The sequence below is a fragment of the Staurois parvus genome, unplaced genomic scaffold, assembly GCF_062004578.1.
Source record: "Staurois parvus isolate SC_StPar_1 unplaced genomic scaffold, SC_StPar_1.0 ptg000570l, whole genome shotgun sequence".
In the NCBI taxonomy this organism is placed as follows: domain Eukaryota; kingdom Metazoa; phylum Chordata; class Amphibia; order Anura; family Ranidae; genus Staurois; species Staurois parvus.
This window is the reverse complement of record NW_028318366.1, coordinates 152,470-224,558: the sequence shown is the minus strand read 5'-3', so window position 1 is coordinate 224,558 and position 72,089 is coordinate 152,470.

The window sequence follows — 72,089 nt, the reverse complement described above, 5'->3', positions numbered from 1 at the left end:
ATCACTTGTATTCTCTTGTATGATTTACGGATGCACGCTGGAATTGTTTTCATGGGTTGGTTACTTCTGAACATTTGTACGAGTTGCACAATGTATCCTACAAAACTTTAATAATAAAAACTTACTGCAAGTGAAAGTTAGTTGGACAAATGTGAGGAGCATTTCCCCCGCCGAGATACATTGTGCCCATCATTTATTTTACACAATGATTTCCTATGATGGTCAGCTCCATCTAGTGGCCTCAATGCAGTATTTTCCTGAAATCCCTCTGTGATATGGGGGTTTGTTAGCTCCTGTGGTAGATGTTTGTAAGTGAGTCCACGTCAGTCAAGACTTGCGGTTTATCAGCACGGCAGCCCACTTTTATTAAGAAGGAAAATGAACGTCTTTACACCATAAGGTTTCCCACGCAGGGGATTGTCCAGCTTTGTCAATACATCAGATCACTGAAAATGCTAGCTCACCTGGCTACACTTCAGCAGCACCACTGATCTGTACACTGGTCCCCCAGACTAGGACTTCTTCAGGATTACTCAGCCTTGGTTACAGCACCTCACTACACAGGTCCACTCCTGGCCTCTACATCGGGTTCCCCACCCCCCTCAAGCTTGATCACTCCTCCATTGACTTCTGGACTCCCTCCACCCCCATGGACTCCCTCCAGCCCCCTGGACTCCCTCTAGCCCCCTGGACTCACAAGCCACTTCAGGTCCCCCAGACTCTTGGAGCTGTCCTGACTTTCCCAGTCCTTGGGCAAGGAATCCCACCTCACAAGGGATGCGGTCTCCAGCAGGAACCCCCAGCTCTCCTAACAGGGTCCAGTCTCCAAATGGCAGAAGACCTGGCCTATAATGATCCTGCCCACCTATGTACCCACACAGGCTGCAGACATCTAGCAAAGCCTGGACATGGGACTGAAGGTCTTGTCCCCACCAAGAATCTCTGGAACCTTCAAGCTCCAGGTCCCAACCCGGAACTACCAAATCCATTAACAATCTAGAACACAGTTTTCTCTGCTCACAAAATACATGTTGGAGCTTCTCAAACAGCAGCCAGGAGGACCCTGTGTCATTGTCACAGTGGCAGGACCTCACACTTCCACACCATCAGACCTCCAAGTGTTTGTGAGAGCTTCTGCTAGAACATTGACTCCATTTTTATTCTTCTCCTGCCATCAATGGTGGACCCGGTCCCACACTTCATCCATGTCTTTGGGGACCTCTGATCTCCTTATGAACTGTTTCTTCCATGATGAAGATCAGCCATGGAGTATATCTGAGGTGTATATCAGGGTGTGCTTCTTCCCCACATGAGAGCTGGGATGTCCAGCAACATTAATCTAGAAGACATTTCCCACACTCAGGACACTAATACACCTCCAGGGTTGTGTGGGATCCCTGATGTACAGGAAGACAGGACTTCAGAGAGGAACATTTCCCTCACTCAGGACAGGAAAGTGGCTTCTCCCCTGCGTGAGATCTCTGATGTCTGGAAAGATGGGACTTCTGTGAATAACATTTCCCACACTCAGGACAAGAATACGGCTTCTCCCCCGTGTGATATCTCTGATGTATAACAAGTTCTGATTTGTATACAAAACATTTCCCGCACTCAGAACAGGAAAATGTCTGCTCCCCTGTGTGGGATCTCTGGTGTGTATAAAGATGGGACTTCAGTGAATAACATTTCCCACACTCAGGACAGCAATACGGCTTCTCCCCTGTGTGAGATCTCTGATGTTTGTGAAGATTAGAGTTATCGGAAAAACATTTTCCGCACTCAGAACAGGAATACGGCTTCTCCCCCGTGTGAGATCTCTGATGACTGGAAAGGTAGGACTTCTCTGAAAAACATTTCCCGCACTCAGGGCAGGAATATGGCTTCTCCACCATGTGAGATCTCTGATGTCTGTGAAGATTGGACTTCTGTGAAAAACATTTCCTGCACTCAGGACAGGAATATGGCTTCTCCCTCGTGTGTGATCTCTCATGTCTGTGAAGACAGGACATATTTGAAAAACATTTTCCACACTCAGGACAGGAAAGTGTCTGCTCCCCTGTGTGAGATCTCTGATGTTTGGAAAGATTGGACTTCACTGAAAAACGTTTCCCGCACTCAGGGCAGGAATACGGCTTCTCCCCTGTGTGACATCTCTGATGTATGTAAAGATCAAACTTCTGTGAAAAACATTTCCCGCACTCAGGACAGGAATACGGCTTCTCCCCGGTGTGAGATCTCTCATGTGTGGAAAGATCAGACTTCTGCAAAAAACATTTCCCGCACACAGAACAGGAATACGGCTTCTCCCCCGTGTGAGATCTCTGATGTCTGTGAAGACTGGACTTCTTTGAAAAACATTTCCCACACTCGGGACAGGAATACGGCTTCTCTCCTGTGTGAGTTCGCTGATGTGTGTAAAGATCGGACTTCTGCAAAAAACATTTCCCGCACTCAGGGCAGGAATGTGGCTTCTCCCCCATGTGAGATCTTTGATGTGTGTAAAGATTGGACTTGACTGAAAAACATTTCCCGCACTCAGGACAGGAATACGGCTTCTCCCCCGTGTGAGATCTTTTATGCCTATTAAGTTGGGATTTATAATGGAAACCCTTCCCGCACTCAGTACAGGAGAAGCTCTTCCCTATTGGAAGGCCGGCCTGGTCCCGCACAGTCTGAGGTTCCTCAGGATACGAGGAATCCGATGGTCCATCTACACTGGGTGGTGCCGGATGGACATTGGAGGGAGCCGGGTTTTCTCCTGGACTATACTGTGTGATGTCCTCATCTTCTACTTTCCAGTCTGGAGACAAAGTGAGACAATCCTCGGAGGTTTTCCTCATCTCCCGGCCATGGACTAAAATACAAAGACAAAGAGGATTACTAGACAGGAGCTGATTGGTTCCCCCAAACCTGGACGTGGTATACTTGGACAGAGGGCTGGCGGTGGACGTGGTATACTTGGACAGAGGGGTGGCGGTGGACGTGGTATACTTGGACAGAGGGGTGGCGGTGGACGTGGTATACTTGGACAGAGGGGTGGCGGTGGACGTGGTATACTTGGACACAGTTCCCCACACACGGCTAATGTGTAAGGTAAAGTCTATGGGCTGGAAAAATCTGAATGTAAATGGATAGAAAACTGGCTAACAGATCGTATTCAGAGAGTAGTGGTTAATGATTCATACTCTGAATGGTCTGGGGGTGTCAGTGGTGTACCCCAAGGTTCAGTGTTTTTAGTGGTGTACCCCAAGGCTCAGTGTTATTAGTGGGGTACCCCAAGGTTCAGTGTTATTAGTGGGGTACCCCAGGGTTCAGTGTTATTAGTGGGGTATCCCAAGGTTCAGTGTTATTAGTGGGGTACCCCAAGGTTCAGTGTTATTAGTGGTGTACCCCAGGGTTCAGTATTAGTGGGGTACCCCAGGGTTCAGTATCAGTGGGGTACCCCAAGGCTCAGTGTTATTAGTGGGGTACCCCAAGATTTAGTGTTATTAGTGGGGTACCCCAAAGCTCAGTGTTATTAGTGGGGTACCCCAGAGTTCAGTGTTAGTGGGGTACCCCAAAGCTCAGTGTTATTAGTGGGGTACCCCAGGGTTCAGTGTTAGTGGGGTACCCCAGGGTTCAGTATTAGTGGGGTACCCCAAGGCTCAGTGTTATTAGTGGGGTACCCCAAGGTTCAGTGTTATTAGTGGGGTACCCCAGGGTTCAGTATTAGTGGGGTACCCCAAGGCTCAGTGTTATTAGTGGGGTACCCCAAGATTTAGTGTTATTAGTGGGGTACCCCAAGGCTCAGTGTTATTAGTGGGGTACCCCAGGGTTCAGTGTTATTAGTGGGGTACCCCAGGGTTCAGTGTTGGGACCCTCACTCTGTAATCTATATGTACGATATGGTGTAGGGGATCTCAGTCTTTGCAGATGACACCAAGCTGTGCCGGGGAATAACGTCCTTACAGGATGTCTCCAACTTACAAGCCGACCTCAATGCTCTGTGTAATTGGGGGGCTATGGGGCCAATGAGGGCTAATGGTGATAAATGTAAGGATCTGCACTTGGGGGGGGGGCTAAGAATATGCATGCATCATACATACTAGGGGGGGTACAACTGGGGGGGTCAACAGTGGAGAAGGATCTGAAGAGGACAATGGTGGAGAATGATCTGGAGGAGTCAATGGTGGAGAAGGATCTGTGGGGGTCAATGGTGGAGAAAGATCTGAGAAGGTCAGTGGTGAAGGATCTGGGGGGCAATTGTGCAGAAGGATCTGGAGGGGTCAGTGGTGAAGAAACTGGGGGTTCTAGTAGATCAAAAGCTTAATAACGGCAGCAATGCAAAACTGCGTGTTCTAAAGTGAGCAAAATCCTCTCTTGTATTAGGAGAGGTATAGACTCCAGAGAGAGATATCACCCCCCCCTCCCCTCCCCCCGGTACAAATCATTAGTAATACCTCATCTGGAATATGCAGTTCAGTTTTGGACTCCAAATCACAAAAAGAACACATAATATAATACATAAGGGGGGATATGATCTCCATGTATAATACATAAGGGGGGATATGATCTCCATGTATAATACATAAGGGGGGATATGATCTCCATGTATAATACATAAGGGGGGGATATGATCTCCATGTATAATACATAAGGGGGGATATGATCTCCATGTATAATACATAAGGGGGGATATGATGTCCTTGTATAATACATAAGGGGGATATGATCTCCATGTATAATACATAAGGGGGGATATGATCTCCATGTATAATACATAAGGGGGGATATGATCTCCATGTATAATACATAAGGGGGGATATGATCTCCATGTATAATACATAAGGGGGGATATGATCTCCATGTATAATACATAAGGGGGGATATGATCTCCATGTATTATACATAAGGGGGGATATGATCTCCATGTATAATACATAAGGGGGGATATGATCTCCATGTATAATACATAAGGGGGGGATATGATCTCTATGTATAATACATAAGGGGGGATATGATCTCCATGTATAATACATAAGGGGGATATGATCTCCATGTATAATACATAAGGGGGGATATGATCTCCATGTATAATACATAAGGGGGATATGATCTCCATGTATAATACATAAGGGGGGATATGATCACCATGTATAATACATAAGGGGGATATGATCTCCATGCATAATACATAAGGGGGATATGATCTCCATGTATAATACATAAGGGGGGGGATATGATCTCCATGTATAATACATAAGGGGGGATATGATCTCCATGTATAATACATAAGGGGGGATATGATCTCCATGTATAATACATAAGGGGGGGGATATGATCTCCATGTATAATACATAAGGGGGGATATGATCTCCATGTATAATACGTAAGGGGGATATGATCTCCATGTATAATACATAAGAAGGGATATGATCTCCATGTATAATACATAAGGGGGGATATGATCTCCATGTATAATACATAAGGGGGGGGATATGATCTCCATGTATAATACATAAGGGGGGGTATGATCTCCATGTATAATACATAAGGGGGGATATGATCACCATGTATAATACATAAGGGGGGGATATGATCTCCATGTATAATACATAAGGGGGGATATGATCTCCATGTATAATACATAAGGGGGATATGATCTCCATGTATAATACATAAGAAGGGATATGATCTCCATGTATAATACATAAGGGGGGGATATGATCTCCATGTATAATACATAAGGGGGATATGATCTCCATGTATAATACATAAGAAGGGATATGATCTCCATGTATAATACATAAGGGGGGATATGATCACCATGTATAATACATAAGGGGGGATATGATCTCCATGTATAATACATAAGGGGGGATATGATCACCATGTATAATACATAAGGGGGGGATATGATCTCCATGTATAATACATAAGGGGGGATATGATCTCCATGTATAATACATAAGGGGGATATGATCTCCATGTATAATACATAAGAAGGGATATGATCTCTATGTATAATACATAAGGGGGGATATGATCTCCATGTATAATACATAAGGGGGGATATGATCTCCATGTATAATACATAAGGGGGGATATGATCTCCATGTATAATACATAAGGGGGGGGATATGATCTCCATGTATAATACATAAGGGGGGATATGATCTCCATGTATAATACATAAGGGGGGATATGATCTCCATGTATAATACATAAGGGGGGGGATATGATCTCCATGTATAATACATAAGGGGGGATATGATCTCCATGTATAATACATAAGGGGGATATGATCTCCATGTATAATACATAAGAAGGGATATGATCTCTATGTATAATACATAAGGGGGATATGATCTCCATGTATAATACATAAGGGGGGGGATATGATCTCCATGTATAATACATAAGGGGGGGTATGATCTCCATGTATAATACATAAGGGGGGATATGATCACCATGTATAATACATAAGGGGGGGATATGATCTCCATGTATAATACATAAGGGGGGATATGATCTCCATGTATAATACATAAGGGGGATATGATCTCCATGTATAATACATAAGAAGGGATATGATCTCTATGTATAATACATAAGGGGGGATATGATCTCCATGTATAATACATAAGGGGGGATATGATCTCCATGTATAATACATAAGGGGGGATATGATCTCCATGTATAATACATAAGGGGGGATATGATCTCCATGTATAATACATAAGGGGGGGATATGATCTCCATGTATAATACATAAGGGGGGATATGATCTCCATGTATAATACATAAGGGGGGGGATATGATCTCCATGTATAATACATAAGGGGGGATATGATCTCCATGTATAATACATAAGGGGGGATATGATCTCCATGTATAATACATAAGGGGGGATATGATCTCCATGTATAATACATAAGGGGGGATATGATCTCCATGTATAATACATAAGGGGGGATATGATCTCCATGTATAATACATAAGGGGGGGATATGATCTCCATGTATAATACATAAGGGGGGATATGATCTCCATGTATAATACATAGGGGGGGATATGATCTCCATGTATAATACATAAGGGGGGGATATGATCTCTATGTATAATACATAAGGGGGGATATGATCTCCATGTATAATACATAAGGGGGATATGATCTCCATGTATAATACATAAGGGGGATATGATCTCCATGTATAATACATAAGGGGGGATATGATCTCCATGTATAATACATAAGGGGGGATATGATCTCCATGTATAATACATAAGGGGGGGATATGATCTCCATGTATAATACATAAGGGGGGGATATGATCTCCATGTATAATACATAACGGGGGATATGATATCCATGTATAATACATAAGGGGGGATATGATCTCCATGTATAATACATAAGGGGGGATATGATCTCCATGTATAATACATAAGGGGGATATGATCTCCATGTATAATACATAAGGGGGATATGATCTCCATGTATAATACATAAGGGGGGATATGATCACCATGTATAATACATAAGGGGGATATGATCTCCATGCATAATACATAAGGGGGATATGATCTCCATGCATAATACATAAGGGGGATATGATCTTCATGTATAATACATAAGGGGGGATATGATCTCCATGTATAATACATAAGGGGGATATGATCTTCATGTATAATACATAAGGGGGATATGATCTTCATGTATAATACATAAGGGGGGATATGATCTTCATGTATAATACATAAGGTGGATATGATCTCCATGTATAATACATAAGGGGGATATGATCTCCATGTATAATACATAAGGGGGGATATGATCACCATGTATAATACATAAGGGGGATATGATCTCCATGCATAATACATAAGGGGGATATGATCTCCATGTATAATACATAAGGGGGATATGATCTCCATGTATAATACATAAGGGGGGATATGATCTCCATGTATAATACATAAGGGGGGGTATGATCTCCATGTATAATACATAAGGGGGGATATGATCACCATGTATAATACATAAGGGGGGGATATGATCTCCATGTATAATACATAAGGGGGGATATGATCTCCATGTATAATACATAAGGGGGGGTATGATCTCCATGTATAATACATAAGGGGGGATATGATCTCCATGTATAATACATAAGGGGGGGTATGATCTCCATGTATAATACATAAGGGGGGGTATGATCACCATGTATAATACATAAGGGGGGATATGATCTCCATGTATAATACATAAGGGGGGATATGATCTCCATGTATAATACATAAGGGGGGGATATGATCTCCATGTATAATACATAAGGGGGATATGATCTCCATGTATAATACATAAGGGGGGGATATGATCACCATGTATAATACATAAGGGGGGATATGATCTCCATGTATAATACATAAGGGGGGATATGATCTCCATGTATAATATATAAGGGGGGGATATGATCTCCATGTATAATACATAAGGGGGGATAAGATCTCCATGTATAATACATAAGAAGGGATATGATCTCCATGTATAATACATAAGGGGGGGATATGATCTCCATGAATAATACATAAGGGGGGATATGATCTCCATGTATAATACATAAGGGGGGATATGATCTCCATGTATAATACATAAGGGGGGATATGATCTCCATGAATAATACATAAGGGGGGATATGATCTCCATGTATAATACATAAGGGGGGATATGATCTCCATGTATAATACATAAGGGGGGATATGATCTCCATGTATAATACATAAGTGGGGATATGATCTCCATTTATAATACATAAGGGGGGATATGATCTCCATGTATAATACATAACGGGGGATATGATATCCATGTATAATACATAAGGGGGATATGATCTCCATGTATAATACATAAGGGGGGATATGATCTCCATGTATAATACATAAGGGGGATATGATCTCCATGTATAATACATAAGGGGGGATATGATCTCCATGTATAATACATAAGGGGGGATATGATCACCATGTATAATACATAAGGGGGATATGATCTCCATGTATAATACATAAGGGGGGATATGATCTCCATGTATAATACATAAGGGGGGATATGATCTCCATGTATAATACATAAGGGGGATATGATCTCCATGTATAATACATAAGGGGGGATATGATCTCCATGTATAATACATAAGGGGGGGTATGATCTCCATGTATAATACATAAGGGGGGGATATGATCTCCATGTATAATACATAAGGGGGGATATGATCTCCATGTATAATACATAAGGGGGATATGATCACCATGTATAATACATAAGGGGGGATAAGATCTCCATGTATAATACATAAGGGGGGATATGATCTCCATGTATAATACATAAGGGGGGATATGATCTCCATGTATAATACATAAGGGGGATATGATCTCCATGTATAATACATAAGGGGAGATATGATCACCATGTATAATACATAAGGGGAGATATGATCACCATGTATAATACATAAGGGGGGATATGATCACCATGTATAATACATAAGGGGAGATATGATCACCATGTATAATACATAAGGGGGGATATGATCACCATGTATAATACATAAGGGGGATATGATCACCATGTATAATACATAAGGGGGGATATGATCTCCATGTATAATACATAAGGGGGGGATATGATCTCCATGTATAATACATAAGGGGGATATGATCTCCATGTATAATACATAAGGGGGATATGATCTCCATGTATAATACATAAGGGGGATATGATCTCCATGTATAATACATAAGGGGGATAGGATATCCATGCATATTACATAAGGGGGATATGATCTCCATGTATAATACATAAGGGGGGGATATGATCTCCATGTATAATACATAAGGGGGGATATGATCTCCATGTATAATACATAAGGGGGATAAGATCTCCATGTATAATACATAAGGGGGGATATGATCTCCATGTATAATACATAAGGGGGGGGATATGATCTCCATGTATAATACATAAGTGGGGATATGATCTCCATGTATAATACATAAGGGGGGATATGATCTCCATGTATAATAAATAAGGGGGGATATGATCACCATGTAGAATACATAAGGGGGGATATGATCTCCATGTATAATACATAAGGGGGGAATATGATCTCCATGTATAAAACAAAAGGGGGGAATATGATCTCCATGTATAAAACAAAAGGGGGATATGATCTCCATGTATAATACATAAGGGGGGATATGATCTCCATGTATAATACATAAGGGGGATAAGATCTCCATGTATAATACATAAGGGGGGATATGATCTCCATGTATAATACATAAGGGGGATATGATATCCATGTATAATACATAAGGGGGGATATGATCTCCATGTATAATACATAAGGGGGGATATGATCACCATGTAGAATACATAAGGGGGATATGATCTCCATGTATAATACATAAGGGGGATATGATCTCCATGTATAATACATAAGGGGGGATATGATCTCCATGTATAATACATAAGGGGGAATATGATCTCCATGTATAATACAAAAGGGGGATATGATCTCCATGTATAATACAAAAGGGGGATATGATCTCCATGTATAATACATAAGGGGGATAAGATCTCCATGTATAATACATAAGGGGGGATATGATCTCCATGTATAATACATAAGGGGGATATGATATCCATGTATAATACATAAGGGGGGATATGATCTCCATGTATAATACATAAGGGGGGTATGATCTCCATGTATAATACATAAGGGGGGATATGATCTCCATGTATAATACATAAGGGGGATATGATCTCCATGTATAATACATAAGGGGGATATGATCTCCATGTATAATACATAAGGGGGGATATGATCTCCATGTGTAATACATAAGGGGGGGATATGATCTCCATGTATAATACATAAAGGGGATAAGATCTCCATGTATAATACATAAGGGGGGATATGATCTCCATGTATAATACATAAGGGGGGATATGATCTCCATGTATAATACATAAGGGGGGATATGATCTCCATGTATAATACATAAGTGGGGATATGATCTCCATGTATAATACATAAGGGGGGATATGATCTCCATGTAAAATACATAAGGGGGGATATGATCACCATGTAGAATACATAAGGGGGGATATGATCTCCATGTATAATACATAAGGGGGGATATGATCTCCATGTATAATACATAAGGGGGATATGATTTCCATGTATAATACATAAGGGGGGATATGATCTCCATGTATAATACATAAGGGGGATAAGATCTCCATGTATAATACATAAGGGGGGATATGATCTCCATGTATAATACGTAAGGGGGGATATGATCTCCATGTGTAATACATAAGGGGGGATATGATCTCCATGTGTAATACATAAGGGGGGATATGATCTCCATGTATAATACATAAGGGGGATATGATCTCCATGTATAATACATAAGTGGGGGATATGATCTCCATGTATAATACATAAGGGGGGATATGATCTCCATGTAGAATACATAAGGGGGGATATGATCTCCATGTATAATACATAAGGGGGGAATATGATCTCCATGTATAATACAAAAGGGGGATATGATCTCCATGTATAATACAAAAGGGGGATATGATCTCCATGTATAATACATAAGGGGGATAAGATCTCCATGTATAATACATAAGGGGGGATATGATATCCATGTATAATACATAAGGGGGGATATGATCTCCATGTATAATACATAAAGGGGATAAGATCTCCATGTATAATACATAAGGGGGGATATGATCTCCATGTATAATACATAAGGGGGGATATGATCTCCATGTATAATACATAAGGGGTGATATGATCTCCATGTATAATACATAAGGGGGGATATGATATCCATATATAATACATAAGGGGGGATATGATCTTCATGTATAATACATAAGGGGGGATATGATCTCCATGTATAATACATAAGGGGGGGATATGATCTCCATGTATAATACATAAGGGGGATATGATCTCCATGTATAATACATAAGGGGGGGATATGATATCCATGTATAATACATAAGGGGGGATATGATCTCCATGTATAATACATAAGGGGGGGATATGATCTCCATGTATAATACATAAGGGGGGGATATGATCTCCATGTATAATACATAAGGGGGATATGATCTCCATGTATAATACATAAGGGGGGATATGATCTCCATGTATAATACATAAGGGGGATATGATCTCCATGTCTAATACATAAGGGGGGTATGATCTCCATGTATAATACATAAGGGGGATATGATCTCCATGTATAATACATAAGGGGGGATATGATCTCCATGTATAATACATAAGGGGGATATGATCTCCATGTATAATACATAAGGGGGGATATGATGTCCTTGTATAATACATAAGGGGGGATATGATCTCCATGTATAATACATAAGGGGGGAGATATGATCTCCATGTCTAATACATAAGGGGGGATATGATCTCCATGTATAATACATAAGGGGGGGGATATGATCTCCATGTCTAATACATAAGGGGGGATATGATCTCCATGTATAATACATAAGGGGGATATGATCTCCATGTATAATACATAAGGGGGGATATGATCTCCATGTATAATACATAAGGGGGGATATGATCTCCATGTATAATACATAAGGGGGATATGATCACCATGTATAATACATAAGGGGGGGATATGATCTCCATGTATAATACATAAGGGGGGATATGATCTCCATGTATAATACATAAGGGGGATATGATCTCCATGTATAATACATAAGGGGGGATATGATCTCCATGTATAATACATAAGGGGGGATATGATCTCCATGTATAATACATAAGGGGGGGGATATGATCTCCATGTATAATACATAAGGGGGATATGATCTTCATGTATAATACATAAGGGGGGATATGATCTCCATGTATAATACATAAGGGGGGTTGCTGTAGGAAAGTCCTGGATTCTTTCTTGGATACACAGAATATAACTGGATATAACATTTATAGGGAAAGTTGATCCAGGGAATATCCGATTGCCTCTCGGGGGGTCAGGAAGGAATTTTTTCCCCTGCAGGAGTAGATTGGATCGTGGTTTGATTGGATTTTGCTTTCTGGTGGATCAGCTGTGGGTGTCGGATTCTAACTTTTATTTTTAATGGTTCAACTAGATGGACTGTCTTTTTTCAGCCAGACTAACTATGTAACTATGTAGGTCCCACACCGCTGCCTCCCATCTCCTGAGACTGCACTCAGTGACTTGGGTCTGAGACACTACAGACATATCCCTCCACCCGGCACAGCCAGCAGATAACAGAGCAAGGAACCCTGGGAGAATTGTTCTGTTAGAGATCTTACTAGACCCCGACATGGGGCAGAAGATCAAAAGCACACACCCCAGGTGCCTAGGTCTAGTAATGTCTATGGTGAAAATGAACATTTTTCTGCCAGCTGAACCCCAGAACCTCCATAAATCCAGTCTAGATACATAAATTGTGTCTGCAGCACAGAGAAGGAAGATTATCCGAGAGAAATCCAGGAATACAGGACGGGGAACACAGCTCAGGAAAGTGACCAGGGGATTACAGGCTGATATCACCCAGTCCCCGCCCTACTCTGGACCAATCAGTGAGCAGTATGGGTGGAGGAATGGATTTAGTGTTCATGACCCACCTGTGCTGATCTCTGTAGGAGTGTCCTCCTCTATAAATGTCCCCGTTATTCCATCCTCCTCCATAGACTGCTGATCATCCCTCACATACGCCTCTTCTTCTTCTGCTTTCACCTCAAATTCTATATCGATTGGATCTCCACTCTAAATCAAGGAAATGAGAGAAAATATCATCTGTGAAATGTCAGCTCACATAAAAAAAACTCCACACATAGTCTCTATGAATCCATGTTCTAGATGCTCCATCCCACCAACCTTGTAATAGTGAGGGATGGTGTGACCTTCCTGTGTGGAATCCCGGGAATACAGAGGACGGGGACATCTCTCTGGGGGGTTCCTGGTATTAGGTGGCTCCATCATATCCTTGTGTCCTTCTGAAAACTCCTCCATCACTCCATACTCCTCATCCTCCTCTTTATACTCTTCTTTAACATCAATATTATCATCCCCGAGGATTCCACTCTGAAAGATATAATAAAACATTCATTGTAACAAACATGCTGTGTATAAATCACAACTACCAATAATTGTCATCATCTACCTGATGATGGTGAGGGATGGTGTGACCTTCCTGTGTGGAATCCCGGGAATACAGAGGACGGGGACATCTCTCTGGTGGGTTCCCATGACTGGATCCATCTGTAGGAAACACACACACTGACTGAATCCATTGTTTCTATGTGTTTATCAGATGATGGGGGATCTAGGTGGATCCTCCGTACTGCTCTCTCCTTTACAATAAAGTCTCCTCTTACCCGGTGATGTGAGGGGCGGCTGATTGTCCATCATGATGTCCTTGTAGAGATCCTTGTGTCCTTCTAAATATTGATTTGTATCATCAACATGTGTGTATTATCTGCTGGAGATAAAAGACGTCACAGTGACAACGGAGGAAGAGGACGGACATGAAGGGGGGTTACTGGGTATAAATAGAACATAACATCTTATTACCCCCTCTGCTGCCATGTCCACCAATGTCTCCAATATCCTTCACACTGCATGGCACAGCCTGTTTTTTTTTCCAGATGACTTCCTGTGTGTACCTGACATCACTTCCTGTCTGTATTCCATAGAGAAGTCCTGTCTGGGTAAAAATGAGATCACCATCTTGTGGAGTTCAGAGGAACTGCAGCCCCGAGAAATGTCCCCTAATAACCATTCCTGCATTGTATCTACCTTACAGGGAAGTGCAAAAATAACAAAAAAAAAGTAAGAAACAATAAACCTAACTCTTATGCAACCAACTGTTTAAAAAAGTTTTTTTACTACAGATAGAAAAGTCTTAAAGAAACAGAGATAACAACAAAGGTATACATAATAAAACAGAAACCTCCAAAATCAGACAGACTACCTCTTATATCAGAGAGAGACAGACTACCCAGAATGTCCCATCCTTCATATCAGAGAGAGACGGACTACCCGGAATGTCCCATCCTTCATATCAGAGAGAGACAGACTACCCAGAATGTCCCGTCCTTCATATCAGAGAGAGACAGACTACCCAGAATGTCCCGTCCTTCATATCAGAGAGAGACGGACTACCCGGAATGTCCCGTCCTTCATATCAGAGAGAGACGGACTACCCGGAATGTCCCGTCCTTCATATCAGAGACCGAGACAGACTAACCAGAATATCCCATCCTTCATATCAGAGAGAGACAGACTACCCAGAATGTCCCGTCCTTCATATCAGAGAGAGACAGACTACCCAGAATGTCCCGTCCTTCATATCAGAGAGAGACAGACTACCCAGAATGTCCCATCCTTCATATCAGAGAGAGAGACAGACTACCCAGAATGTCCCATCCTTCATATCAGAGACCGAGATAGACTACCCAGAATCTTCCATCCTTCCTATCAGAGAGAGACAGACTACCCAGAATGTCCCGTCTTTCCTATCAGAGAGAGACAGACTATCCAGAATCTCCCATCGTTCCTATTAGAGAGAGTCAGACTACCCAGAATGTCCCGTCCTTCATATCAGAGAGAGACAGACTATCCAGAATGTCCCGTCCTTCATATTAGAGAGAGAGACAGACTACCCAGAATGTCCCATCCTTCATATCAGAGAGAGACAGACTACCCAGAATGTCCCGTCCTTCATATCAAAGAGAGAGAGACAGACTACCCAGAATGTCCCATCCTTCATATCAAAGAGAGAGAGACAGGCTACCCAGAATGTCCCATCCTTCATATTAGACAGCCAGCCAGCTCTTGAAGGCTGGTAGGAAAGAACCATAAGGGTACCTGAAAGTAGGTAGGTGGTCTTTTTCCTTTTCCTTGGGGGCCCCCTCAAGATACCAACGGTCACACCTGTACACAGCTACGAGATCTCGGAAAGTGAATGCACTCAAATCACCTCAGTTGCGATTGCAAACACTTCAGTTTTATTGGCATAACATCAGGGTTATTATACTGTAGTCTTTAGGCAAACACACCCTCAGACCATCCAATCAAATACATGGACATTGTTTTACCTTAACTCAACAATTATTTGTATGAGGTTTGCATTTCCACTCTTCTGCTTTATCTATCATACCATATCTGACCATGGCTGTAATCTGACCCAACGCCCAAGTTGTGGTTAAAACTTTTCAGAAGTGAGAGTAAACCTTATCTGCTTTTTTGTAAGGTTTGCAAAAACACTCATTTCTACATGAAGCTGGCATAGACAGTTTTGTTAGTGTGCACATATCTTATATATGTATGTTAAACTAGCATCTTCTATTAGTGTATACAAAATGGATTCAGTTATATTTCATTTAATCCTTTCAGTCCCCTCTTTTATCACATACTGATAACACTTTTCATTGATTCACTCTCCCTATCGTCTCAATCCCATGCATTTCCTCATATTGTTGAAGCAAAAACATTTCCTCCCTTTCCTTCTCATTAATTCTCATTTTGATACACATGATCATTCAGTTGTGATGAGGTAACCCCTCACCCATCCTGAACTCCCAGAGGGTTTCTGAACCACTTTCTATCATATGAATTCTCCAATAGAAACCAGAGTGGGACAATGATAATAGTCACTATTGATAAGATAATAATCAGGTTCATCCAGTCCTCACGGGGATCCAGTAGGTTGGGTAGCAAAGTTCTTGGCTCCTTCTTCTGTTGGTTGATCAGCTTGATTGTGTCTCTCATCTTGGGAAATCCTTTAGACTCTTGATGCATGGATCCAGGTGCCTGATCCTTCAGTAAGAACAGCTGTACGTGTAATGGCCACGATCACTGTAGGTTCTCCAAACCGGGGTCTCACCCTTGGATCCAGTCTTCGGATCACCACTTGATCACCTACCTCGAAGGGGTGGGTTGGTTGATCTGCGGATAAAAGAAAAAAACAGCAGCATCATTTTGTTTGCTATTCAACTTTTCACACAATGCTCTTACATATTCTGCCTGTATCACCTCTAAATCTCCTTTCTGCCACAGAGGGGGTTGCTGTCTAGTCCAAGGGGTAGGGAATGGTCTTCCCATTAGTATCTCAAAGGGAGACAACTTACTCTGTTTATGAGGTGTCATCCTTATTTCAGCTAGTATAGCAGGTAACACAGCTGGCCAATTCTTCAGAGTCCCTCCCGTGGCTTTCACTAATTTATCCTTAATTGTTCTATTCATTCTTTCCACTACTCCAGAACTCTGAGGGTGATAAGGAATATGGAGCTTCCATTGAATACTCAAAGCCTTTGAGACTCCCGGAGTCACTGCTGCAGTAAAAGCTGGTCCCTGATCGCTTTCTATGAACAAAGGACAACCCCATCTAGGAATGATTTCCTTACACAAAACCTTGACCACTGTCTCTGCTGTTTCATTCCTACATGGGAAAGCTTCCGGCCAACCTGAAAATCTGTCTACTACCACCAACAGCTTATCTCCTTCTTTTGATTTAGGGAGATGTGTAAAATCTATCTGTAGATGTGTGAATGGTGCCTCAGGGGGTGTTAAATGTTCATGTTTCCCATGCTGGCCATGCCCAGGGTTGTTTTGTAAACAAGTAAGGCACCTTCCCAATGTTTCCTCCACCAAATCATGGAGAAACCATACACAAAATCGTTTGCGCATTTCTTTCTCCACTAACTGTTTTCCCTTATGACCTACACCATGAAAATTTTGAATGAATAATACAGCAGCTGCCTGTGGAAGTCCTACAATCCCCTCTTTTGACATAAGACCATGTTTGTCTTGTGTCAAACCTCTGCTAGCCCAAAAATCAACTTCACTTTCAGAGGCTTGTGCCTGCAGTGTACCTAAAAGCTCATTGGACAGTAGGGATGGAGTGGACAACATTACCATAGATAGATCTGCTCGATTATGCAGTTGCCCTGTAGTTTTTGCAGCTGCATCTGTCATAGCATTGCCTTTTGTGACTGGGTCTTTGGCGTTAGTATGTGCCCGCACTTTAACCACTTCCAGACCGGACACTTTTACCCCCTTCCTGACCAGGGCAATTTTCAGTTCTTAGCGCTATCACACTTTGAATGACAATTGCGCAGTCATGCAACACTGTACCCAAATGAATTTTTTACCATTTTTTTGAGATAGATAAAGCTTTATTTTGGTGATATTTATTCACCGCTGGGATTTGTATTTTTTTTGCTATGTAAATGAAATGTCCAAAAATTTTGAAAAAAAGTGTTTTTTTTATAAAAGTTTGCAAATAAATAATATTTCATCATAAATCTTAGCCACAATTTATTCCGTTATCTTTTTAGTAAAAAAAAAAAAATCCAAATTAGTTTATAAGCAAAAATTATAATTTTTAAACATTTATTTTTACATTTTTATTTATTTATTTATTTTTTTTACATACTGTCACCCTAGCAGTGTGGGGTCACCATGGTGACACTGTACTACTTGTGAGGGGTGATGAAGATTTTTTTTTTTTTTTACACTGATTGCTTTTACACCCATATAGGATGTAAAAGCAATCATTTCTCTTTCTCTCTGTGTGCATTCTTGCACTCATTGAGAAGAACTGAGTGAGCTGTGATTGGTCACAGCTTGTCACATGGTACAAGGCTTTTGTGAATAGCCTTGTACCATGTGACCTCTGTGATCATTCACAGATTTCGCACATAGTAAGCAATGATGTCAGAAGTGACATCTTGCTTACTACTTTGCATGTGATCACTGATTGGCCAATCAGTGATCACATGATCGGGACATGATCGGGATCGGGTACAGAGGTCCCGTCCGACGATCGGTGTTTCACTGTGTCCGGAGGACACAGCGGGCACCGGATCGCGGTGCTGCGCGCTCTCAGGGAGCGCGCACAAGCAGGGTGCGGGGAGTCCGTTTATAGATGGCCACCCGACCCTGCAGTGCCACCGTCCGGCCGTTTATATACAACAGCCGGTCGGGAAGTGGTTAATGACCGCTATCCTTCTTGGAAGTTGGAGTGCAGCAAGCAAATCCTGGATCAAAGAATGATGGGATATTGACTTGCCATCGGCCGTAGTGAAACAACGGCATTGCCAAATACGGCCAAAATCATGTACAACCCCAAAGATATATTTAGAATCTGTGTATATGTTAACATCTCGATCTTGATAAAGAGTGCAAGCTCGTGTTAGGGCCACTAATTCAGCTGCTTGTGCACTGGGGTAGGGGATGGAACCTGTTTCAATAATAAGAGGTGATTCTACTACTGCATAGCCTGTGATGTATGTAGCATCACTAGGACGTGTACAAGATCCATCGACAAACACATCAGGGGCTCCAGGAATCAGAGTCTCCAACATATCTAGTCGCGGAGAAGTGTCAGCTTGGATAACATCCAGGCAATTGTGCTCCTCCTGCAATTCTGGTGACCTTGTGTTGTGAAGATTAAGCAGGGAGGACAATAAAAGAGATGGTCCTGATGTAGATGGGCTGTATTTCACTGTGAGATTATTGGTGGATGTCAAAATTACTTCACATCCTGCCAGGCGTTGTGCTGACATGTGTTGAGTGTTAATGTTTTTCAGTACATGTAGGACATGATGATATGTGTGTAATATCAATGGGTTCCCCAAAACTATGATAGATGCCATTTCCACAGCCAAGGCACACACAGACAAAGCTTGGAGACACCCCGGCATGCCCTGGACCGGGATGGGCATTGTTTTTGATAAATATGCTACCGGCCTCATGGCACCTCCGTGCTCTTGAGCTAGTACTGCAGCCATGGTTTTACATGCAGATTGACAATACAAATGAAAAGATTTAGTATAATCCGGTAACCCTAATGTGGGAGACGAGACCAGTGCTGTCTTCAAATATTCAAATGCCTGCACCAATGGCGGCGTCCATTCAATACGGTCTGGCTGATCTTTCAGTGTCACTTGATGTAATACATTGTCATAATAAGCACAGTCAGGAATCCACTGTCTACAATAGTTTACCATACCTAGGAAGGATTGCATCTGAACCTTAGTTTCTGGTTTTGGTTGTTGACATATTGCTGCCACTCTCCTTGGGCTCAGCCCCCTCTGGCCCTCAGACAATACAAATCCTAGGTACTCAACTTGTGGTGCCACAAACTGCATCTTTTTGCAAGAGACTTTTTGTCCCTGATCAGCCAGAAACCGTAACAATGATAATGAATCAGCCTGACACGCCTTCTCGCTCACAGAACTAATCAGTAAGTCATCCATGTATTGGATAAGTACTGAACCATGGGTGGGTACCCAGTCATTGAGCATGGATCTACTGGCCATGGTATATGCTCCCGGCGAGTCTACATAGCCCTGAAGGAGATGGGTCCAGGTTAGCCTCTCCCCTTGAAAACAAAAAGTAAACAATACCTGTGTCTCCGGGTCAACTGGGACACTAAAAAATGCATTTGACAGATCAATTACTGTAAAATGTGTGGCGTTGGCAGGTATAGCATTTACCAAAGTTGTTATATCTGGGACTACAGCGGCAATGCAGGAGCACATGAAATTTATGATACCAGACCTGTCCATCTTTTGCTTGTACCAGGAGGGGAGGTGTAATGCAAGTGGGGATTTCCTTGGATTAGGGCATCCCTGTACTATAGCATCCAGCTCCTTGGGATCTATTGCCTTTATCAGCTGCTCCCCAATCATCATGAATGGAAAGGCTGATTTCATCATATCTAGCTCAGCTGTCTCATCTTTAACTTCCCCCTTGTTACTTTCTGCTGACCTAAGAATTCTATCACTCTTTTCTACCTTCTTTGTCTTCCTCTTTACTTTCCCTTTACCCCTCTCAGTATCCCTTTGACTAACACTCCCAGTTTCCCCATCTGAGCTAGATTCTTCTGACTCCCCTGTATGTATCTGGGAAGCAGCAATAAGAACCTCTTCATCTTCATCTACTTGTTTTACCTGTGGGAGTGCTGGGTATAATGGGGCTGCATGTGGAGCTGTAGGGGCAGGACGTGCCTCGCTGTGTTTGTATGGCGGTGGTGGTGTGAAATCATTTGCTACAATTAGAGTCTTATAGCCTGGTGCATACTTCAACCAATTCTTACCCCCTTCATACATATAATTCTTGTCCCAATCTGGATTTCCAGTCCCCCAGATACCTACCTGAGGCTGTTCATGCAAACACATTCCTCTAATCATATCCATACACATAGTATCATTTCCCCCTTCACAAGGAAAACTAGCTCCACCCAGTCTGACCATCCCACTAAATTATCCACCCAGGGATTAACATAATAAATATCAGAAGGGGATACCCTTCCTACATATTCTTTACAAGTTTCATTTAAGGTAGATGTGTTCTTTCCCCTCAGCTTTCTAGTTTTTCTAAACAACTTAATCAACTTTTGTGGCGGCACATGACGGGGTCCTTCCTCCTTACCTGAGGAATTACCCATAGCAGTAAATTAGTAAACTAACAAACAAGACAAAAAAACAACAATAACACACTTTTTACAAATAATACAAAGTGCTGTGCCAGGTGTGTCCTGGTATTATTCCCCGAGCCGAGAATCCCTTAGTCTCGCTCCTAAAACTCCAACCACCAAATTTCCCTGAAGTTCAGAATAATTACCTCGGTAAAGAAAGCATTAAAAAATAAAACTCTCACTTACCTTGGCAATTATCCCACTTCTCACACCACTGAAAGTAGGTAGGTGGTCTTTTTCCTGTTCCTTGGGGGCCCCCTCAAGATACCAACGGTCACACCTGGACACAGCTACGAGATCTCGGAAAGTGAATGCACTCAAATCACCTCAGTTGCGATTGCAAACACTTCAGTTTTATTGGCATAACATCAGGGTTATTATACTGTAGTCTTTAGGCAAACACACCCTCAGACCATCCAATCAAACACACCCTCAGACCTTCCAATCAAATACATGTACATTGTTTTACCTTAACTCAACAATTATTTGTATGAGGTTTGCATTTTCACTCTTCTGCTTTATCTATCATACCATATCTGCTCTATCGCCCAGTCCATGACTGTAATCTGACCCAACACCCAAGTTGTGGTTAAAACTTTTCAGAAGTGAGAGTAAACCTTATCTGCTTTTTTGTAAGGGTTTGCAAAAACACTCATTTCTACATGAAGCTGAGATAGACAGTTTTGTTAGTGTGCACACATCTCATATATATATATTAAACTAGCATCTTGTATTAGTGTATACAAAATGGATTCAGTTATATTCCATTTAATCCTTTCAGATGGGACATTCTGGGTAGTCTTTTTCTCTGTCATGAAGGATGGGACATTCTGGGTAGTCTATCTCTCTCTGATATGAAGGAGAGACATTATGGGTAGTGTGTCAGATTTTAGAGGTCTCTGTTTTATTATGCATTTTGTTTTTATCTTATGTTCTGTGTCTTTAAGACTTTTCTATCTGTAGTAAAATATCTTTTTTTAAACAGTTGGTTGCATAAGAGTTAGGTTTATTGTTTCTTACATTTTTTAGTTGTTTTTGAACTTCCCTGGTATCTCTGTAAGGTAGATACAATGCTGGAATGGTTATTAGGGGACATTTCTTGGGGCTGCAGTTCCTCTGAACTCCACAAGATGGTGATCTCATTTCTACTACCCAGACAGGACTTCTCTATGGAATACAGACAGGAAGTGACTTCAGGAACAGACAGGAAGTGATCTGAAATAAAGATAAGACGTTCCCTTTGGTCTGAAGGAGATCGGAGAGGTTGCTGGACGTGGCAGTAGAGGAGGTAATTATTATTATACAGGATTTATGGCGCCAACAGTTTGCTCATTGCTTTACAATATAACGGGAGACAATACAGCAACAATACAGATCAATACAAGAGGGATAGGAGGGCCCTGATCCTGGGAGCTTATAATTTAAGAGGGAGGGGCTAGTGGTACAAAAGGTAGTAACTGTGGGGGATGGACTGGTTGGAAGAGTAGAAGATTCCAGTATTAGCTGAGGGCAGAAGAGGCTTCCCTGAAGAGAGAGGTTTTCAGAGATCGCCTAAAAGTGAACAGAGTAGGCGATAGTCTGATAAATTGGAGTAGAGAGTTCCAGAGGATGGGGGAAGCTCTGGAGAAGTCCTGGAGATGAGCATGGGAGGAGGAGACAAGGGAGCAAGAGAGTAGGAGGTCTTGCGAGGAGAGGAGAGGATGGTTTGGGTGATATTTAGAGACAAGATCGGTGATGTAATTTGGGGCAGAGTTATAAATAGCTTTATATGTTATTGTTAATGTTTTGAATTTTATCCGTTGGGCAATGGGAAGCCAGTGGAGGGATTGGCAGAGAGGGGTGGAGGACACTGAATGGAGGCCAGTGGAGGGATTGGCAGAGAGGGATGGAGGACACTGAATGGAGAGCAGTGGAGGGATTGGCAGAGAGGGGTGGAGGACACTGAATTGAGGCCAGTGGAGGGATTGGCAGAAAGGGGTGGAGGACACTGAATGGAGGCCAGTGGAGGGATTGGCAGAGAGGGGTAGAGGACACTGAATTGAGGCCAGTGGAGGGATTGGCAGAGAGGGGTGGAGGACACTGAATGGAGGCCAGTGGAGGGATTGGCAGAGAGGGGTGGCAGATACACAATGGTTAGTAAGGTGGATGAGTCTGGTAGCAGCATTCATGATAGACTGAAGAGGGGATAGCCTGCGATGAGGTCGGCCAATGAGGAGGGAGTTACAATAGTCAAGGCGAGATATAACAAGGGAGTGAATAAGTTGCTTAGTGGTTTCCGAGGTTAGGAACGGGCGTATCTTGGAGATGTTGCGGAGGTGAAGTCTGAAAGATTTGGACAGTGATTGGATTTGGGGGTGAAAGGACAGATGGGAGTCTAGGATTACACCTAGTACCCTGGCATGAGGGGAGGGACTGATGGTTGTATTATTGATCTTGATGGAGAAGTCAGAGGAGGGGGCACGGGCTGGAGGGAATATTAAGAGCTCAGTTTTGGAAAGATTGAGTTTGAGGAAGTGGAGTGACATCCATGTCGATATGTCACTTAGTAGGTTAGTAATGCGAGAGGAGACTGAAGGGGTGAGGTGAGGAGGAGACTGAAGGGGTGATGTGAGGGGTAGAAAGATAGATTTGTGTGTCATCAGCATAGAGATGGTACTTAAAGCCATGGGAGTTTATCAAGTGACCAAGGGAGGAGGTGTAGATGGAGAAGAGAAGGGGTCCAAGGACAGAGCCTTGAGGGACCCCTACAGAGAGAGGGAGTGAAGAGGAGGAGACAGAGTTATCGGTAACACTGAAGGAGCGCTGCGATAGGTAGGAGGAGAATCAGGAGAGAGCAGAGTCTCGGAGGCCAAGAGAATGTAGTTTTTTGAGGAGGAGGGGGTCAAGTAGTAAGAGTACGGAGTAGTGGCCATTAGCTGGGATGAGTATGGAGTAGGGGCCATTGGTTGGGATGAGTACGGAGTAGTGGCCATCAGTTGGGATGAGTACAGAGTAGTGGCCATTGGTTGGGATCATATGGAGTAGTGGCCATCGGTTGAGATGAGTACAGAGTAGTGGCCATCGGTTGAGATGAGTACAGAGTAGTGGCCATCGGTTGGGATGAGTAGAGAGTAGTGGCCATCGGTTGGGATGAGTACGGAGTAGTGGCCATCGGTTGGGATGAGTACGGAGTAGTGGCCATCGGTTAGGATGAGTACGGAGTAGTGGCCATCGGTTGGGATGAGTGCGGAGTAGTGGCCATCGGTTGGGATGAGTACGGAGTAGTGGCCATCAGTTGGGATGAGTGCGGAGTAGTGGCCATCGGTTGGGATGAGTACGGAGTAGCGGCCATTGGTTGGGATCAGTACAGAGCAGTGGCCATTGGTTTTAGCAGAGTGTAGATCATTAGTGAGGTTTAGTAGGGCAGTTTCAATGGAGTGGAGTGAGTGAAAGCCAGACTGTAAAGGGTGAAGAAGGTTGTTGTCGGTGAGGTGGGAGCTCAGGCGATTGTAGACTAAGCGTTCTAGGAATTTAGAGGTAAATGGCAGCAGGGAGATGGGTCTTAAGTTGTTCATGTTGAAGGGGTCCAGGGAGGGCTTGTTAAGTATGGGAGTGATGTGCGCATGCTTTAGAGGGGAGGGGAAGGCACCAGTAGAGAGGGAAGATTGAAGATGTGAGTGAGGGAGCATAGGATGGAAGAAGAGGGTGACAGTAGTAGTTGTGAGGGGACAGGATCCAGGGGGCAGGTGGTGAGACGGGCTTCTGAGAAAACCTTAGTGACCTCTTTGGTAATAGAGAGGTCAGAAGAGGAAAGTGTGGAGGGAGGTTTAGTATAAGGTATGCTAAGTGGGATGGATGTCTGTGCAGTGGTGATGTCCCTACGAATTGCATCAATCTTGTTTTTGAAATGATTTGCAATCTCATGAGCAGTGAGTGAGGTACTGGGTGGAGGTGGAGAAAGTAGAGAGTTAAAAGTAGAGAAGAGAAAATGAGGACTGGATGACAAGGTATTGATGAGAGTGACAAAGTTGTCTTGTTTGGCAGCATGGAGGGAGGAATTGTATGTGCAGATTTATATCGGGTGAATGCTTGCTGAGATTTGGTTTTACGCCACAATCACTCCAGCAATCACTCCAACAATCATTTCTGGTGTGGTCAGTCTGCCACGGATGTAATGGTCTGATGGGCCTGATGCTTCGTGTTGTTAGAGGAGCAAGTGAGTCCAGTGTGGATGATAGTGAACTGTTGTAGACAGCAGTGGCCAGGTCAGGGCAGGACAGGGGAGAGATTCTGTCATAGAGTTGGTCAGTTGCAGAGTGGAAAGGAGCCGGGTTCAAGTTGTGAAGGTTTCTGCGGGTAATTGTTTGCTGCTTGGAGGGATAGGTGTTTGAAGATGAGGAGACTGTGAAGGTGATGAGATTGTGATCAGAGAGAGGAAAGGGGGTGTTTGTGAGGTTGTAGGGAGTGCAAAGATGGGAGAAAACAAGGTCTAATGTATTCCCATCAGAGTGAGTGGAGGACTGTATACCTTGTGCTAGTGCAAAAGATGAGGTTATGTTGAAGAGTTGGGATGTAGCCGGGTTGTTCACATTAATAGGAATGGTAAAATCTCTGAGAATGATAGCGGGTAGTTCAGAGGAGAGAAAGTAGGGTAGCCAGGCGGAGAAATCATCAAGAAAGCGGGACACGGGTCCAGGAGGCCGATAGATCACTGCAGTCCTCAGAGAAATGGGAGAAAACAGCCGGATGCAGTGAGTCTGGGAAGAAGAGAAGGATAGAGAGGGAGGGTTAGGGAGGACTTGAAAGGTGCTCAGTGGTGACAGAAGCAAACCAACCCCACCACCTTTCTGACCACTGGGTCTGGGTGAGTGGGTCCAGAGGACGCCGCCATAGGGAAGTGCTGCGGGAGAAGCAGAATCTGCTGCTTGAAACCAGGTTTCTGTAATTGCTAGTAGGTTAAGGGAGCCGGAGACAAAAAGGTCATGGACAGAGGTGAGATTATTACAGACAGAGCGGGCATTCCAGAGCGCACATGAAAAAGGGAGGGTGGTTTTTGTGAGCACGGGGACTCATATTAAATTGAGGGGATTGCAGCTATTCTTGGATGAAAGAGGATGCCTAGTGTGGGGGTGAAATACTGGAGGACCAGAGTTTGGGGAGATATCCCCAGAGGTTAGGAGAAGAAGGAGGGTGCCTGATGTGGGGGTGAGATAGTGGAGGACCAGGGTTTGGGGAGATATCCCCAGAGGTTAGGAGAAGGAGGATGCCTGGTGTGGGGGTGAGATAGTTGGAGACCAGGGTTTGGAGAGATATCCCCAGAGGTTAGGAGAAGTAGGGTACCTGGTGTGGGGGTGAGATAGTGGAGGACCAGGATTTGGGGAGATATCCCCAGAGGTTAGGAGAAGGAGGGTGCCTGGTGTGGGGGTGAAATACTGGAGGACCAGAGCTTGGGGACATATCCCCAGAGGTTAGGAGAAGAAGGAGGATGCCTGATGTGGGGGTGAAATACTGGAGGACCAGGGTTTGGGGAGATATCCCCAGAGGTTAGAAGAAGGAGGATGCCTGGTGTGGGGGTAAAGTAGTGGAGGACCAGGGTTTGGGGAGCTATCCCCAGAGGTTAGGAGAAGGAGGGTGCAGAAAGTAAGATGGGAGCGGGATGTACATGAGCGCACATGCCTTCCAGTCCTGGTGTTTGGGTCAGCAGGTGAGTGAAGTATCAGCAGGAGGTGATGAGAGCAGTAGTAGAGAGATGGTAGCAGTGAGGGGGAGATGTACAAGTTTTGGGGTGGAGCAGAGGGGTAAAGAAGTGAGATTTTTGGAACACAGGAAAGTAATATGAAAAGGAGGAGTAGAGGGGACATATGAAAGGTATACGGAGTGGGACTCAGACTTGTAAGAGATGTTTCCCGGGGTGTTTGCTTGCAGTCTGTCCAGCATGCAGGAGAGTTTCTTGTTGTATCTTCCTGCTGCTTGAGTTCAACTGCTTCTTAGCACTCCATCAACGCTTAACTCACTCAAAAGCAGCCCCCCCTCAGTGACTGTGCCCCACCATCAGTGATCTCCCCCCATCAGCTGATCTAAATTTATAGGGAGATGGCCCAACTGAGCACTCATCTCCGCCCCAATTAGGAACTGATAAGGATCACATGAATGGGGGGGATGATTCTCAAACAGACCAGACACAGGCCATAGTCATAAAACGATAATAAGATGTTATGTTCTATTTACACCCAGTAACCACCCGTCATGTCCGTCCTCTTCGTCCATAGTCATGTCCATCCTCTTTGTCCATAGTCATGTCCGTCCTCTTCCTCCATAGTCATGTCCGTCCTCTTCCTCCATAGTCACTATGATGTCTTTTATCTCCAGCAGATGATACACACATGTTGATGATATACATCAATATTTAGAAGGACACAAGGATCTCTACAAGGACGTCATGATGGACAATCAGCCGCCCCTCACATCACCGGGTAAGAGGAGACTTTATTGTAAAGGAGAGAGCAGTACGGAGGATCCACCTAGATCCCCCATCATCTGATAAACACATAGAAACAATGGATTCAGTCAGTGTGTGTGTTTCCTACAGATGGATCCAGTCATGGGAACCCACCAGAGAGATGTCCCCGTCCTCTGTATTCCTGGGATTCCACACAGGAAGGTCACACCATCCCTCACCATCATCAGGTAGATGATGACAATTATTGGTAGTTGTGATTTATACACAGCATGTTTGTTACAATGAATGTTTTATTATATCTTTCAGAGTGGAATCCTCGGGGATGAGAATATTGATGTTAAAGAAGAGTATAAAGAGGAGGAGTATGGAGTGATGGAGGAGTTTTCAGAAGGACACAAGGAGATGATGGAGCCACCTAATACCAGGAACCCACCAGAGAGATGTCCCCGTCCTCTGTATTCCCGGGATTCCACACAGGAAGGTCACACCATCCCTCATCATTGCAAGGTTGGTGGAACAGAGCATCTAGAAAATGGACTTGTAAAGATGATGTGTGGATTTTTATGTGACCTTACATTTTACAGATGATATTTTCTCTCATTTCCTTGATTTAGAGTGGAGATCCAATCGATATAGAATTTGAGGTGAAAGCAGAAGAAGAAGAGGCGTATGTGAGGGATGATCAGCAGTCTATGGAGGAGGATGGAATAACGGGGACATTTATAGAGGAGGACACTCCTACAGAGATCAGCACAGGTGGGTCATGAACACTAAATCCATTCCTCCACCCATACTGCTCACTGATTGGTCCAGAGTAGGGCGGGGACTGGGTGATATCAGCCTGTAATCCCCTGGTCACTTTCCTGAGCTGTGTTCCCCGTCCTGTATTCCTGGATTTCTCTCGGATAATCTTCCTTCTCTGTGCTGCAGACACAATTTATGTATCTAGACTGGATTTATGGAGGTTCTGGGGTTCAGCTGGCAGCAAAATGTTAATGTTCACCATAAGCGTTACTAGACCTAGACACCTGGGGTGTGTGTCTTGGGTGTCCTTTCTCATGTCCAGATCTAGTAAGATCTCTGACAGAACAATTCTCCCAGGGGACCTTCTCTGTGGTCTGCTGGCTGTGCCGGGTGGAGGGATATGTCTGTAGTGTCTCAGACCCAAGTCACTGAGTGCAGTCTCAGGAGATGGGAGGCAGCGGTGTGGGACCTACATAGTTACATAGTTAGTCTGGCTGAAAAAAGACATCCATCTAGTTGTACCATTAAAAATAAAAGTTATAATCCGACACCCACAGCTGATCCACCAGAAGGCAAAAACCCAGCAAAGCATGATCCGATCTCCTCCTGCAGGGGAAAAAATTTCTTCCTGATCCCCCGAGAGGCAATCGGATATTCCCTGGATCAACTTTCCCTATAAATGTTATATCCAGTTATATTCTGTGTATCCAAGAAAGAATCCAGGACTTTCCTACAGCAATCCCCCCCTTATGTATTATACATGGAGATCATATCCCCCTTATGTATTATACATGGAGATCATATCCCCCCTTATGTATTATACATGGAGATCATATCCCCCCTTATGTATTATACAGGGAGATCATATCCCCCCTTATGTATTATACATGGAGATCATATCCCCCCTTATGTATTATACATGGAGATCATATCCCCCCTTATGTATTATACATGGAGATCATATCCCCCCTTATGTATTATACATGGAGATCATATCCCCCCTTATGTATTATACATGGAGATCATATCCCCCCCCTTATGTATTATACATGGTGATCATATCCCCCCCTTATGTATTATACATGGTGATCATATCCCCCCTTATGTATTATACATGGAGATCATATCCCCCCTTATGTATTATACATGGAGATCATATCCCCCCTTATGTATTATACATGGAGATCATACCCCCCCTTATGTATTATACATGGAGATCATACCCCCCCTTATGTATTATACATGGAGATCATATCCCCCCTTATGTATTATACATGGAGATCATATCCCCCCTTATGTATTATACATGGAGATCATATCCCCCCCTTATGTATTATACATGGAGATCATATCCCCCCTTATGTATTATACATGGAGATCATATCCCCTCTTATGTATTATACATGGAGATCATATCCCCCCTTATGTATTATACATGGTGATCATTACCCCCCCTTATGTATTATACATGGAGATCATATCCCCCTTATGTATTATACATGGAGATCATATCCCCCCTTATGTATTATACATGGAGATCATATCCCCCCTTATGTATTATACATGGAGATCATATCCCCCTTATGTATTATACATGGTGATCATACCCCCCCTTATGTATTATACATGGAGATCATATCCCCCCTTATGTATTATACATGGAGATCATATCCCCCCTTATGTATTATACATGGAGATCATATCCCCCCCCTTATGTATTATACATGGTGATCATATCCCCCCCTTATGTATTATACATGGTGATCATATCCCCCCTTATGTATTATACATGGAGATCATATCCCCCCTTATGTATTATACATGGAGATCATATCCCCCCTTATGTATTATACATGGAGATCATATCCCCCCTTATGTATTATACATGGAGATCATACCCCCCCTTATGTATTATACATGGAGATCATACCCCCCCTTATGTATTATACATGGAGATCATATCCCCCCTTATGTATTATACATGGAGATCATATCCCCCCTTATGTATTATACATGGAGATCATATCCCCCCTTATGTATTATACATGGAGATCATATCCCCCTTATGTATTATACATGGAGATCATACCCCCCCTTATGTATTATACATGGAGATCATACCCCCCCTTATGTATTATACATGGAGATCATATCCCCCCTTATGTATTATACATGGAGATCATATCCCCCCTTATGTATTATACATGGAGATCATATCCCCCCTTATGTATTATACATGGAGATCATATCCCCCTTATGTATTATACATGGAGATCATATCCCCCCTTATGTATTATACATGGAGATCATATCCCCCCTTATGTATTATACATGGAGATCATATCCCCCCTTATGTATTATACATGGAGATCATATCCCCCCCCTTATGTATTATACATGGTGATCATATCCCCCCCTTATGTATTATACATGGTGATCATATCCCCCCTTATGTATTATACATGGAGATCATATCCCCCCTTATGTATTATACATGGAGATCATATCCCCCCTTATGTATTATACATGGAGATCATACCCCCCCTTATGTATTATACATGGAGATCATACCCCCCCTTATGTATTATACATGGAGATCATATCCCCCCTTATGTATTATACATGGAGATCATATCCCCCCTTATGTATTATACATGGAGATCATATCCCCCCTTATGTATTATACATGGAGATCATATCCCCCCTTATGTATTATACATGGAGATCATATCCCCCTTATGTATTATACATGGTGATCATTACCCCCCCTTATGTATTATACATGGAGATCATATCCCCCCTTATGTATTATACATGGAGATCATATCCCCCCTTATGTATTATACATGGAGATCATATCCCCCCCTTATGTATTATACATGGAGATCATATCCCCCCTTATGTATTATACATGGAGATCATATCCCCTCTTATGTATTATACATGGAGATCATATCCCCCCTTATGTATTATACATGGTGATCATTACCCCCCCTTATGTATTATACATGGAGATCATATCCCCCTTATGTATTATACATGGAGATCATATCCCCCCTTATGTATTATACATGGAGATCATATCCCCCCCTTATGTATTATACATGGAGATCATATCCCCCCTTATGTATTATACATGGAGATCATATCCCCCTTATGTATTATACATGGTGATCATACCCCCCCTTATGTATTATACATGGAGATCATATCCCCCCTTATGTATTATACATGGAGATCATATCCCCCCTTATGTATTATACATGGAGATCATATCCCCCCTTATGTATTATACATGGAGATCATATCCCCCCCTTATGTATTATACATGGAGATCATATCCCCCCCTTATGTATTATACATGGAAATCATATCCCCCTTATGTATTATATATGGAGATCATACCCCCCTTATGTATTATACATGGTGATCATATCCCCCTTATGTATTATACATGGAGATCCTATCCCCCCTTATGTATTATACATGGAGATAATATCCCCCTTATGTATTATACATGGAGATCATATCCCCCTTATGTATTATATATGGTGATCATATCCCCCCTTATGTATTATACATGGAGATCATATCCCCCCTTATGTAATATACATGGAGATCATATCCCCCCTTATGTATTATACATGGAGATCATATCCCCCTTATGTATTATACATGGAGATCATATCCCCCCTTATGTATTATACATGCAGATCATATCCCCCCTTATGTATTATACATGGTGATCATATCCCCCCTTATGTATTATACATGGAGATCATATCCCCCCTTATGTATTATACATGGAGATCATATCCCCCCTTATGTATTATACATGGAGATCATACCCCCTTATGTATTATACATGGAGATCATATCCCCCCTTATGTATTATACATGGAGATCATATCCCCCCTTATGTATTATACATGGAGATCATATCCCCCCTTATGTATTATACATGGAGATCATATCCCCCCTTATGTATTATACATGGTGATCATATCCCCCCTTATGTATTATACATGGAGATCATATCCCCCTTATGTATTATACATGGAGATCATATCCCCCTTATGTATTATACATGGAGATCATATCCCCCCTTATGTATTATACATGGAGATCATATCCCCCTTATGTATTATACATGGAGATCATATTCCCCCTTATGTATTATACATGGAGATCATATCCCCCCCTTATGTATTATACATGGAGATCATATCCCCCCTTATGTATTATACATGGAGATCATATCCCCCCCTTATGTATTATACATGGAGATCATATCCCCCCTTATGTATTATACATGGTGATCATATCCCCCCTTATGTATTATACATGGAGATCATATCCCCCCCTTATGTATTATACATGGAGATCATATCCCCCCTTATGTATTATACATGGAGATCATATCCCCCCCTTATGTATTATACATGGAGATCATACCCCCCTTATGTATTATACACGGAGATCATATCCCCCCTTATGTATTATACACGGAGATCATATCCCCCCTTATGTATTATACATGGAGATCATATCCCCCCTTATGTATTATACATGGAGATCATATCCCCCTTATGTATTATACATGGAGATCATATCCCCCTTATGTATTATACATGGAGATCATATCCCCCCTTATGTATTATACATGGAGATCATATCCCCCTTATGTATTATACATGGAGATCATATCCCCCCCTTATGTATTATACATGGAGATCATATCCCCCCCTTATGTATTATACATGGAGATCATATCCCCCCTTATGTATTATACATGGAGATCATATCCCCCCTTATGTATTATACATAGAGATCATATCCCCCCTTATGTATTATACATGGAGATCATATCCCCCCTTATGTATTATACATGGAGATCATATCCCCCCTTATGTATTATACATGGTGATCATATCCCCCCTTATGTATTATACATGGAGATCATATCCCCCCTTATGTATTATACATGGAGATCATATCCCCCCTTATGTATTATACATGGAGATCATATCCCCCCTTAATCTCCTCTTCTCAGTAGAGAATACATTCAGTTCCTCTAATCTTTCCTCATAGCTGATCTCCTCCATGCCTCGTATCAGTTTGGTTGCCCTTCTCTGTACTTCCTCCAGTTCCCCAATGTTCTTTTTGTGAAATGGAGCCCAAAACTGAACTGCATATTCCAGATGAGGTATTACTAATGATTTGTACCCGGGGGGAGGGGGGGGTGATATCTCTCTCTCTGGAGTCTATACCTCTCCTAATACAAGAGAGGATTTTGCTCGCCTTAGAAGCAGCAGCTTTGCATTGCTGCCATTGTTAAGCTTGTGATCTACTAGAACCTTCTCCACCATTGACCCCCCCCCAGATCCTTCACCATTGACCCCCCCAGATCCTGCTCCACCATTGACCCCCCCAGATTCTTCTCCACCACTGACCCCTACCCCTCCAGATCCTTCACCAACATTGCCCCCTGCAGATCCTTCTCTACCATTGCCCCCCCAGTTGTACCCCGCTAGTATGTATGATGCATATTCTTAGCCCCCAAGTGCAGAACCTTACATTTATCACCATTAGCCCCCATTGGCCCCATAGTCCCCCAATTACACAGAGCATTGAGGTCGGCTTGTAAGTTGGAGACATCCTGTAAGGACGTTATTCCCCGGCACAGCTTGGTGTCATCTGCAAAGACTGGAATGGGGTTTATAATCTCACACCCCATATTGTTTATATATATATTAATAAGTAAGGGTCCCAACACTGAACCTTGGGGTACCCCACTAATAACACTGAACCTTGGGGTACCCCACTAATATCACTGAACCCTGGAGTACCCCACTAATAACACTGAACCCTGGGGTACCCCACTAATAACACTGAACATTGGGGTACCCCACTAATAACACTGAACATTGGGGTACACCACTAATCACACTGAACCTTGGGGTACCCCACTAATAACACTGAACCTTGGGGTACCCCACTAATAACACTGAGCCTTGGGGTACTCCACTGACACCCCTACACCATTCAGAGTATGAATCATTAACCACTACTCTCTGAATACGATCTTTTAACCAATTTTACATTCAGATTTTTCCAGCCTGTTGACTTTACCTTACACATTAGCTGCGTGTGCGGAACTGTGTCCAAGTATACCACGTCCACCGCCACCCCTCTGTCCAAGTATACCACGTCCACCACCACCCCTCTGTCCAAGTATACCACGTCCACCGCCACCCCTCTGTCCAAGTATACCACGTCCACCGCCACCCCTCTGTCCAAGTATACCACGTCCACCACCACCCCTCTGTCCAAGTATACCACGTCCACCACCACCCCTCTGTCCAAGTATACCACGTCCATTCCAACCCCTCTGTCCAAGTATACCACGTCCACCGCCACCCCTCTGTCCAAGTTTACCACCTCCACAGCCACCCCTCTTTCCAAGTATACCACGTCCACCCCTCTGTCCAAGTATACCACATCCACCGCCACCCCTCTGTCCAAGTATACCACGTCCACCGCCACCCCTCTGTCCAAGTATACCACGTCCACCGCCACCCCTCTGTCCAAGTATACCACGTCCACCACCAACCCTCTGTCCAAGTATACCAGATCCACAGCAACCCCTCTGTCCAAGTATACCACGTCCACCGCCACCCCTCTGTCCAATGATTTGCTCACCTCCAATCTAACCAGTTTTATGATAGTTTAATCCCAGCTCACCTCTACATGCTGTCTACAGAAAAAACAGAAAACAGCTTCCACTGATTACAGAATACTAATACTGTGAGTCCTAACCCTTATACTATATAACTTGTACATTACATACTCCTGACCCCTGCACTATATACTCTATGTTGTACATTACATACTCCTGACCCCTGCACTATATACTCTATGTTGTACATTACATACTCCTGACCCCTGCACTATATACTCTATGTTGTACATTACATACTCCTGACCCCTGCACTATATACTCTGTGTTGTACATTACATACTCCTGACCCCTGCACTATATACTCTATGTTGTACATTACATACTCCTGACCCCTGCACTATATACTCTATGTTGTACATTACATACTCCTGACCCCTGCACTATATACTCTATGTTGTACATTACATACTCCTGACCCCTGCACTATATACTCTATGTTGTACATTACATACTCCTGACCCCTGCACTATATACTCTATGTTGTATATTACATACTCCTGACCCCTGCACTATATACTCTATGTTGTACATTACATACTCCTGACCCCTGCACTATATACTCTATGTTGTACATTACATACTCCTGACCCCTGGACTATATACTCTATGGTGTACATTACATACTCCTGACCCCTGCACTATATACTCTATAGTGTACATTACATACTCCTGACCCCTGCACTATATACTCTGTTGTGCATTACATACTCCTGACCCCTGCACTATATACTCTATATTGTACATTACATACTCCTGACCCCTGCACTATATACTCTATGTTGTACATTACATCCTCCTGACCCCTGCACTATATACTCTGTGTTGTACATTACATACTCCTGACCCCTGCACTATATACTCTATGTTGTACATTACATACTCCTGACCCCTGCACTATACATTGGGGCAAAAAAGTATTTAGTCCTCCACCAATTGTGCAAGTTCTCCCACTTACAAAGATGAGAGAGGCCTGTAATTGGCATCATAGGGAGACCTCAACTATGAGAGACAAAATGAGAAAACAAATCCAGACAATCACATTGGCTGATATGGAAAGAATTTATTTGCAAATATGGTGGAAAATAAGTATTTGGTCACCTACAAACAAGCAAGATTTCTGGCTCTCACAGACCTGTACCTTCTTCTTTAAGAGGCTCCTCTGTCCTGCACTCATTACCTGTATCAATGGCACCTGTTTGAACTTGTTATCAGTATAAAAGACACCTGTCCACAACCTCAAACAGTCACACTCCAAACTCCACTATGGTGAAGACCAAAGAGCTGTCGAAGGACACCAGAAACAAAATTGTAGACCTGCACCAGGCTGGGAAGACTGAATCTGCAATAGGCAAGCAGCTTGGTGTGAACAAATCAACTGTGGGAGGAATAATTAGAAAATGGAAGACATACAAGACCACTGATAATCTCCCTCGATCTGGGGGTCCACACAAGATCTCACCCCGTGGGGTCAAAATGATCACAAGAACGGTGAGCAAAAATCCCAGGACCACACGGGGGGACCTAGTGAATGACCTGCAGAGAGCCGGGACCAACGTAACAAAGGCTACCATCAGTAACACACTACGCCGCCAGGGACTCAGATCCTGCAGTGCCAGACGTGTCCCCCTGCTTAAGCCAGTACATGTCCGGGCCCGTCTGAAGTTTGCTAGAGAGCATTTGGATGATCCAGAAGAGGATTGGGAGAATGTCATATGGTCAGATGAAACCAAAATAGAACTGTTTGGTAGAAACACAATTCGTCGTGTTTGGATGCGAGAGAATGCTGAGTTGCATCCAAAGAACACCATACCTACTGTGAAGCATGGGGGTGGTAACATCATGCTTTGGGGCTGTTTCTCCGCAAAGGGACCAGGAGGACTGATCCATGTACAGGACAGAATGAATGGGGCCATGTATCATGAGATTTTGAGTGCAAACCTCCTTCCATCAGCAAGGGCATTGAAGATGAAACGTGGCTGGGTCTTCCAACATGACAATGATCCCAAACATATCGCCCGGGCAACGAAGGAGAGGCTTCGTAAGAAGCATTTCAAGGTCCTGGAGTGGCCTAGCCAGTCTCCAGATCTCAACCCCATAGAAAACCTTTAGAGGGAGTTGAAAGTCCGTGTTGCCCAGCGACAGCCCCAAAAAATCACTGCTCTAGAGGAGATCTGCATGGAGGATGGGCCAACATACCAGCAACAGTGTGTGCCAACCTTGTGAAGACTTCCAGGAAACGTTTGACCTCTGTCATTGCCAACAAAGGATATATAACAAAGTATTGACATGAACTTTTCATATTCACCAAATACTTATTTTCCTCCATAATTTGCAAATAAATTCTTTCCAGATCAGCCAATGTGATTGTCTGGATTTGTTTTCTCATTTTGTCTCTCATAGTTGAGGTCTCCCTATGATGCCAATTACAGGCCTCTCATCTTTGTAAGTGGGAGAACTTGTACAATTGGTGGTGACTAAATACTTTTTTGCCCCACTGTATACTCTATGTTGTACATTCCATACTCCTGACCCCTGCACTTTATACTTTGTTATACATTGCATACTCCTGGCCCCTGTTCTATATAGTCTATGTTGTACATTACATACTCCTGACCCCTGCACTATATACTCTGTTGTACATTCCATACTCCTGACCCCTGCACTATATACTCTATGTTGTACATTACATACTCCTGACCCCTGCACTATATACTCCATGTTGTACATTACATCCTCCTGACCCCTGCACTATATACTCTATGTTGTAAATTCCATAGTCCTGACCCCTGCACTATATACTCTATGTTGTATATTACATACTCCTGACCCCTGCACTATATACTCTATGTTGTACATTACATACTCCTGACCCCTGCACTATATACTCTATGGTGTACATTACATACTCCTGACCCCTGCACTATATACTCTGTTGTACATTACATACTCCTGACCCCTGCACTATATACTCTATGTTGTACATTACATACTCCTGACCCCTGCACTATATACTCCATGTTGTACATTACATCCTCCTGACCCCTGCACTATATACTCTATGTTGTAAATTCCATAGTCCTGACCCCTGCACTATATACTCTATGTTGTATATTACATACTCCTGATCCCTGCACTATATACTCCATGTTGTACATTACATACTCCTGACCCCTGCACTATATACTCTATGTTGTACATTACATACTCCTGACCCCTGCACTATATACTCTATGTTGTACATTACATACTCCTGACCCCTGCACTATATACTCTATGTTGTACATTACATACTCCTGACCCCTGCACTATATACTCTATGTTGTACATTACATAGTCCTGACTTCTGCTCTCCCCCTCCCCCCACTGCTATATATACACATAATATGGATTCTCTTTTGTTACACCCATTTCCTCCCAGCTGGACATTTTATATCGGATGATGTGATTGGAGCACAGACTTTTACATGGTGATAATAATGTGATAACATCCTCCAACTTTGGACCCTTAAACAGAAAGTGATAATGAGGGAGGAGTCAATGCCCCAATGATGGTGGTCTTCAGGATCAGTCCAGTCTTCATCTTGGTTGTTCTTCCCCCATCCTCACTCTCTGACCTCTGGTGGGGCTCAGCCCCGCTGTTCTTCATGACTAAATCATGGACTAAATAAGGAAGTGCAGTACTTCTTGTGTTGGGAAGATGGCGATGAGTGATAGAGGGGGTGGGGACCCTCGTCCTATAATCCCCTCATCACTGTCCCTCCTATAAAAGACAGTTCTGGTTGTTTCCTCACTCTCTGACTAAGGTCCATGAATAAAGAAATGACCTGGTAGGAGATCAGAGGAGCCATTTCCTAGTTCCCTTGAGGGTGGAATTGTAAGCTCCTCAGAGACCAAGCTGCCTGATGTGGGCGGAGTCCTGGTTTGTGGGAACCAATCAGCTCCTGTCTAGTAATCCTCTTTGTCTTTGTATTTTAGTCCATGGCCGGGAGATGAGGAAAACCTCCGAGGATTGTCTCACTTTGTCTCCAGACTGGAAAGTAGAAAATGAGGACATCACACAGTATAGTCCAGGAGAAAACCCGGCTCCCTCCAATGTCCATCCGGCACCACCCAGTGTAGATGGACCATCGGATTCCTCGTATCCTGAGGACCCTCAGACTGTGCAGGACCAGGCCAGCCTTCCAACAGGGAAGAGCTTCTCCTGTACTGAGTGTGGGAAGGGTTTCCGGCGTAAATCAAATCTTAATGCGCATAAAAGATCTCACACGGAGGAGAAGCCGTATTCATGTCCTGAGTGCGGGAAATGTTTTTCACAGAAGTCCGATCTTTACATACATAAGAGAACTCACACGGGGGAGAAGCCGTATTCCTGTCCTGAGTGCTGGAAATGTTTTTTACAGAAGTCCCATCTTTCCCGCCATCAGAGATGTCACACAGGGGAGAAGCCTTATTCCTGTCCTGAGTGCGGGAAATGTTTTGTAGAAAAATCAAAACTTGACACACATCAGAGGTCTCACAGGGGGGAGAAGCCTTATTCCTGTCCTGAGTGCGGGAAATGTTTTTCAGTGAAGTCCTATCTTTCTAAACATCAGAGATATCACACACGGGAGAAGCCTTATTTCTGTCCTGAGTGTGGGAAATGTTTTGTAGAAAAATCAAAACTTGACATACATCAGAGATCTCACAGGGGGGAGAAGCCGTATTCCTGTCCTGAGTGTGTGAAATGTTTTTCAGATAAGTTCATCTTTCAAATACACCAGAGATCTCACACGGGGGAGAAGCCGTATTCCTGTCCTGAGTGCGGGAAATGTTTTTCACGTAAATCCAGTCTTCACACACATCAGAGATCTCACACAGGGGAGAAGCCATATTCCTGTCCTGAGTGCGGGAAATGTTTTTCACACAAGTCCATTCTTTACACACATCAGAGATCTCACACAGGGGAGAAGCCGTATTCCTGTCCTGAGTGTGGGAAATGTTTTTCACAGAAGGCCCATCTTTACAGACATCAGAGATCTCACACGGAGGAGAAGCCGTATTTCTGTCCTGAGTGCGGGAAATGTTTTTCACAGAAGTCCTCTCTTAACACGCATCAGAGATCTCACATGGGGGAGAAGCCGTATTCCTGTCCTGAGTGCGGGAAATGTTTTTCACGTAAGTCCTCTCTTAACACACATCAGAGATCTCACACGGGGCAGAAGCTATATTCCTGTCCTGAGTGCGGGAAATGTTTTTCACACAAGTTTGTTCTTTACACACATCAGAGATCTCACACGGGGGAGAAGCCATATTCCTGTCCTGAGTGCAGGAAATGTTTTTCACAGAAGGCCCATCTTAACACACATCAGAGATCTCACATGGAGGAGAAGCTGTATTCCTGTGCCGAGTGCGGGAAATGTTTTTCAGACAAGTCTAGTCATTCCAGACATCAGAGATCTCACACGGGGAAGAAACCACTTTCCTGTCCTGAGTGAGGCTATTGTTCCTCACTGAAGTCCTGTCTTCCTGTACATCAGGGGTCCCACACAACCCTGGAAGTGTATTAGTGCCTTGAGTGCGGGAAATGTCTTCTAGATGAATGTTGCTGGACATCCCAGCTCTCGGGAAGAAGCACACCCTGATATACACCTCAGATATACTCCATGGCTGATCTTCATGGAAGAAACAGTTCATAAGGAGAAGAGAGGTCCCCAAAGACATGGATGAAGTGTGGGACCGGGTTGGCCATTGATGGCAGGAGAAGAATAAAAATGAAGTCCTGCCCTGTGATTGGCTGAGTACATTTGGTGGTGGGAGATTTCACAAACACTTATAGATCTATTAAATAAAAGTTTAATAAATGTGACCGGCATTCACCCGGCTGTGACATCTTTTGGCCACATTTTATTTCATGTGATCATTGGCTCCAAATAGGGTCCATCATTTCATATTCTGCGACTTTTACTGATGGAGGTATTTCAGGAAAATACTGCATTATGACCACTAGATGGCACTGACAATCAAAGGAAATCACTGTGTTAAATCACATAGGTCCAGAATTTGTAATGTCTGGATGGACACTTGTCTCTTCCGTCCAATGAATGGTCTATAAGTGGATCCCTTAGTTCCCTTCATCAGGCATGGATTCATCTCCATCACTGAGGTCATCCTCATCACTTGTGAGTACAGAACACACTGAAGGATAGAAGGTCATCCAAGCAGCAATAATAAACCAACCATTCATTTACAGCTGAAAATGTGCATTCCGCCATTAGATGGCACAACATTTTATAGGAATTAGTGTCATCTAGTGAACAAATGTAATATTTTACCCAAAAACAGGAAACAAAGGAGGTTGTGCTGAGTAACTAGATACCCAACACGCCCAGCCCTACAATGGTGTGATGATGAAACCATGACAAACGTTGTCCTCAGAAATGGCCCCTAGGGGGCGCTATAAAAGCCTTTCCAGGTCCTCAGTGTAGAGGTGACCCTGAATCATGGATGGAGAATGATTGCTCTCACTCCGGCATGCATGGCGTGATGTAATGTGTGGGGCAATCCATGATCTTGTATGTAGGCACAGGTGGAATATTGGTTAGTATGTATGTGGGAACTCAATGATTAGGGGGCGGGGTTTTAGGTGTTTGGGTGCATCTTTCATTTTTTCACTGTAATGCCAACAAATAAGGTACCAATATCCCCCATATGATCGCATTTTGTGGTGATGGGTTCTCTTTAACCTCCTTGGCGGTCTGATTATGTCAGTATTTCTGTGCTCAAAGCAGTACATTATTTTGCATGGAAATATGTAGTTTTTTATTGTCAGCCTGTAATTTTTAGGAATAACTCACTGAAATCTGTCCGAACAAGAGTCTAGTAACCATCCCGGGGAGGATAAAACTTGAAACACGTAATCATAAATTATAATTTAATAAATAATCATAAAAAATAATAATATAATAATAAATAATTTAATTCAATAATATAATCAAACCAAAAACACTGAAATGTGAAATATAGCGCCAAGTTCGCACATCGCTGAGCAAAGTCACAGAATCGTTTTCAGTGTCTGATGAGGAATTTCCCCCACCAATCATTATCACTCAATTCTGCAAGTGGTTCTGATTTACTATCGCTGTTCTCTAGCCGGTCTAAAACCGCGTCTGACCTAAAGGGACACTTTTTGGACGCCATGGACGTTTCTCAGTTTCCAGGCAGAAAGAACAGTAAAAATGCAGGCAGGGCGCCGGACAAAGCACTCGGGACAAAATGTATGTGAAATGGTTTGATACAGGAATGTTATACTATGTGATTTTAGTGAATGTCACTTTTAGTCATTTTCAAATTTCCCGCCAGTTCCGTCCCCCGTACGTCCCGACACTCGCAGGGGACGGGACCCAGATGACAGATGCCGGCATCCGCCGGATTACATTGTCGGGGACACTGCAGGAGGACATTGTGGGAGCGCAGGACAAGGTAAGTGAAGAACAGATGCCGGAGCAGTGCTGCATGGTAAGCCCGAGTGTAGCTCGGGGTTACCGCTTGTGGTACTGAAACTTTACCCCGAGCTACACTCGGGAATACCATCAGGGAGGTTAATGAGACATCAGGTGTCTATCAGACCCCTTGTGTGTCTCCTGCCCTCCGTGGTGTCTCTCAGACCCCTCGTGTGTCTCCTGCCCTCCATGGTGTCTATCAGACCCCTCATGTGTCTCCTGCCCTCCATGGTGTCTATCAGACCCCTCGTGTGTCTCCTGCCCTCCATGGTGTCTATCAGACCCCCCGTGTGTCTCCCGCCCTCCATGATGTCTATCAGACCCCTCGTGTCTCCCGCCCTCCATGGTGTCTATCAGACCCCTTGTGTGTCTCCCACCCTCCATGGTGTCTATCAGACCCCTCATGTGTCTCCCACCCTCCATGGTGTCTATCAGACCCCTTGTGTGTCTCCCACCCTCCATGGTGTCTATCAGACCCCTCATGTGTCTCCCACCCTCCATGGTGTCTATCAGACCCCTTGTGTGTCTCCCACCCTCCATGGTGTCTATCAGACCCCTCATGTGTCTCCTGCCCTCCATGATGTCTATCAGACCCCTCGTGTGTCTCCCACCCTCCATGATGTCTATCAGACTCCTCGTGTGTCTCCCGCCCTCCATGGTGTCTATCAGACCCCTCGTGTGTCTCCCACCCTCCATGATGTCTATCAGACCCCTCGTGTGTCTCCCACCCTCCATGGTGTCTCTCAGACCCCTCGTGTGTCTCCTGCCCTCCATGGTGTCTATCAGACCCCTCGTGTGTCTCCTGCCCTCCATGGTGTCTATCAGACCCCTCGTGTGTCTCCTGCCCTCCATGATGTCTATCAGACCCCTCGTGTGTCTCCCGCCCTCCATGGTGTCTATCAGACCCCTCGTGTGTCTCCCGCCCTCCATGGTGTCTATCAGACCCCTCGTGTCTCCTGCCCTCCATGGTGTCTATCAGACCCCTCCTGTGTCTCCTGCCCTCCATGGTGTCTATCAGACCCCTCGTGTGTCTCCTGCCCTCCGTGGTGTCTATCAGACCCCTCGTGTCTCCTGCCCTCCATGGTGTCTATCAGACCCCTCGTGTGTCTCCCACCCTCCATGATGTCTATCAGACCCCTCGTGTGTCTCCTGCCCTCCACTGAAGATAATGGAGAGCAGATTGAGCTCCATTCACAGCTTCTCCGGTCACAGTGGTCAGGAATGATGGCACTGACCCCGGAAGTGGCCGAATATACACATCACTCCTAGGGGTGATCAGCGATTGGTTGTTCTATGATCTTCCCCCTCTACCCAGTGGCACCCACTATGTGAGTGCTGGGCACAAAGGTGTGATAGCAGAGCCTGACAAACATGGCGGGGGGTCTGTGGGGGCCATCCAGTGGTAATTTGGAAAGCTCCTCCTGTGACGGTGTCTGACAGCACACTTATTCTTCACCAGAATGTTCCAGAAGGTCCTGCTGGTCTCTGGGGCAAATGATTCCACCATTGGAGGAAGGTTGGGGAAGGTTTCCCTGAACATCATAATTTGGTGTTTGGAAATTCCCACCATTGGCCATGTCTGTAAAATATCTAATCCTCGTGTTTGCCGATCCTCTGGTACCGGACTGGTGAGATCAGAGATTTCCAGAACCAGGAAGGATCCATATCATGTCCAATCAGGAAGCAGATTTCTGGCCTCACATCTCTACTGTCCAATCAGATCCTCCAATGGTCTCCAGGAAGTACAGTACAGGGCCAAAGTTATGTCTATTCCTGGGGGAATTTAATCCTTTGGTACCCAGAGGAGAATAAATAGGAGGGGCACAGCAGTGAATTGTGGGTGTGGCAAAATCACAGTGGGAGGAGCTTAAACATTTGGCTACTCATTGTGTAAACTAACATAATTCACTTCCTTGTATCCACAAAATATAATTCAATGACTTCCACAGGGGAGAGTCTCCCTGTCACGTTCCTCGGTTGGAGGCCGTAGCTTGTTAGCAGGTGACTGCCACGGTCGGTACCAGGAAAGCAGGCCGGGTTCAGTACCAGGAAGGCAGGCCGGGTTCAGTACCAGGAAGGCAGGCCGGGTTCAGTACCAGGAAGGCAGGCCGGGTTCAGTACCAGGAAGGCAGGCCGGGTTCAGTACCAGGAAGGCAGGCCCGGTTCAGTAGCAGGAAGGCAGGCCGGGTTCAGTACCAGGAAAGCAGGCCGGGTTCAGTACCAGGAAGGCAGGCAGAACAAAGTCTAGTAGCAAGCCAAGGTCAGCACCAGGAGATCAGGCAGAGAATATTCAGAGTAGAGTGCAGTGGTCAGAAACATGTCATATACAGCCCTGTGTATAGAGTGCAGTGGTCAGGAGTATGTCATATACAGCCCTGTGTATAGAGTGCAGTGGTCAGGAGTATGTCATATACAGCCCTGTGTATAGAGTGCAGTGGTCAGGGACATGTCATATACAGCCCTGTGTATAGAGTGCAGTGGTCAGGAGTATGTCATATACAGCCCTGTGTATAGAGTGCAGTGGTCAGGGACATGTCATATACAGCCCTGTCTATAGAGTGCAGTGGTCAGGGACATGTCATATACAGCCCTGTGTATAGAGTGCAGTGGTCAGGAGTATGTCATATACAGCCCTGTGTATAGAGTGCAGTGGTCAGGAGTATATCATTTACAGCCCTGTGTATAGAGTGCAGTGGTCAGGGACATGTCAAATACAGCCCTGTGTATAGAGTGCAGTGGTCAGGAATATGTCATATACAGCCCTGTGTATAGAGTGCAGTGGTCAGGAGTATGTCATATACAGCCCTGTGTATAGAGTGCAGTGGTCAGTAGTATGTGATATATAGCCCTGTGTATAGAGTGCAGTGGTCAGGAGTATGTCCTATACAGCCCTGTGTATAGAGTGCAGTGGTCAGGGACATGTCATATACAGCCCTGTGTATAGAGTGCAGTGGTCAGGAGTATGTCATATACAGCCCTGTGTATAGAGTGCAGTGGTCAGGGACATGTCATATACAGCCCTGTCTATAGAGTGCAGTGGTCAGGGACATGTCATATACAGCCCTGTGTATAGAGTGCAGTGGTCAGGAGTATGTCATATACAGCCCTGTGTATAGAGTGCAGTGGTCAGGAGTATATCATTTACAGCCCTGTGTATAGAGTGCAGTGGTCAGGGACATGTCAAATACAGCCCTGTGTATAGAGTGCAGTGGTCAGGAATATGTCCTATACAGCCCTGTGTATAGAGTGCAGTGGTCAGGAACATGTCATATACAGCCCTGTGTATAGAGTGCAGTGGTCAGTAGTATGTGATATATAGCCCTGTGTATAGAGTGCAGTGGTCAGGAGTATGTCATATACAGCCCTGTGTACAGAGTGCAGTGGTCAGGAACATGTCATATACAGCCCTGTGTATAGAGTGCAGTGGTCAGGAACATGTCCTATACAGTCCTGTGTACAGAGTGCAGTGGTCAGAAACATGTCATATACAGCCCTGTGTACAGAGTGCAGTGGTCAGGAGTATGTCATATACAGCCCTGTGTATAGAGTGCAGTGGTCAGGAATATGTCCTATACAGCCCTGTGTATAGAGTGCAGTGGTCAGGAGTATATAATTTACAGCCCTGTGTATGGAGTGCAGTGGTCAGGAGTATGTCATATGCAGCCCTCTGTATAGAGTGCAGTGGTCAGGAACATGTTATATACAGCCCTGTGTATAGAGTGCAGTGGTCAGGGACATGTCATATACAGCCCTGTGTATAGAGTGCAGTGGTCAGGAGTATGTCATATACAGCCCTGTGTATAGAGTGCAGTGGTCAGGGACATGTCATATACAGCCCTGTCTATAGAGTGCAGTGGTCAGGGACATGTCATATACAGCCCTGTGTATAGAGTGCAGTGGTCAGGAGTATGTCATATACAGCCCTGTGTATAGAGTGCAGTGGTCAGGAGTATATCATTTACAGCCCTGTGTATAGAGTGCAGTGGTCAGGGACATGTCAAATACAGCCCTGTGTATAGAGTGCAGTGGTCAGGAATATGTCATATACAGCCCTGTGTATAGAGTGCAGTGGTCAGGAGTATGTCATATACAGCCCTGTGTATAGAGTGCAGTGGTCAGTAGTATGTGATATATAGCCCTGTGTATAGAGTGCAGTGGTCAGGAGTATGTCCTATACAGCCCTGTGTATAGAGTGCAGTGGTCAGGGACATGTCATATACAGCCCTGTGTATAGAGTGCAGTGGTCAGGAGTATGTCATATACAGCCCTGTGTATAGAGTGCAGTGGTCAGGGACATGTCATATACAGCCCTGTCTATAGAGTGCAGTGGTCAGGGACATGTCATATACAGCCCTGTGTATAGAGTGCAGTGGTCAGGAGTATGTCATATACAGCCCTGTGTATAGAGTGCAGTGGTCAGGAGTATATCATTTACAGCCCTGTGTATAGAGTGCAGTGGTCAGGGACATGTCAAATACAGCCCTGTGTATAGAGTGCAGTGGTCAGGAATATGTCCTATACAGCCCTGTGTATAGAGTGCAGTGGTCAGGAACATGTCATATACAGCCCTGTGTATAGAGTGCAGTGGTCAGTAGTATGTGATATATAGCCCTGTGTATAGAGTGCAGTGGTCAGGAGTATGTCATATACAGCCCTGTGTACAGAGTGCAGTGGTCAGGAACATGTCATATACAGCCCTGTGTATAGAGTGCAGTGGTCAGGAACATGTCCTATACAGTCCTGTGTACAGAGTGCAGTGGTCAGAAACATGTCATATACAGCCCTGTGTACAGAGTGCAGTGGTCAGGAGTATGTCATATACAGCCCTGTGTATAGAGTGCAGTGGTCAGGAATATGTCCTATACAGCCCTGTGTATAGAGTGCAGTGGTCAGGAGTATATAATTTACAGCCCTGTGTATGGAGTGCAGTGGTCAGGAGTATGTCATATGCAGCCCTCTGTATAGAGTGCAGTGGTCAGGAACATGTCATATACAGCCCTTTGTATAGAGTGCAGTGGTCAGGAGTATGTCATATACAGCCCTGTGTATAGAGTGCAGTGGTCAGGAGTATGTCATATACAGCCCTGTGTATAGAGTGCAGTGGTCAAGAACATGTCATATACAACCCTGTGTATAGAGTGCAATGGTAAGGAGTATGTCATATACAGCCCTGTGTATAGAGTGCAGGGGTCAGGAGTAGGTCATATACAGCCCTGTGTATAGAGTGCAGTGGTCAGGTACATGTTATATACAGCCCTGTGTACAGAGTGCAGTGGTCAGGGACATGTCATATAAAGCCCTGAGTATAGAGTGCAGGGGTCAGGGACATGTCATATACAGCCCTGAGTATAGAGTGCAGTGGTCAGGGACATGTCATATACAGCCCTGAGTATAGAGTGCAGTGGTCAGGAGTATATCATTTATAGCCCTGTGTATAGAGTGCAGTGGTCAGGAGTATGTCATATACAGCCTTGTGTATAGAGTGCAGTGGTCAGGAGTATGTCATATACAGCCCTTTGTATAGAGTGCAGTGGTCAGGAGTATATCATATACAGCCCTGTGTATAGAGTGCAGTAGTCAGGAGTATGTCATATACAGCCCTTTGCATAGAGTGCAGTGGTCAGGAGTATGTCATATACAGCCCTTTGCATAGAGTGCAGTAGTCAGGAGTATGTCATATACAGCCCTGTGGATAGAGTGCAGTGGTCAGGAGTATATCATATACAGCCCTGTGTATAGAGTGCAGTGGTCAGGAGTATGTCATATACAGCCTTGTGTATAGAGTGCAGTGGTCAGGAGTATGTCATATACAGCCCTGTGTATAGAGTGCAGTGGTCAGGAGTATATCATATACAGCCCTGTGTATAGAGTGCAGTGGTCAGGAGTATGTCATATACAGCCCTGTGTATAGAGTGCAGTGGTCAGGAGTATATCATATACAGCCCTGTGTATAGAGTGCAGTAGTCAGGAGTATGTCATATACAGCCCTTTGCATAGAGTGCAGTGGTCAGGAGTATGTCATATACAGCCCTTTGCATAGAGTGCAGTAGTCAGGAGTATGTCATATACAGCCCTGTGGATAGAGTGCAGTGGTCAGGAGTATATCATATACAGCCCTGTGTATAGAGTGCAGTGGTCAGGAGTATGTCATATACAGCCCTGTGTATAGAGTGCAGTGGTCAGGAGTATATCATATACAGCCCTGTGTATAGAGTGCAGTGGTCAGGAGTATGTCATATACAGCCCTGTGTATAGAGTGTAGGGGTCAGGAGTATGTCATATACAGCCCTGTGTATAGAGTGCAGTGGTCAGGAGTATGTCATATACAGCCCTGTGTATAGAGTGCAGTGGTCAGGAGTATGTCATATACATCCCTGTGTATAGAGTGCAGTGGTCAGAAGTATATCATATACAACCCTGTGTATAGAGTGCAGTGGTCAGGAGTATGTCATATACAGCCCTGTGTATGGAGTGCAGTGGTCAGGAGTATGTCATATACAGCCCTGTGTATAGAGTGCAGTGGTCAGGAGTATGTCATATACAGCCCTGTGTATAGAGTGCAGTGGTCAGGAGTATGGCATATACAGCCCTGTGTATGGAGTGTAGTAGTCAAGTAAAACAGGCTAGAGAAGGAATCTGAAGAAAATGTCCAAGGTGTAAATGAGGGTTCCATATAGTATGAGCAGCATCACCCTTCCCTCTGTAACCAAGACCTAGTCTGGCAATGCCCAGAATGACACCAATGAGTCTCTGACCAATCTCACGGATTGGATGGACTTTCTCTCTTTGATGATTTCCAGGTGACCATGAATTAGAGTTCCAATATCTCCCCGATGTTCTGCAGACAGATAGACATTTCCTGATGACTTATGGTGTACAGATTCCTCGTGTTCCCCGATACGAGCTCATACATTGGACTTGTCCTACTTTCACCCAGGAGTGAATGGACCCTGATGAAGTCACGTGGTATTCGTGACGCAACGCGTTGGTACGCCCTGACGACACTTCCGGTACGCGGTGACGTCATTTCCGACGCACGCGCCATATTGGGACTCCGGGTACACCCATAGCACGAGGATACAGGAGGAGCATTCTAAGGCTATATTTTTAATGTGGACATGTGAGTGGACATTTTAATTGCTTACATCTTATTAATAAATGTTACGGTATCACGCTATGGCAAGTCTCTCTTTATATCTCTGAGCATCATCTGGTGGTCTAATACCACCACTATAGAGCAGCTGGATTTGGCATTTGGGAGCACAGCGTCTGAGGTAGCATCCAGTGTGGACCTTATCGGCTGGCACTCGAGGATTACACCTATAAGGTGCAAAGGCGTATTGGCCCTTGTGGTCAGTGCGGGGAGGTGAGGAGGCACTCTTACCATTTCCGGATTGTGACACCAGTGGCACCAGTGGCACTTTCACGCTTGTTCAAGGATTGCAGTCTTCGTGTATAGTGGACTGTAATCTATGCACCTTTGTCACCTGTAGGAATCCCTTTTGCATGGTGTTTTTGTGTCACCATCACTAGTATTCATTCACGTGCCCCAGTTAGGGGTTATGTTTTATGCATGACTATTCAATTATTTATGTATATTTTATATGATATGTGGTATTAGTGGTATTTATCTTAGCGCCACACCAATTTTTTCTTGTTTATATATGTTCTTTTTGGTGTAAAGGAGGGTGTTGGCAGCTTAGTGTAGCTTTTTTCTTCATCTAAAGCGCAGGAGGTATTATTATATTTTACAATGGACTTGGATAGATACTCTCCCTATGTGGAGGACACGTGGCCTGGTATGGTTCAGGAGGGGACATGCTCACTCCCCACCCCCTTCCCTGGGTAGCCAGGCTGCATGCTCAGATAAGAGTCTGGTACTGATTTCGGGGGCTCCTCCCACTTTTTATTTTTTTCCTAAAATCAATACCCCACCTGAGAGGTCTAAGATGATTTTTGCCGGGGGGGGGGGGCGGGGGGAAGAAATGTTCCTTTAACATTGTATTTATATTCACCTGTCAGCCAGGAAATCCCCAGCTGACTGCTGAATGGGCTGAGCGGGGATACGTCATCCAGGGGCCCCGGAGGTTGCTGACCCCCTAACATCCAGCCTGAGCGGGAAGCTGCTGTATTTCACAGTATTAGAACTACTGCAGTCCGAGGTTCAACTCAGCTGAACACACATTCTGTTCTGACATTCACCCATTCCACAAACATGCTCCATTCTGTGTGACCCTGGGTTCAGTCCTAACCTGGAGCTCAGCTCTGTTAGTGTAGTGGTCCCTTACATTGGGGACCAGTGGGAGGACCCCCTTATATCAGTGGTCAGTGTAGTGGTCCCTTACATTGGTGACCAGTGGGAGGACCCCTTATATCAGTGGTCAGTGTAGTGGTCCCTTACATTGGTGACCAATGGGAGGACCCCTTATATCAGTGGTCAGTGTAGTGGTCCCTTACATTGGTGACCAGTGGGAGGACCCCTTATATCAGTGGTCAGTGTAGTGGTCCCTTAAATTGGTGACCAGTGGGAGAAGAACCCCCTTATATCAGTGTAGTGGTCCCTTACATTGGGGACCAGTGGGAGGACCCCCTTATATCAGTGGTCAGTGTAGTGGTCCCTTACATTGGTCACCAATGGGAGTAGGACCCCCTTATATCAGTGGTCAGTGTAGTGGTCCCTTACATTGGTCACCAATGGGAGAAGGACCCCCTTATATCAGTGGTCAGTGTAGTGGTCCCTTACATTGGTCACCAATGGGAGAAGAACCCCCTTATATCAGTGGTCAGTATAGTGGTCCCTTACATTGGGGACCAGTGGGAGGACCCCCTTATATCAGTGGTCAGTGTAGTGGTCCCTTACATTGGGGACCAGTGGGAGGACCCCCTTATATCAGTGGTCAGTGTAGCGGTCCCTTACATTGGTGACCAATGGGAGAAGGACCCCCTTATATCAGTGGTCAGTGTAGCGGTCCCTTACATTGGTGACCAATGGGAGAAGGACCCCCTTATATCAGTGGTCAGTGTAGCGGTCCTTTACATTGGTGACCAATGGGAGAAGGATCCCCTTATATCAGTGGTCAGTGTAGCGGTCCCTTATATTGGTGACCAATGGGAGAATGACCCCTTATATCAGTGGTCAGTGTAGGGGTCCCTTACATTGGTGACCAATGGGAGAAGGACCCCCTTATATCAGTGGTCAGTGTAGTGGTCCCTTACATTGGTGACCAATGGGAGAAGGACCCCCTTATATCAGTGGTCAGTGTAGTGGTCCCTTACATTGGTGACCAATGGGAGAAGGATCCCCTTATATCAGTGGTCAGTGTAGTGGTCCCTTACATTGGTGACCAATGCTAGAAGAACCCCCTTTGTGTGTAGGTCAGGTGCAATGCTTTATCCAATCACAGTGCATGATGATGTCACAGGGGGCGGGGCACCCAGTTGATGTCACTGGGTAGCCCCACTCCTTAGATATTGTCAGGCTGGCGCACCATCAAGAGCGGAGTGTCTTTTTCCCCCTTTTATTTCGGAGAGCGGTGGTGGGAATTGTGCTTATTGTTGGAACTACTTTGGGGGACTTTTTTTATTTTTAATAAAGGACTTGTCAGAGACTGGCTCCTGTCATTTTTTACACTACATTTTGTTTTTGTGAATGGGTAGCAGAACCATGTACCACATACTCATTCACATAGGGGGGCTGGGATTTGGGGCCCCTTGTTAAAGGGGCTTCCAGATTCTGATATGCCCCCCGCCCGCAGACCCCCACAACCACGGGCCATGGTTGTGGAGAAGAGGAATCTTTCCTCATCAACATGGGGACAAGGTGCTTTGGGGAGCGGAGCCCCCTGTCCCAAAGCACCCCTCCCTGTTGAGGGCATGTGGCCTGGTATGGTTCAGGAAGGGAGGTGATAACTCGTCCTCCCCTTTCCTTAACTGCTGGGTTGCATGCTCACATAATGGTCTGGTACAGATTTTGGGGGACCCCCACACCTTTTTTTGAGGGGGTTCTGCTCAAAATTCATACCAGACCCAAAGGGCTTGGTATGGATGGGGGGACACCACGCCAATTGTTTTGCCTATTTGTATTGCCAGCAATACTTTTGACATTCAGCTTTCAGCGGGGAACCCCACTGACACCGGAAACATGAATGAATGTCTCACCAGTAAAATACGGCGTGACTTCATCATAGACCTCATACCGGATTGTAGTAGCTGAGCGGGATCTCACCATATACTCAGATCAGGAAGATACCGCTTAGTGAACTGTCCCCTGGGTTCAAAGTTCACAGTCAAACTTTCAGTAGGTTCAAATATTCCACCACGAACCGAACAGAAGGGTGTTTGACCCATCACTAGTGGCCAGTGTAGTGGTCCTTTACATTGGTGACCAATGGGAGAAGGACCCCCTTATATAGTTGTCATTCTTACATCATTGGTGGGAAGACTGGCCCCCTTACAGGTCATTGATGCCATTTGTTACTGAGAGACAGGAATTGTTCATTGCTGAAGGAGCCCCTAGAAACCTTTGGAGGAACCCTGGCTGAGAGAGGCTGGACTAGGCAGTCATATATTTCTGTCCCCCTTGGTGGGAGTGGTGGTGACCCCTCTATAAGGATCTACAGTCCATACACACCCAGCACAAGGCCGGGGTCACACTACCAGACACTTCTCGGGGTGCAGTTCCTCTGAGCTCCACAAGGTGGTGATCTCACATCTACCCAGACAGGAAGTCTCTATGGAAGACAGACAGGAAGTGATGTCAGGTACAGACAGGAAGTGATGTCAGATACAGACAGGAAGTGATGTCAGATACAGACAGGAAGTGATGTCAGGCAGAAAGTAGAGATCAGACGTAGCTGGAAGTGGCAGCAGAGGAGGTAATAAGATGTTATGTTCTATTTACACCCAGTAATTCTCTGTCATGTCCATCCTTTTCCTTCATAGTCATGTCTGTCCTCTTCCTCCATAGTCACGTCCTTCCTCTTCCTCCATAGTCACTGTGATGTCTTTTATCTCCAGCAGATGATGATACACACATATATAGTGTGGGAACCCAGATTATCCCCTTCAGGGGCAGAACATTCCCCCACTTCCGGGGCCGGAACATTCTCCTCATTGTGGAGAGGTGTCACCTTCTCTCCTTAGCCGTCTCCTGTAATGGGGGATGAGGCTCAGATTTGGGTTGGACTGACATTTACACTTCCACACCCTTCCCTTGAAGATCCCACCCTCCCCCCACACCTGGCTACCTCCTCCATGTACCCCAGCTCCTCTGCCCCCCCTGCAGGCTTGGGACCGGCATGGCGGATGGAGTGGAGGGGGATGAGTTCTCGGACCTCACCCCTTCTATCTCCCCGTGCAGCAACTCTCATATGAGGTCTCTCAGTCCTTGTGGTAGTTTGATGGAGGTGAATGGGCATCCTGGCTTTTATGTATACTGTAGAGATGTGGGGGGGCATTTAGTACACACTGTTTACACACAGCAAGGTGATGGCGGGGGTGTGCATAGGGGTCTTCAACAACTATTCTACAACATGTGTATGCTGCACACCCATTGGTTACATTGAATTGCTAATTCCCTCTATAAGTCTCCAAAATGGTTACATTGTATCTCTTGTAACAAAGACTTATGTATTTCCTGAGCTCCTCATCTCCATCTAGTGGCCACAGTGTGGTATTTTACTACTGACCATGATAAAAGAAAATGTATCAGCTGGGAAAAAGTCTGAAAAAATTTGCACAAAAAGGACTTTCATGTAGATTTATTGAATGATTGTGCATGGGTTTTTATATAAATAGACCAACCCAATCTACCTGTTCCAGTTCCCACTAGGAGCAGCCTGCCTATTAACCCCTTACATCCCCATCCTAACATTGTACAACCAATACAGTTCACATCATTTTTGGCCATCTGTCTACAGAGAAACCCACATAGATCACATGACCACACCAATAAAGATGGAGGAGGACCAGAGTCACATGACTGAGAAGATACTAAACCTCACCCTGGAGATCATCTACCTGCTGACCGGAGAGGTGAGGAGGATTCTGGGAGGTCACATGACATCACTGATCTCTATTAATAAAACATAGACTTGACCGGAGAGGTGAGGAGGATTCTGGGAGGTCACATGACATCACTCTTATCTCTATTAATAAAACACAGACCCGACTGGAGAGGTGAGGAGGATTCTGGGAGGTCACATGACATCACTCTTATCTCTATTAATAAAACACAGACCTGACCGGAGAGGTGAGGAGGATTCTGGGATTCTAACATGATATTCCTATTGGTTCCTCAATACAGAGATTTCCTCTTCTGAAGTCAGGTGATCATATGACCATCACAGTGCCTCCATGTGACTCCCTAAACCCTGAGAGACACAACATGCAGAAGATTCTAGAAGTCACCAAGAAGATGATGGAGCTGCTGACAGGAGAGGTGAGCGGTGCCGGGAATTCTGGGACATTCTCCAGTAACAGACAAGGGATGTGTCTGGATGGTGACTGTATCATTGTGTGTGTCAGGTTCCTATAAGGTGTCAGGGTGTCACTGTCTATTTCTCCATGGAGGAGTGGGAGTATTTAGAAGGACACAAGGACCTCTACAAGGACGTCATGATGGACAATCAGCCGCCCCTCACATCACCGGGTAAGAGGAGACTTTATTGTAAAGGAGAGAGCAGTACGGAGGATCCACCTAGATCCCCCATCATCTGATAAACACATAGAAACAATGGATTCAGTCAGTGTGTGTGTTTCCTACAGATGGATCTCCAGTCATGGGAACCCACCAGAGAGATGTCCCCGTCCTCTGTATTCCCGGGATTCCACACAGGAAGGTCACACCATCCCTCACCATCATCAGGTAGATGAGGAACAATCACTGATAGTATCATTAGGATCTGTACATTATCTGCATTGTTACCATTGATGGCATTTTATTATATATTCAGAGTGGAAACCTGAGAGATCCTAAAGTTGAGGTGAAAGCAGAAGAAGAAGAGGCGTATGTGAGGGATGATCAGCAGTCTATGGAGGAGGATGGAATAACGGGGACATTTATAGAGGAGGACACTCCTACAGAGATCAGCACAGGTGGGTCATGAACACTAAATCCATTCCTCCACCCATACTGCTCACTGATTGGCCCAGAGTAGGGCGGGGACTGGGTGATATCAGCCTGTAATCCCCTGGTCACTTTCCTGAGCTGTGTTCCCCGTCCTGTATTCCTGGATTTCTGATACAGGAATATTAATATTATGAGTCCTAACCCTGCGCTATATACTTTATGTTGTACAATACATCATTTTGGTACTATACAGTATATTCCTAAGATTTGTATCCTATAATAAGTTGTACATTCCATACTTCTGACCCCTGCACTATATACTCTGTTGTACATTACATACTCCTGACCCCTGCACTATATACTCTATGTTGTACATTACATACTCCTGACCCCTGCACTATATACTCTGTTGTACATTACATACTCCTGACCCCTGCACTATATACTCTGTTGTACATTACATACTCCTGACCCCTGCACTATATACTCTATGTTGTACATTACATACTCCTGACCCCTGCACTATATACTCTATGTTGTACATTACATACTCCTGACCCCTGCACTATATACTCTGTGTTGTACATTACATACTCCTGACCCCTGCACTATATACTCTATGTTGTACATTACATACTCCTGACCCCTGCACTATATACTCTATGTTGTACATTACATACTCCTGACCCCTGCACTATATACTCTATGTTGTACATTACATACTCCTGACCCCTGCACTATATACTCTATGTTGTACATTACATACTTCTGACTTCTGCTCTCCCCCTCCCCCCACTGCTATATATACACATAATATGGATTCTCTTTTGTTACACCCATTTCCTCCCAGCTGGACATTTTATATCGGATGATGTGATTGGAGCACAGACTTTTACATGGTGATAATAATGTGATCACATCCTCCAACTTTGGACCCTTAAACAGAAAGTGATAATGAGGGAGGAGTCAATACCCCAATGATGGTGGTCTTCAGGATCAGTCCAGTCTTCATCTTGGTTGTTCTCCCCCCATCCTCACTCTCTGACCTCTGGTGGGGCTCAGCCCCGCTGTTCTTCATGACTAAATCATGGACTAAATAAGGAAGTGCAGTACTTCTTGTGTTGGGAAGATGGCGATGAGTGATAGAGGGGGTGGGGACCCTCGTCCTATAATCCCCTCATCACTGTCCCTCCTATAAAAGACAGTTCTGGTTGTTTCCTCACTCTCTGACTAAGGTCCATGAATAAAGAAATGACCTGGTAGGAGATCAGAGGAGCCATTTCCTAGTTCCCTTGAGGGTGGAATTGTAAGCTCCTCAGAGACCAAGCTGCCTGATGTGGGCGGAGTCCTGGTTTGGGGGAACCAATCAGCTCCTGTCTAGTAATCCTCTTTGTCTTTGTATTTTAGTCCATGGCCGGGAGATGAGGAAAACCTCCGAGGATTGTCTCACTTTGTCTCCAGACTGGAAAGTAGAAGATGAGGACATCACACAGTATAGTCCAGGAGAAAACCCGGCTCCCTCCAATGTCCATCCGGCACCACCCAGTGTAGATGGACCATCGGATTCCTCGTATCCTGAGGAACCTCAGACTGTGTGGGACCCGGCCGGCCTTCCAACAGGGAAGAGCTTCTCCTGTGCTGAGTGCGGGAAGGGTTTCCATTCTAAATTCCTTGTTAATAGGCATAAAAGGTCTCACACAGGGGAAAAACCATATTCCTGTCCTGAGTGCGGGAAAAGTTTTTCACAAAAGTCGAATCTTGTCAGACATCAGAGATCTCACACGGGGGAGAAGCCACTTTCCTGTTCTGAGTGCGGGAAATGTTTTTCACAGAAGTCCTATCTTTACACACACCAGATATCTCATGTGGGGGAGAAGCTGCATTGCTGTCCTGAGTGCGGGAAATGTTTTTCACATATTTCCTACCTTTACAGACATCAGAGATCTCACACGGGGGAGAAGCCATATTCTTGCCTTGAATGTGGGAAATGTTTTGTAGAAAAATCAAAACTTGTAACACATCAGAGATCTCACACGGGGGAGAAGCCGTATTCTTGTCCTGAGTGCGGGAAATGTTTTTCACAGAAGTCCTGTCTTTCCATACATCAAAGATCTCACACGGCAGAGAAGCCACTTTGCTGTTCTGAATGCGGGAAATGTTTTTCAGATAAATACAATCTTTACACACATCAGAGATCTCACACGGGTGAAAAGCCATATTCCTGTCCTGTGTGCGGGAAATGTTTTTCACAAAAGTCCAATCTTTACACACATCAGAGATCTCACACGGGGGAGAAGCCGTATTCCTGTCCTGAGTGTGGGAAATGTTTTTCAGATAAATCCAATCTTAACACACATCAGAGAACCCACACAGGAGTGAAGCCGTATTCCTGTCCTGAGTGTGGGAAATGTTTTTCAGACAAGTCCCATCTTTACACACATCAGAGATCTCACACGGGGAAGAAGCCACTTTCCTGTCCTGAGTGAGGGAAATGTTCCTCACTGAAGTCCTGTCTTCCTGTACATCAGGGGTCCCACACAACCCTGGAGGTGTATTAGTGCCTTGAGTGTGGGAAATGTCTTCTAGATGAATGTTGCTGGACATCCCAGCTCTCATGTGGGGAAGAAGCACACCCTGATATACACCTCAGATATACTCCATGGTTGACCTTCATCATGGAAGAAACAGTCCATGAGGAGATCAGAGGTCCCCAAAGACATGGATGAAGTGTGGGACTGGGATGGCCATTGATAGCAGGAGAAGAATAAAAATGGAGTCCTGACCTGTCATTGGCTGAGTACATTTTGTGGTGGGAGATTTCACAAACACTTGGAGGTTTATTTTTTCTTCTGATTGTTGAATGAATGTGACTGGCATTCGCTCAGCTGTAACGAGTGGTGGTCATATTTTATTTCATCACATCGTTGGCTCCATCTAGTGACCATAATATCATAGTGTGCTATATTTACTGATGGAGGTATTTCAGGAAAAGTACTTCATTATGGTCACTAGGTGGCGCTGCTTATCATAGGAAATCACTGTTCTAGGAACAAAATGGCCAGAATTTGTAATGTCTGAATAAGTGATTGTCACATTCATCCTATGAATTATAATTAGACCCCTTCGTTTCCTGTCAGGCCGGGTTTCATACAGATTCCTGAGATCTTACTCCTGTACTTGTAGCATCCTCTAATGTGCTACTAGAATAGTGTATCAGAGGTAAAATCATTGTGTAGGACTCATGGTAGTTGTTTGAGTCTGTGATTGAGGTCGGGTTATTGCAGGTCAGCTGGATTACTCGACAGGTTGTGGCTCTATCACCTCCTCCTGACCCTGGAGGACCATAGAACCTTCCAGAAGTCAGTAAACAGAAAGGGGTGGAGGCCTAATCTGCATATTCATGGGGGTCTGGCCATTTTCAGATTTGGTGGACTGGCCTATAAATATGGAAGAGTCAGGCTGACAGAGGGGTTGGGAGTGCTGAGGAGCCTGTCGGTTCCTGGGTAGGGTCCCCTAGGTCTGAGGGGGGCTGGGCTGGCTCAAAAGGTTACATTCAACAGTAAGGAGTGAATGGGATCGAGACCTGATCTGCAGGGACTGATGGCTTTCAGGAAAAGAAAAGTCCAGGATCTGCTTTATACATTATTTATTTATTAATTTATTTCAGGTACTTATATAGTGCCATCAATTTATGCAGCACTTTACATATATATTGTACATTCATATCAGTCCCTAACCCTCAAGGGGTGTACAATCTAAGGTCCCAAACCTACATTCATACATACACATACTAGGGACAATTTAGACTGGAGCCAATTAACCTACCAGCATGTCTTTGGCATGTGGGAGGAAACCGGAGTACCTGGAGGAAACCCACGCAGACACAAGGAGAACAAACAAATTCCAGGCATGTGGTGCCGTGGTTGGGATTTGAACCGGTGACCCTAGTACTGCCAGGCAAGAGTGCTAACCACTTAGTCACTGTGCTGCCCAATAGGAGGGTAGTGTCCCCCTTCCATTGATTCAAGCCAATTGGGCATCCCATAATCCCTATTTCTCTATCCAAGTTGAATTCCCCTCATAAAATAACAAAGCTAAGCCCATGGACTGGTCACTGTCTTTGGATGCAAGTCTGTGTGAAAGAAATACCTGAGCTGATGAGACTGGTACTCATCGACCTGCCACTAGTAATCTACGCAGTGGATCTGAGCTCAGGACTATGGTAGTGGTGGTGGGCATCGTGACTGATGTTAGATCTACTTCGGGGGATGGGATTTTTGGTGTTTCAATAAAGGACTTGTCAAAGAATGTCTTCAGACTCATAGTAGTTGTCGGGTTATTGCAGGTCAGCTGGATGACTCCACAAGTTGTGGCTCTATCACCTTCTCCTGACCCTGGAGGACCATAGAACCTTCCAGAAATTGGTGGGCAGGATGGGGTAGAGGCCTAACCTACATATTCATGGAGAGTACGGCCAATCACAGCTTTGGAGGCCCTGGTAGAGTGGTGGACTGGCCTATCAATATGGGAGAGTCAGGCTTACAGAGGGGTTGGGTGGAAGATGGAGTTCTGAGGAGACTGTCGGTACCTGGGAGGTGACCCCTAGGTCTGGCGGGGGCAGCCTCCTGGTCGGGCTCAGGCCGGCTCAGGAGGACACATCCAACAGTAAGGAGTAAATGGGATTGAGACCTGAAGCAGCAGAGAGCAAAGAGGACAGTGTGAGTACAGCAGCATTCTGTGGGATCTACAAGGAGAAAGACTGCCACATGTAGCAAGCGTCCTGATTACAGCGCTGGGCTCAATCCTTTATCCTTGTCCCGGGAGATCTTCCAAGAAGCCAGGAGCTGGTAGTACTTGTACGCTGTGGAACTGGATTTAAGGGGATTAACCCAACAATATTAAACCAAACTGTCATGGAGGGCATGCCTGTAGATGAGCTGGTTCCTCTGGATGAACGTCTGTGCACAGGCAGTGCCCAGAATGTGCAGAAATTGGTCACCTGCTAATACTAATGCGCATGCTCATTCTGGTGCGCATTCTTGTGTATGGAATTGTGCAATCACACGTTCTGGTGCACGCCAGTTGTTATGGACTGAACACCTCCCGGTACGGTTCACGGTAAAACATTCAAACAGACCAAGTTCGTGAACATCGAACCTACTTTAAGTCTATGGGACTCGAACATGCTAATTCAAAAGTGCCCAATCTGAAGGTTTATATGTATGTTATTGGCCATAAAAGTGGTATGGGGACTCGGGGACTGCCCTGAGGGACATAAATCAGGGAAAAACATATTTTCAAAGAGTAAAGGGGCAGTCATTTCTCATTGCTTAATGTAAAAAAAAAAATATTCCTTTCAATATCATGCCTGGGGGTCCCCTTAAACTACCTGCAAAAGTTGCAGATCTGTACATTGTATAGAACCTGCTGCAGCAGGACTGACACCATAACCCTTCAGTTATTCTTGCATAAGTCGCTGATTGCCACCATATGTCGCTGATCGCCACCATAAGTCGCTGATCGCCACCATATGTCACTGATCGCCGCCATAAGTCACTGATCGCCGCCATAAGTCACTGATCGCCACCATAAGTCGCTGATCGCTACCATATCTCACTGATCGTCGCCATAAGTCACTGATCGCTTCTATAAGTCACTGATTGCCACCATTTTTTAGTAGAAAAAAAAATTCCAGTATATATACCACCATTTGTAAACGCTATAACTTTCATGTAAACCAATTAATTTACACGTATTGGGATTTTTCTTTAGCAAAGACATGGAGCAGAATACATTTTGACCGAAATTAATGACGAAATTTGATTTTAAATTTTTTTACTGGACATGTTTTATAACAAAAAGTCCAAAATATTGTTTTTTTCTCAAAAATGTCTGTGGACCCAACTCCAAACTCAACCAGCCAAACAATTCCCATTTTCATGGGAAACAAACAGCATTCCTTACCTAGGAATCAGACTCACACCAGCGACAGACCATCTATACACAGCACACCACAAAATATTGCTTGAAACTATACCCTGAGAACTAAACACTTTACGCACCTCCGAACTCTCCAAACTAGGCCGTGTGGCGACACTAAAAATGTATATTTTACCCAAAATCTTTTATATATTCCGCACACTCCCCTTACCAGTCCCTAATTCATTCTTCTCTAAACTACAAACAATTCTCACAAAATTCATATGGAACTCGAAAAAACCAGGATGTACCACCAATCTTCTAATCAGACCTACAACTAAAGGAGGAGCAGGACTCCCACACCTCAAATCTTATTACACAGCTACCCTCTTAGACCAATTATATTTCTGGTGGAATCCTTCGAAGGAAAAAATCTAGTCCATAATGGAAACCCTCCCTTTTCAACCACTTAAACCCCAAAATATACTCTTGACCCCACCGTCCAAACACATACCACCTCAACTAAATCATCCCTGCATCGTAGCCTCCCTACAAGCTTGGCGGGACCTTCTATCCACTAAATTCAAAGACATTAAACATGTACCTACTCCAACCAACATATTACACCTCTTCATCCCCTCACTGGACCTATCTCAATGGACAAAACAAGGAATAACCAACATAAGGGACCTCTACACCAATCAATCCTTTTACCCCTTCCAAACTCTCCAATCCAAATATAATATTCCTACCAGGGGCGGACTGACCATTCGAGCACTAGGGCACTGCCCGAGGGCCCGGGATCAGTAGGGGGCCCCATAAAATGCCCCTGGTACCTTTTATAGGCTTTTTGGGTGTGTTTTGAGTGTGGGCAAGGACACAGGGGCCCCATGATCCCCAATTGCCCGGGGGCCCCATGAGTTTTCAGTCCGCCCCTGATTCCTACTGCTGAAAATGTTACATACCTCAGAATCGCTCATTGTCTACTAACAACTAATTTACCCCACAATACTATAATACCAAACACAGCCTACATCTTCTTCACCAAACCCCAATACCTGGGTAAAGGTATATCCACTTTCTATACACACCTCATAAACTCACAATTTATTCTACAAACAACCTCCATAACCAGTTGGGAAAAAATCCTATCAACCCAAATAACTTTAAAATGCTGGGAAAATACCTTCAGCATCACTTCTAAAGCTACCCGATGTAGCTCCCACTGGGAGTCATACTTAAAAATACTCCACCAATGGTACCTGACCCCGGTTAAACTCTCCATATACTACCCGAAACATTCTCCTACATGTTGGAGACTCTGTGGTGAGCCAGGCTCAACAATCCACATTTTGTGGTCATGCAGATGGCTTCACTCCTGGAATACTACATTCCTATTAATCTCTGAAATAAACAAAATTCCGTTAGTCCTGAACCCCTCATTAGCACTCCTACACATCGGAATAGAGAAACTCCCTCCTCATTCCCGAACAATTATTACCCACATACTCTTTGCCGCCAAAATTAATATTACTAGATTATGGAACACAAATAATACCCCCTCAATCACTTCATTAATTACAGACCTTAACACTCAATGTCAAATGGAAAAACTATCCACAATGAACACTTCCTACTATCACAAATTCAATATCCAGTGGACCCGATGGCTAAATCACCCAAAATGTTATGTACAACCCTGATGACATCTCAAGAGATGAATTCACACCGCACACCAAGACTGGTATCTCCTCAATTCCCCAGTTATATTCCTCCCTCCCCAATCCTCTCCTCCCCCACCTCTCCACTAACACCCCCCCAACTCCCCAAACTCCTCACCAAGGTTCTTCAAATGCACATGAATACCTCTGATGATATTGCTAAACAAGACCAACACCTCATCTGTCCAGAGGGCGGATCTACAACAAAATGATCAACCATATTTGTCTACTGTAATGTTGTATGATTGAACCTGATCTCTTTTCCCTGTTTATCTTTGAAAAACTCAATAAAAAATATTGAAACATAAAAAATTGTCTGTGGACAGACGCACTCTTTTATCCATCACAAAACCTCCAGCAGCACTGAATGTCCGTTCAGAAAGCACGCTGGATGCAGGACAGGCCAGTACCTTGATGGCATATTGAGCAAGTTCTGGCCAGTGATCCATCCTCAAGACCCAGTAACCCAGTGGATGATCAGTTGGAAAGGTCTCCAAGTCTACTCTTACCCCTAGATAATCCTGCACCATATGATGCAGACACTGCCGATGGGTGCTTAAACCTAACAGTCCTGGGAACTGAGGACTAAAGAATTGTTTAAAGGTATCGGTCAACTGGCCGCTTTCTCCACCGCTCTTCATTTGACAGAATGAAGCCTCAGAAACACGTTGTCCAGGAAATGGTAACCTCCCTGTGTCTGGAAAGGTGTTGCACAATTTTTCTTTCAAGGCATCTTCAAGATGTTTCATCCTCTGCTCCCTCTGGGAAGACTGGATGAGCTCTGCACCTTTACCCTTGTAACGTGGATCAAGAAGGGTTGCCAACCAGTATTGATCCCTCTTCTTGATAACACATCCTCAGGTCCTTACACAGGCTTTGCAGAATCAGGGAGCCCATGCAGTGTAAGTTTGAGGAGGCAGGAGATTCTGAGTCCTCTGGATCACTGAGGATGACATTGTCAGGAACTACCTCCTCCCAGCCATGTACTACTCCTGGCTGGGTTCTGGGGACTGAAAAGTGTCCCTTGAATACTGTTCTATGTGATCCTCTTCTTCCATTGCTGCAATCCTCCTCCTCCGCCACTTCCTCCTCCTTCTGTGTGTTCTGTGGCCCCACAGGAATGGTTTCTGCATAAAGAGGGCCTTGAGAGGACAGGAAATCCTCCTCTTCCTCCCAGTGTTCTGCCTCAAGTGCCCTGTCCATGATTCCATGCAGTGTGTGCTCCAGAAGGAAGACTACAGGGATAGGGTCACTGATGCATGCAGTGTCACAGCTCACCATCCTCGTGGCCTCCTCAGATGGTGACAGGACAGCGCATGCATCCATTATCAGCAGCCACTGGTGTGGTGAAAGGAAGCCAAGCTCCCCTGAGCCTGTCCTTGTGCCATTCTCACACAGGTACTCATTGATGGCCCTCTGCTGCGTGTGCAGCCACTGCCATGTTACCAAAGTGGAGTTCCACCGAGTAGACATGTCACAAATGAGTTAGTTGGTGAACGGCTTGAATTTCAGCCAACTGAACACTGGCCATGTGTGACCACCAGAAATGACCAGACTTTTCTGGCCTGCCTCAGAAGATCTTGAAAGCCTGAGTACCTGTTCAAGAAGCAATGCACCACCAAATTCAGCTTGTGTGCCAAGCATGGAATATGTGTCAAGTGTCCCTGTTGGAGGGTGGAGAGCCCTTTCAGAGTTTACAGAATCTCTGGCCCGGTGTGGCTCCTGTCCCTTAGACAGACCAGCTGAAGCACCACATGGCATCTTTTAGCCTGACTGATCACATAGCCCCTTGAACGCTTACGGAGCACTGCTGGTTCAGAGGACAATTCAGCAGAAGAGGCCATAGAGGAAGAGGAAGGGGAGGGGGTGGAGCAGACAGATGTGGCAGAATCACCACCAGGTTTTTGGAGGCATGGTGGTGGAACAAGCTCCAGAACTGAACCCTGTCCTGCATCCTTCCCAGCTGCTAGCAGAGTCACCCAGTGTGCCGTGACGGATATGTAACATCCCTGACCACGCCTGCTGGACCACATGTCAGTAATGTGGACCTTGCTGCTGACCGCCTTGTCCAACAAGGCCAAAACATGACCTTCCACATGATGGCACAGAGCTGGAATGGCCTTGCATGAAATGAATTGTCTTTTCGGAACCTGTCACTGTGATACAGCACATTCTGCAAATTCCCGGAAGGGGGAAGAGTCCACCAGATGGAAAGGCAGCAGTTGTAAGGCAGCAATTTGGCCAGGATAGAATGTGGATGGCTGGGACAGTCTTTTTTTTCATGGTTCAGCAAATGGGGTAGTGAAATGTTCCTGCTGAAATGAACAGGTGGTGTCCTGCTGTCAGATGGGCCACCCACTGCTGTACCATCACTCCTCTCAGTGGAGGCTGTTGAGAAGACCTGACGTTTTACAGTAGAGATCCCAGATGAGGAGCAAGGAGAAGTCTGCACTTTTTCTGGGTCTTTCAGGTGCTGTTACCAGCGGGCTGCATGGCAGCTCATCATACGTCTTGTCAATCATGTGGTGCCCAAGTGGCTGGTGTTTTGGCCACGCTTGGTCTGCTTCAGTCAAAGACTGCAAACAGCAATGCTGCACGTGTGTTGAAGAAAGCCCACACCAGAGAACTTGTGGAAGTCTGCCTGGAGTCAGCAGCGCCCCCCACCTGTGGAGCTCTGTCGTGTGATGCCATTGGTTGGCTGCCCTTATGCCTGTCCCTGGAGGACATCCTGCCTTGTTGGAGTTCTGCCTCCTCCTCACTGTCCTCCTCTGTACTCTCAGCACCCAAGTATGGTCAGTGACCTCATCATCCCCATCCTCCTCATCAATGGAGCCAACTTGGCAGTGTGCTGCGGCTGGGGGAACAGGACTGACAATTTCTTTTCCCTCACTGGCGCCCCCTCTCTCTAGGCTCACGTCACTCCTTTCCTCATCCTGGGACCCAACATCACAGCATTCAGATTGCTGCACAGCCTCCAGCAGCATGGAACTGACACTATGATCCAATCATTCTGGTGACTCCTCCATGCATGATGGTGGGGCTACGGAAGGAGCAGCTGTGGTGGACAAGGAGCCGGAGGAACAGGACACTTTGGCAGCTGTGGTGGAAGGCAAAATAGTATGAGCCTGGATGACAGAGGATGAGGATGACTGACTTATCCACTCCACCACCTCTTCTGCATGTTGTGGTTCAATAATACGGCCAGCACTTTGGCCAATCATGGCTCTTCCTGAGAACTCAGCTGTTATTGGCCAAAGCTTTGGCCAATCACAAAGCATGTTTTACATTGTTTGGGCACATGGGTGAACTTCCTGCATAATGGTGAACACTCAAACTAAAACTGTCAGCCCATCCCTACTCAAAATATTATTCTCTGCGGATCTACTGCTTCCACTTTACACCTACTTCACTGATCTTTTGCCGTTTGCCAGTAAATTGAGAATACTGAACCATGTGCAAATCCATATACAACAAAGTGTTTTGTGCTCAAGATGCTGCTCCCTGCAGATCTACTGCTTCCACTTTACACTGACTTCATGTAGCACTACCTCAGAAGGAGCCGAATGTTGCCCCTGGTTTCCCTTTGCTTTGCCCCACAGCAAGGCAAACACACACACTTCTGCTCGTTGTCTCCAATGACCAGTGTAGGGGATGTTTTGTGTTTGGAGTTTATTGTAGAACTGGGGATAGGGATGGGGAATGTAGTCGGATCCTCCAGAATCAGAACTCTTCACACTGAGGACATCTAGCTGATCTCTTAGTAGAACACTTGTGAAGTCTCGGCTGACAGTAGATAGCAGACTTCTCAGTAACAAATAGCAGCAAGTAGTTGTAGGAGAGCCAAGTCCCATTAGCAGTAGCAATACTTGGACAAGCTCTGCAGAACACTAGGCAGGGCTCCCTTTCTCAGACCCAGGCTGACTATCAAGCACCAGAGGGGTAACAAGCACACAGAGCCCCCCAGATCTCTCAGAGTTTGCACTCACAGGTCCAAGGACAGAATGGTTGCCTCCTTCCAATCTTCCAAGCCACTCTCTCCAGTGACACCAGACAGAGCTTTGGCAGACAGCTCCCCTCAGTCAGCTTACTGTAGAATCAGGGTCACTCTCTCTAACTTCAGGCCCTCAGGTCACCCACCCGAGGCCACATAACAGCAAGTGCCAGGCGAGGCAGCCTGCCTCCAGCCTGGCGAGTGCAATCCTCTCCGAGGAAAGACACTGAATCCTCAGAGTATAAATACCACTCCCAGCATGCAATGGGGCCACCCTCCCCTGCAATTGGCCAGGACTGTATCCATATTCATGCTGGTCATTTGTCTAGCCAATTCCCATGTTCTGGAAGACTCTCATAGCTTCCTGAAGGCGGGCAGAACTCAGACAAACTCCAACAGAACCAGAGCAGCATGAGCAGACCTGAATAATCAATCACAGCTCTCTGTAAATCAGAATACCGACTGAATTTACCTGACAGCCTCTCTGGTGAGCAGAGAAACACAGCTATGCTTTACCTGACTACACATCCTAGACCTGACCAGGAGGGGGCGCTACATTCATTCATCTCATCAGATTTGCTGCTATAGGAAATCATCTCAAATCCTGTGCAAATCCATGGAGACAGACAATATTGTGTGCTCAGTATAGTGTTCTCTGCAAGTCCACCGCTTCCACTTTGCAGCTACTTCAATCCACCTATTTTACTCCAAAAATCCACCAATCAGTGAAAAGTTGATAAGGGGTGAAAGTGCTCCGCCCTCCAAACTGTGTGGGCTGTAGTGTAGCCCCGCCTTCTTCCACCTCTTGTACACGGGATGGTGAGGGCGCCCCCTAGTAGTGCTTCCCCCTCACCACACCAATAGGACTCCCAGCTTTTCAGCTCCCAGAGTCAGAAACATCCTTCACACTCTCATCTCCGATGGTAAAGGAACCGGATCCTCCTCGCTCCCTCCTGCAAGTCTGCTGCGGGTTCTGTCAGTCTCCCTCCTAAACTCCGCCTCCAACCGCCATGCCAGCAGGAGCTCCGCCTCTAAATACACACTCAGGGAAGAGAGAAAGGGGAACCCGACATCGTGTGACACCTTTTCTAAAAAACATGGAAATACGAAAATCAACGGGACTAATGCAATCACATTTACTGCAAAATCAGAGGAGCCAAAATATGTCCCCCGAGCAGTCATATATTTCTGTCCCCCTTGGTGGGGGTGGAGGTGACCCCTCTATAAGGATCTACAGTCCATACACACCCAGCACAAGGCCGGGGTCACACTACCAGACGCTTCTCGGGGCTGCAGTTCCTCTGAGCTCCACAAGGTGGGGATCTCACTTCTACCCAGACAAGAAGTCTCTATGGAAGACAGGAAGTGATGTCAGGTACAGACAGGAAGTGATGTCAGGTACAGACAGGCAGTTCCATGAATGAGGAAGCAGAGAGTCCACATTCCTGGATGTGGCAGCAGAGGAGGTAATATGTAGATGAACCCCTTCAGGGGGAGGAGTTGATGATAATATATTTGCTCCCAAAGCTGGCCTACATGGTTCAGTTTTATCGTTCAGCCAGCGGGATGACCATAAAACCTGAAGTGATTCCCCCATCCACACATTGGAGGTGGATGGGGGGAATCCTCCCCGCTGCACTCTTGTATTCTGACAATGGGGGGACTCCGCTCTCAGAATACACAGATCAGCACTGAATCTATTGGCTGCAGCCTCTGGGGGAGTGGCTTTTATCCGGCAGTGGCCACACATGGATGGAAATGTGAGCGATCCCTGCTGAACCAGCTGAATTTCCATGGATCTATGGTCACCTTCAGTGACTTCCTCCCCTCCCCCTCATCTCCTTCATGATGGAAGTCATGCTGAGATCATCTCCCATTGGCTGAGCAATATTCTCATTTGTCTCTCAGCTCCTTCTTGCTATTCCTCGTCCTGCCTGTTGTTTCCTTGGATTGATTTTCTGTGTAGTGACCCCGGCTTGGTCTCTTGGATGCGCTCGTCTGTTGCTTGCCCTGACCTTTCTCCTGATTCCTGGATCTCCTCCTCATCTCTCCTCCATATCCTCTTACACAGCTTTTCTCCACACCTGCAGTGACCCTGGGGGGAGGAAACTTGGCACCAGCACGCCGCCAAATCCATCCCCACCATTAGGGGCTCTGGAGACAATTGTCTGCTATTTACACTCCGTTCCTCCGCACGTCACCTGATCACATGACAGCTTACTTCCACAGATTCCGGACAGATTTCTGGATGGTAAAGGTCAAAGGTCACTCTTCAATTTAGGAGAGGTAGGACGCACCCAGGAACAGGGATTTGGTTTATACGGGAGTCTCATATAGAGGACCCCTCAAATCTCCCCATCCAAATGTCCCTCCATCCAGTCTATATGTCCTATGGCATCACACTGACCTCACAGCTCCTCCTCCCAATGTCCCTCCATCCAGAGTCAGAGAATCCTATGACATCACACTGACCTCACAGCTTCTCCTCCCAATTTCCCTCCATTCAGAGTCAGAGAATCCTATGACATCACACAGACCTCACAGCTCCTCCTCCCAATGTCCCACCATCCAGAGTCAGAGAATCCTATGACATCACACTGACCTCACAGCTCCTCCTCCCAATGTCCCTCCATCCAGAGTCAGAGAATCCTATGACATCACACTGACCTCACAGCTCCTCCCCCCAATGTCCCTCCATCTGACTTTTTTCTGATGCTCTTAGGATGTGGGGCCCCTTGGTATCCTCACATGTAAAGTGGGACTGTTGGTCCTGCGTTGTATGTAATGACATCAGAATGCTGCAACAAGCCTATACCCTGCGTAGTGTGGGGGTCCTGTGGGGGGGAATTATACCTCAGCCTGAAGTGGGGCTTTAATAAAATGGAGACCTGAATGGAGAGGTGAGGAGGATTCTGGGAATATCATTTGATGTGACTATTTGTGTTCAGATGTAGAGTTTTCCTCCTGTGAAGTCTGGAGATCATATGACATCACATTGCCTCCACCTCCCTCCCTGATAGAAGAGAGAAAGAAGAAGAAGATTCTAGAAGTCACCAGAGAGATCACTGAGCTGCTGACAGGAGAGGTGAGCGGTGCCGGGAATTCTGGGACATTCTCCAGTAACAGACAAGGGATGTGTCTGGATGGTGACTGTATCATTGTGTGTGTCAGGTTCCTATAAGGTGTCAGGGTGTCACTGTCTATTTCTCCATGGAGGAGTGGGAGTATTTAGAAGGACACAAGGATCTCTACAAGGACGTCATGATGGACAATCAGCCGCCCCTCACATCACCGGGTAAGAGGAGACTTTATTGTAAAGGAGAGAGCAGTACGGAGGATCCACCTAGATCCCCCATCATCTGATAAACACATAGAAACAATGGATTCAGTCAGTGTGTGTGTTTCCTACAGATGGATCTAGTCATGGGAACCCACCAGAGAGATGTCCCCGTCCTCTGTATTCCCGGGATTCCACACAGGAAGGTCACACCATCCCTCACCATCATCAGGTAGATGATGACAATTATTGGTATTTGTGATTTATACACAGCATGTTTGTTACAATGAATGTTTTATTATATCTTTCAGAGTGGAATCCTCGGGGATGAGAATATTGATGTTAAAGAAGAGTATAAAGAGGAGGATGAGGAGTATGGAGTGATGGAGGAGTTTTCAGAAGGACACAAGGATATGATGGAGCCACCTAATACCAGGAACCCACCAGAGAGATGTCCCCGTCCTCTGTATTCCCGGGATTCCACACAGGAAGGTCACACCATCCCTCACTATTACAAGGTTGGTGGGATGGAGAATCTAGAACATGGACTTGTAATGATGATGTGTGGATTCTTTATGTGACCTTACATTTTACAGATGATATTTTCTCTCATTTTCTTGATTTAGAGTGGAGATCCAATCGATATAGAATTTGAGGTGAAAGCAGAAGAAGAAGAGGCGTATGTGAGGGATGATCAGCAGTCTATGGAGGAGGATGGAATAACGGGGACATTTATAGAGGAGGACACTCCTACAGAGATCAGCACAGGTGGGTCATGAACACTAAATCCATTCCTCCACCCATACTGCTCACTGATTGGTCCAGAGTAGGGCGGGGACTGGGTGATATCAGCCTGTAATCCCCTGGTCACTTTCCTGAGCTGTGTTCCCCGTCCTGTATTCCTGGATTTCTCTGGGATAATCTTCCTTCTCTGTGCTGCAGACACAATTTATGTCTCTAGACTGGATTTATGGAGGTTCTGGGGTTCAGCTGGCAGCAGAATGTTGATTTTTACTCTAAGCATTGCATAATGTAGGCACCCAGGACATGTGACTGGGGTCTCCTGCCTTGTGCCTGACTCCTCCAGGGGACCTTCTCTGTTATCTGCTGGCTGTGCCGGGTGGAGGGATATGTCTGTAGTGTC